General features: G+C 40.0%; 2 protein-coding genes across 5 annotated transcripts; one reads left to right on the forward strand and one right to left on the reverse strand.

The window, feature by feature from the left end:
• Positions 1-2,599: 2,599 nt before the first annotated feature.
• On the reverse strand, positions 2,600-55,128 carry LOC126174919 (transformer-2 protein homolog alpha). 4 transcript variants are annotated; one of them, XM_049921356.1, is made up of 8 exons: positions 54,970-55,128; positions 53,837-53,988; positions 25,719-25,938; positions 13,307-13,435; positions 7,841-8,016; positions 7,519-7,566; positions 6,260-6,369; positions 2,615-5,468 (listed from the first exon to the last, which is right to left on the reverse strand). In XM_049921356.1, the coding sequence occupies exons 1-8, from the start codon at positions 54,982-54,984 to the stop codon at positions 5,443-5,445; spliced, it is 876 nt and encodes a 291-aa protein (XP_049777313.1). In that variant the 5' UTR covers positions 54,985-55,128; the 3' UTR covers positions 2,615-5,442. The 4 variants fall into 4 exon arrangements, with proteins under 4 accessions (XP_049777315.1, XP_049777313.1, XP_049777316.1 ...); XM_049921357.1 differs by lacking the exon at positions 2,615-5,468 and adding an exon at positions 5,533-6,124; XM_049921358.1 differs by lacking the exon at positions 7,519-7,566 and having other exon boundaries at positions 2,600-5,468.
• A 327-nt stretch (positions 55,129-55,455) lies between these two features.
• Positions 55,456-57,001, forward strand: LOC126174918 (26S proteasome non-ATPase regulatory subunit 11). Its single transcript, XM_049921355.1, has one exon. It carries the CDS (start codon positions 55,490-55,492, stop codon positions 56,753-56,755), a length of 1,266 nt encoding a protein of 421 aa, XP_049777312.1. The 5' UTR covers positions 55,456-55,489; the 3' UTR covers positions 56,756-57,001.
• Positions 57,002-72,089: the final 15,088 nt, after the last annotated feature.

Raw genomic sequence — 72,089 nt, forward strand, 5'->3', positions numbered from 1 at the left:
AATGCATATCTGGCATTTTAGGAAGTAAATGGCTGATTTTGATGTAAGTAAATAATATGAGCTGAATTTGTGGATATAGTTGGAAAATGTAAGCAACACAAAAAAATTCATCAGAACATTGGACATACCTTTCCTGTTCATCTCATGGATCACTTCACAAGCAGGCTTTAAAGATCAAATCTTTAAGTGCTTGTCCCAATTGGAATATGAACAACTTGCTTTTAAATATATACGTAAGAAATAAAACTCCATATTCTTCATACTTCGTCTTTCTTCCTATTTCATTTTTTCCCCACTACACGCAGTAAGTGCTATGCCAATTGCTAGACATGACTGTCTTTACACTCACAAGGAGGGGTCCCCAGCAGTGGGATGGACTTTTTGAAACAATCTATACAGTTACACAGATTAACATCTCGTGTATTGCACACTGCAGCCATTCACCCTCTTGGGCGCTTATTTGCAAGTAATTGACGGAAAAATTTTCGAATTTTGTGACACTCAATAGCATTAAAGTTGCATCAAATAGTTTGGTTGTGTGCTGAAATGGATAGGATAATAGCTTCACATGCAGAAGGCTGTGGGTTCAAACTCATCAGGAGCAATAATTTTTTTTTTTTTTAAATTTCTAATTCCTTATCGAAATGACTCATTATTTTTACTCAATGGACTTAAATTTAATTTTAATTTCGATTGATTTGTCAAATCATTTTAATCATACCAACTTCTTCATTTGCTCTATTTTTCCTGCCTATCATTCTTTTTCCACTTAAAACTTTGTTTATGTATTTCTCATTAATTTTGTGTATTAACTTCATTTTAATTTATCACCCTGTTTTTTCATCCACAATCATTATATCTATTTATCATTTTGTTTGAATTTCATTAACTTAAAACCATTCTTTCATTTATCTTCCTCTGCGTTTTGTCCACAATGAAATTAGTATTTAGGTAATGTTTTACACGTTTGACAACTACCAAGCTTATTACACATCTGGTAAAGAGAAACATTTTTATCATTTTAACTGACATATCGGAATTTTCAAGTAACTGAATATTATAATAGAAATACAATTAAATTCATAGTAACAAAAATTTAAATTTGAAGAAGAATGACATCAAGAAAAAATGAAAGGTTCATACAGTTATTAAAATGAAGTGACATAGAAAAAAAGGAAAAGAAAACATACATTTAAATCAATTAACTGAAAAAATAATGACTGACATTTGTGATAAAGATTTAAGATCAAAAGAATTTACTGCACCTGACAACATTTGAACCCACAAGCTCTTTTAATGTCAAGCTATTATCCTATCCATTACATCATGCAACCAGACCATGTAATAAGACAAAGTTATTGAGCATCATTCAAAATTTTCTTCGCCAATTACTTGTAAATGAGAGCCCACTAGGTGAATGGCTGCAGGGTGTAATACCTGCAGTCTTAAACTATTATCGCCACTCATTTGGTTTCAAAAAGACCATCCTACAGCTGGGGACCTCTCCTTTTCAGTTTTTATGGTGTGAGCACCTTATAAATATCTGGTATGTTTTTGCACTTCCAAAATTAACAGCTCACTGTCCACATAATACACACCGTGTGTTGACAAACATTCAACTGAAATAACAATCACATATAATGTAATCATGTGACCACTCTTGACAGCTGGAATGCATGAAGACCAATACATCAGACTCCATTCTGTTGCTTGTGACCTTGCAGAAATGGGCACACATGTCCAACAGATGCAGGAATTCCAGCACTATGTGACCATCCTCACTTCAATGATGTAGTTCTGTTTTTTCCACTTTTTCCAGCTATAATTCTGCTGGAAAATCACGTTCTTAACTATAGCTTTGCTCGGCAATCAACTACAGAAAAATGGAAGTTAATTTGGTATATATATGGTGAACCAGAACTTTCAGAGACAGTATGGAGCAAAACAACAAAAAATACCCAGTAGATATGGTATCTAAAATGTATATCTTAAGAACTATGAGCTCGTTCAGTAGAAGAGATGTTTCCCAGTAGCAAAGACTAACTGGTGCTAATAGCTCATAAGGACACATTTTAGTGTCCAAGTTTACCATACTTTTTTTGTTTTGCCCATTCTACCACCTCAAGTTTGTCAGCAGGATTCTGGTTCACCCTATGGGCTAAAAAAACCACACACACACACACACACACACACACACACACACACACACACACACACAGAGAGAGAGAGAGAGCACAGCTATTGTTAGCAGTCAGCGTTAAAACTCTTTGGCTGCCATCATTCAGTAATTAATGCCTCCTCTGCAACAGAAGTACTGACAGTTGCATGATCAAACTATCTTAAAAACTGACTTGCACCTTTAAAAATGATAGCACGTGAATTTCATTGGACAAGCAAACATCCCATATAAAACTTTTATTTTTCTAATTTTTAACATACTAGAAAGCAAAGCCCATAATGCAACTAAATGGAATTAATTTTATTCATTAAATAAGTTCTCATTTTTCAGAGAGAGAGGGGGGGGGGGGAAGTTACAAAAATAAAGATGCAATCATGTTACCATCTGGTCCATTTGGACCAGCAACTAAGAAAAATAAAGGAATGATATAAACAGTAAATAGTAGAGTAATTCACACTAGTACTCAACTCACCTATTCCAATTCTGATTTTGTAGAATCTGAAGAAAATGAAATGTGCAGTCATATCTGTTGCGAAATTTCAATTAATAATGTCAAATAAGTTTCCCGGAGTAGTAATACCAGTGAATGCAGTACTCATATAATTGTTTTAATTTATAATTAGTTAACAATATCCACTATGCTGATTAGATGTTAAACTACTTACACATGCGAGATGTGGTCAATACCACAAAAGAACTTGTGTAACAAAAGAGCTATTATTACACACTGAGAAGATACTATTAAAAGCATGCATCAAAAACATTATTTCACAATTTTCTGTGTTCTTATTTTACTAATGATGCATCTTTTCAAGCAAGCGTTTTAGGTTGATTATATAAGCGAGTGTGTACTACATCATTATACTGAATACAAAATGTAGCAATCATGTAATCCAATATTTAAGTACATTGCAGGATAATCATCAGTCTTTTAACTTCCAATTCACAAACACTCATCTTTCAGATTTTTTTTTGTAATACTGAGGAACATCCAATATTCTTAATTGCATACAAAATAATGAAATAAATACATGGGATCCACAAATACTTCTGAAAGCAACAATTAACACTTGGTTAGAAAGTATTGGTAATTTTAAACACACGTGCAAACCAGTTTCATTATAACTAGAACAAACATTATTACAGCCGTGCATTCGGATTCAATAGAGAAATTCCTAGGATGAAAATCATTCTGATATAAATGGCAATTTCAGCTGTAATATTCATGAAAATATTTTTTCATTTCTTGGGCCTGAAGGTAAATATCTTGGTGAACTATGCCTCTTTCATATGGGGAAATGGATGACGATGTAAAATACTCTCTCTCAAACACTGGTAATTTTCTAGCGAATTTTATGTTTGTTTTTGTAAGTTCAAACATTATTTTCACATACTAAACACACAGAAAATGTCCCTTTCTTTGCTAAATCCTTCACTTCCTGTAACTGGTATTACTGTGTATTTGACCTAGCCTCTGTAAATTCCATCACTGATAGCCAGTATGACGTTACTGTTTTTGTATTTTTCTTCCTTGCAATGGCTTAAGTTCCTAAGAGACAGAATTGCCAATGTTATCCTGGTTATAAGGTACATTACGTGTTGATGTAAACACTAACAAACTGGATTTTCATTTTGTGTGATTTTATATCATACCCCAGTTCTTTAGGTAGTGACAATGAAAGATTGGCATACACTAAATGAAAACTTCAGAAGACACAAACTGAAAGCCGTATTATGCAGCAACTGTTGGCAATTAGTGTCATTCAGGAACTATAAACTTGCCACTGTAATATGAGAATATCCACATGCTTGATAAAGCGGCACCAGTAAATTTGAGAATGAAAAGGATTTGATTGATTTGCATCCAAATAACCACAAAACCCAGACTTCATGTATCTCAAAAGAGACAAAATTTAACTTTAGGTAGAAGTAAAAGTGTTGATTTTACCACTTCAGCAACAGTTTTCTTCCTAAAAATTAATTGGTTTCTTACAACAGATTGCTGGGATGAGCATTTAATACTTAATGGTCAATTTACTAGGTGAAATCACAGTGTCCTCCAAGTAAAAGTGCATAAACTGTCAAATTAACTTTTTTATTTGAGCTATTTTAACAATATTATGGCCTACCCATAACTTAGTAGTTTGCTAATGTATCAAACCAAGGAAGGAATTGCAGCACATCTGTCCAAGAATTTATTGCTGTGAATTAAAGCTGAAGAAAAGCTGCAGGTACAATAAAGCTAATGGAACATGAATTCTGGGTTTTAATGTCAGTATGTACACACTTTACAACTAACATCTTGCATCAAAACATTTAAATATTTTAAATTTATGACCTAAATTTACATCCACTGATTAATTTTGACGTGACCAGTATAAAAATTTTCAGATACAATATGTTCCAGACTAGCCTGAAAAACTGGACTCCAATTGTAATAACAGTTCCATTGCCAAGTGACAGTGAGAAATCCAATTCCCACCTGCTTACAAGTCACCTTAATTTCACAGCTGTTAAGCCTTCTCAAAAAATGGAGGGAATTTTCAGAGGCTTGCAAATACCCCACCCCATCAATATATTCAGTGACGTGCGTACCAAAATAATTTGCACTTTCATGCATCAGTTCACAAAGGAATAACGTGGAAGTTAGTGTGGTTTCACTGTCTTTGTACTGTAAGGAAATGTAGGCTATCTCAACTCTAAGTATAATGGTTTATTGCACACCAACACCTGGTGCTGTGTATTGTGCCTATGACATTTAACATCTCAATTCACATTCATTTATTATAGGGTTACACATATTGAATTATTGTCAACCACCTAACCATTTGTTTGATCTGTATGTTACAAGTCCACAGTGTAAAGTCACTGACAACTTTATGTACAATTATAGTAGATTTTGGAGCATTTCAGTTTTCAAAATGCTGTCCCACAGTATTGTGTGTCACATCCTACTAATATGCCCTTCAACCACCCCAGAACTTACAGTCTTTTCTTGTCTTCGGTTTCATGTTTTCCATTTTCGCAACCTGTCACTCCCTTCACGCTTCATGCTTCAGTTTTTCTTTTTCTTCGAACAACTAACTTGAAAATTCAATGACTCTTGCGATTCTAAAAGAAAAGCTGGAAATTTCTTGCAACTGAAGTTGCTTGAAACACTTCGGACTTTCTATGATATTTCTGACATTCTTTTCATTCTTCAATATTCAAACTTGGTTTTTCATTTCAGTATTCTTCCCCAGAAGATACTTCAAACCCAATTTTCAGCCTACACCTCTTGCTTCACAACCTTACAAAAAATAAAAACAAACATGTTAGAATGTAATACAAATTCAAACTGATATTTATTCTATTGATACAGGCATGGTAAAAGGGTAACTGATTTTACATTCAAAGATCAACACAACAAAAACATTGATTCTGTGCCAAAAAGTTTAATGAAAAAAGGTATTTTCTTGAGAATGAATCCAATGGAAGTCTTTTGAAGTGATAATTACATAAATTAATGCTGACTTTATTAGCTATTTAAAACTTATATGCAGCAACAAAAAATGGATGAAAAAACTAAGATTAAAATACAACATATCTATTATGAGAATGTCATAAAAATGAACTTGTCAATTACATCAAGGCACATAAACTGAACACAAAACTTCTGTTGCCAATGAATTGTAATACGCTTCTCAAACTATGGCAACAAATGTTACTGAAAACTTAAAAACAGTGTTCCCGTCTAAAAACTTTAAACGGTGAAATTTAAATCGTCCTACAGCACTTAACAGAAGCTGACACAAGTGGCTGGCTACTAAATAACTACATCAGAAATGAAACTCTCCCTCAAAGGAGACTAACATATTATTGCCAGCCGATATATGGGAACAATGTTATGAATAGCAGATTATCCATGAGTAGCCCCAATCTCCTTCTTAGGCGCTTAATATCGACCTGTAATAACCGTACAAAATGTTATGTCAATAAACACACGGAAAGAAATGATAAAATCTTCACAATTCAACAACTACTTTATTGATACGGATGAATTTTAACTCTATTACTCAAATATTGACTTTCAGTACTTACGTGGAGAATATGAACGGGAACGAGAGCGTTCGTATCGACGTCTGCGATAATACGGAGATGGTGATCTACCTCTATAGCCTCCACCACCTCGGTAACCACCATAATAATCACTGTAAATATAACATTACTGATTAGCACATTAAAAAGATTGATGCTTAAATAAGGAAGGCAACATAATATAGCTACATTTGATAGATACCTCATTCTTTACCTTCATAGAAGGACAAAAGTCTATTAAATGAGAGCCCAAACAAGCAGCTCAATAAAGCACTACCAGAAACAATATAGGTGCCACGATAAAAATATAACAACAGCTGGTGGAACAGTCAACTGGGGAATTGAGTATTTTGATACAGTCAGCCAACTCATTTCAGTTTCCTTAGATTAATTTTTAAGAGATAAGCACAGCTTCTGGTATGTAACAATAAATACCATCACACTGAAATAAATACCAGTTTCTAAAACTGGTCATTGCTAAACCACGTAACACAGGAACAAGTAAATATAGACAATGGAGATAGTGCTTATCTACTTTTAAGACAGATTTCGCTGTAATTATATGGCTGCAAAAGGGCACTCAATTTGACTTCATTACTCCCAAACCTATAAGGCAAAGTGTAACAGCTTTGCCAAGCAATGTGGATGTCTTCTGAATCATCAGCTTTCTTACTAATAATAATGATGATAATTTTTACTTACTAATTTACTAATCACAGGAGAGGGGAGATACTAACACTGGCTAAAATTTCCTCCCACAAAAATGGCACAACAGAGATACAGTGTTCATTGAAGCATAAGGAAAAGGCAGAATGCTACAGCTGTCATATTCAGGAATATATGCAAACACAACAGTGACAGTTTCAAAGAAAGAGCTTTTTTGACTATCTTCCAAATAAAAGTCACTTGCTTTAAATTACTGTGAGCTGCTCTATTTTGTAATTAACACATATTTTAATATTACCACAAAATATGAATATGTATGAAATTTATATTCAGCAGTCCCATTATACTTACACAAGCACTAAATAAATGTGTGTGTGTGTGTGTGTGTGTGTGTGTGTGTGTGTGTGTGTGTGTGTGTGTGTGGGGGGGGGGGAGTTGTTTTTAATATGCTGAGCAACGGACTTAACACTGAGTGGAGTGATACACAGAAATGAGACAGTTTCTTTAAAACACAACTACTACTGGTATAGTGGTTCATTTCACCACACCTCAAACAGACAAGTATATTAAGACAAAAAATAAAAAAAGACACTCACTTGTCGCCTTTCTGTCTACCACCCCACTGGCCCCTGCCATCAGTCAAACTGAAACAAACATTAAACTGATGGAATAGTGCAATATTGGAGTTTAATTAAATATTAATTTAATTCAAACTAAAAATAATATCTACTGCAGTAAAATATTTTATTGACTAATATGTAGTAGCAAATTTTTACATTTCCAAATCCCTTTAGTTCTTAAGTAGTCCTAATCTTAAGTAGTGTAGCACAAAATTTAATTGTCATACACATATTATAGTTCAGTCAAGACACAAATGACAATTCAGCATTATCTACTGAAGTAAAAATGTTTACTCACTATGTAGGTTTGCCCATGTAAATCCCTGGTGTAGGTGTATGGGCTCTCTGTGTGATTGAGAAGTCTACTCTAATTCGTCTTCCATCAATTTCCATTCCTGTACATTGTTCTTTAGCCACCTTTGCATCCTCAGCACTTTCAAAGTACACAAATGAGAACCCACGGGACCTACCAGTCTAAAACGAAAATAATAAATCGTTAAATTGAAATTTTCACAACACCAATAGTAAAAAGAACATGGTTGATGTCTCAAACAATGACTGCCAATAGTTATTATCAATGACTATCACATCCCAAATCTGAACATTATACAGACTTTCAAAGTTTCACACAAAAATGCTTGAGTTAATTCATGCAGCAATATTATATTAGAAAACTTTTATGTTAAAATTATGAATCTGATCCTTCTATCACATCCCAAATCTGAACATTATACAGACTTTCAAAGTTTCACACAAAAATGCTTGAGTTAATTCATGCAGCAATATTATATTAGAAAACTTTTATGTTAAAATTATGAATGTGATCCTTACCATAAAAAGTTCAGGTTGTAATAACAATATTATGAAGTGGATAGATTGCTATGTTAAAGTGAGACAGGCACAATGAAGAGACAATGAGTTTCCAGCAAAAGCCTTCTTCAGAAAGCACACACACATTCACACAAGCAAATCCGATTGCAAATGTGACCAAGTGGAAACAACAGTCCAGATTTGGCCAGTGACATGGTAGGGATAGTGGCATTGGCGGGTGGGGGGTGGAGGGGGGGGGGGAGACATCAGCACTGCCTGGAGGAGTGTGAAGGGACTAGGTGGCAGGCTAAGACTGTCAGGTGCAGCACTGGTGGGCTGTAGGAGAGGAAGGGGGGAGCATAAATCGAGAGAAGTTGAGAAGGGTAAAAGACCAGTAGCACCTGGCAGACAGCAGTGCACAATCATAGTGAGGGGATGTGAATTGGAAGGTGATAGGATAGGGGCAGTAACTGTTCTGTGGAGGGTGTGAGGACAATTGGTTGCAGCCAGAATGATTTTGGTAGCGGAGAATGGGTTATTCAGGCCAGAATGATTTTGGAAGTGGGAGAATTGTTCCCATCTTCAACAAAGGCAATAATAGAGTTTGTAAAAGCTACAGAGGAATGACCCTTGTGAGCCATATGTCAAGATTTTTGAAAGAATTTTAGTAAATCGAATAAGTGGAAAGATAGAAAAGGAGCTGAGTGAAGAACAGTATGGGTTTAGGAAAGGAAGAAGCACGATCGACCTGATATTTTCTATCCGTCAACTGATGGAAAAAAGTTGGGAGTATAACAAATGGGTGATAATGGTTTTTATAGACATAGAAAAGGCATATGACTCAGTTAACAGGGAAAGACTCTGGGAAGAAAAGAAGAAGATAGATATAGAAGATGGATACATTAATGTAATAAAGACAATGTACAGAGGACAATTGTACAATTAGAACACCATTGGGGAACTCTGAATACTTCGAAATAAGATAAGGACTTAAGCAACGAAGTATTCAATCTCCTGCACTTTTTAATGTTGTGATGGAGGGAATGAAAAGGGCAGTTAAAGATATAGTAAAAGAAAAAGACAAAAATATGATTTTTACAGATGATACGGTAATATGGGGTGATAAAGAGGTAGATGTACAGTTACAACTTGATGTGTGGAAGGAAATAATGAAAAGGTTTGGATTAAAAATAAATAAAGATAAGAGTGAAGTAATGGTATTTGGAAGAGAGAAAGGGATCAACGGAAATATCTTGAATGGAGAACCTCTCAAAGTGGTAGAAAATTTCAGTTATTTAGGGAGTGAAATATCTAGGGATGGAAGAATAAACAACAAAATTAATAGGAGGTTACAGAAGGGAGGCAATTTCTACCAAACAATGAAACACCTGATTTGGACTAAGGAAGTTTCAGAAAAAGCGAAACTCCTTATGTATAAGAATTATTACTTCCTATTGTCACCTATGTTGGAGGAACATGGACAATGACAGTAAGGGACTATAGCACACTGCAAGCAAGGGAAATAGAATTTCTCAGAGTAGTTAAGGGAAAAACAAGAATGGACATAGTAAGGAATGTAGAGATTAGAAAGGACCTTAAACAAGAAAGTATGAGAGAAGAAATTGAAAAAGAGATTAAGATGATATGGGCATGTTAAGAGGATGCATGGGCAGAGACTTCCCAAAGTTATGGAGGAACTAATGACGGATGGAAAGAGACCTAGAGAGCGCCCAAGAACATGATGGGAAAAGAGAGTGGAAAGGAGGTGTGAAGAAGAAAAGTGGAGGGAGGACCGAGCCAAATGGAGAGGACTTGTCAGCACCCAGACCCGGCAGTAGCTGGAGCAGGATCTGGATATAGATAGATAGAATGTATTCCAAGGATAACTCCCATATGAGCATTTCAGAAAAGCTGGTCGTGGAGGTGAGGATCCAGATGGCATGGATTCTGAAGCAGCACATTATGTTCAGCTGCATTTGTCTACTTTGCTCTTGACCACAGTTTGGCAGTAGCCATTCCTTGGTGGACAGCTGGTTGGCATTCGCACCAACATAAAAACCTGTGCAAATGATTGCAGCAGAGCTGGTATACGACATGGCTGCTTTCACAGGTGGCCCAGCCTCTTGATGGGGAAGGATAAGCCTGCAACAGGACTGGAATACATAGTATCGATTGGTTGGATCAAGTAGGATGTCTCACATTTCATGGCACAATAACGCATTCAAAAACCTGACTAAGAAATACGTGGTTTAACTTTACCAGTCTGCAGTGATATTCAGTGATGAAAGGTGAACTCCTCAACAGCATGTTTTTAAGGGTGGTGGGAAGACAGGAGTGTGTAGGAATAAAGTACATGTAATCTGTCTGTGGACTAAGCCTAGAGGGATGGCACCAGTCTTCGGAGGCCTTTGCAAAACCTCCAACACAATGGGCAAGGGAGTCGTCGTCACTGAATACGCCAACCTGTGGGGTGGGGGTGGCTGTGTGGAGAGATTTTTTTTTTTGGCAGGGAAGCAATGGTAGCTGTCTAAATGCTATTTCCAATAGATTTAATGTGGACAGAAATTAGGATAGTGCTATCAGACAGGAATTGGTCAATGTGCAAGAAGGTGACACACTGGGTTCAAGAAGACCAGAGGAAGTGGATGGGAGACAAGGTGATCAGCTTGTGATGAATGAGGATAGGGTATCTTGGCTATGACTCCATATCATGGAGGTATCAACAATTAACATGAGCCAGACCAGGGATTTGGGTCTTTCGGAGGCTAGGAAGGTGTTCTCTACACTGCCCATAAACAGGTTGGCATAGCAGGGTGCCAGATGGGTGCTCAGGGCTGTAGTGCAGATTTGTTTATGTATCTTCACTTCAAAAGAGAAGTAGTAGTGTGTGAGGATGAAGTCAGTAAGGTGTATGGCAAATGAGGTGGTGGGTATGCACTCCGGAGGACATGTTCAATAGCAACAAGACCATGGAAATGAGGGATGTTTGTGTTAAGGAAAGTGGCATCAACAATGACAATCTGGGAGCCAGGAGGTAAAGAAGAAGGGATTATGGGGAGTCTGAAGGGAGTGACTGGTCTCAGATGTGGGAGGTTGGGTTTCACACAACTGGTTACAGGTTTTTGTCAGTTCTTTCAGTGGGAGTACAATAACCAGCTACAATGGGGCATCCAGAATTGTTGGTGTTGCAGATTTTGGGGAGTACATAGAAGATGAGTGTGCTGGTCTCATAGGGGCAAGGAGGAAACTGGATTCGTGGGAGACTTTCTGAAAGAGATCTAAGGCTTTAAGCGTGGATTGGTGGTCTGTTGGAATACTGGGATGGGTCCACTGTGGCACAGGTTATTGGTAGAGGAGTCAGACAACTGGCAGAGGCTTTCCACCAGCTAGCAACTGTGATTCGTAACAGTGGTGGAACCTTTGTGCACACGGAGGATTGATCAGGCAGGTCATGATCCATGTATGGCTGACCCTTCTTCTACTGTACAGTTGGTGTTCTTAGGATGGGACCCTGGGAACGTTGGTGGGGCCAAGTTGATGATAAGGAATTCCTGAAAGGTGACCAGGGGTTGGTTAGGTGAGAGAGGTGGGGTGAGGGGGAAAGCAGGAGGATTATAATTGGATGGTGCTATGGATTGGGTGAGGCAAGGTATGTCGTATCCTCACACCCTCAATCCATTGACAACCCCAAGAACTAGCTACAATGAGCTACAATTGAGTTTTCATCAAATACCAATTTAACTACATGCTTAATCATTATTCCCTGAAACTAGGAATATCCTACCTAAGATCCTTCCAATCCCTCCTAATAAAGTGGTCTTCTGCCACCCAACAAACTTCCACAACATCTTTGTCCATCCCTACGCCTCACCTAACCAGAACCACTTGCCACAGTTATGTCCCTATGGAAGACTCAGGTGCAAGACTTGCACAATCCACCCACCCACCCACCACTTCCTACTCCAGTCCTGTCATGGGCTTACCCTACCCCTTCAGAGACTGGGCCATATGTGAAAGCAGCCATGTCATAGACCAGCTCCACTGCAATCTTTGAACAATTTTTATGCGGGTCTGACTACCAACCAACTGTCCACCAGAATGGATGGCCACTGCCAAACTGTCACCAAGAATGACATGGACCACTCTGTAGCACAACATGCAGCTGAACTAACACGATTTTAATGGCTGCTTCAGAACCCAGGCCTTCTGGATCCTCCCCTCCACCACCAGTTTTCTGATCTGTTCTGATGGGAGTTAGCCTGACAACACATCCTCCACTGCCAAAAACATCCTGGCCTCAACCTACATTACCCTACTGCCTCCACGACCTCCACCCAACGGTTTCTGTCCCCGTCTTATGCCTCCTCCCAATTCACATCCCCCCTAACCACCGTTTTGCACTATTCTCTGCCAACATACCCTCCAGTATTTTCACATTCTCTGTTCCTCTCTTTTTGCACTCACCCATTAATCCCTTCCTCACAGCCACCTAGCACTGCATTTGGCAGCCTCATCCTGTCACCTACACCCTACACACTCCACAAGATGGTGCTGAACACCCCCTCCCCCCTCCCTCATACCCTGCTATCCCTCCCCCTTCCTGTCCCGATTGGACTGCTGCTTCCGCTCAATGAGCAACAACTGCGTTTTGAGTGGAGAGAGCAGACTAGAGTGTGATGTGTGCTTGCTTGTATGTGTGTTTTCCTTTCTGGTCATGGTTTTGGGAGAGAGCTCTGTTTAGGTGAGAACTTAATGTCTAAGTGTCTTTGTTGTGCCTGTCTGCAACTCAATTTGTCAAGTTTAAAGTGAGAAACAATCTATCCTTTTCATAATATTGTTGAAAATGAATCTTGAGATTCTAATTTGAAATAATTAAACCCAATAAAAGTAACTTTCTAAGTTTAATATGAAATCCAACTTGTGCCCACAAAAGTGCACGCGCACAAGCACACACCTTTGCATCAATAACGACCTGAACCCTTTCCACAGGCCCATACTTTGACATGATGTGATGCAGCTGCTGCTCTGTGGTGTAGATGCTCAAGCCAAATATTCCCAGGCACCGGCTAGGTTGCGGGTTTTCCTGTGTCAAAGAAAATACAAATAATGTAATTCTTATACCAGTGATTCCAGGTACCTGATGTGAAGTATTTCTATAGAAATAAATCTTAATTACAGGTAGAGTAAACAATAAACTCGAATCCCAAAGTATTTGGCACTACAAAGAAAAGAATCACATTGGCTTACTATAACATTATTGAATATTTATTTTTCTCATTTAAAATTAATGAAAATGAAAGAACAATTGAAAAATTAACATTAAGCACCAATTTTCACTTGAAGTCAACAAAAGCACTTTGAAGAAGAGCAACATTATTGTGCACACTGACATGAAATCTCTGGAGTCAAACATTCTCTTAATATTGTTATGGTGATTTGTAGTAAGCCCTTTTTGAAACACTCCCTTTTAATCTCATCTATATTCACTCAACTCAAAGAGTGCCACCACACTGGAGATGAAAATGAAGTAACATGCTACTTTTCTGAGGTGGTTCTTGAAAATCTAAGGTAAAACTTAATAGTTATTTACAAAAACCTTTGGTAAAAAGTGGATGTAGTATTGCAAACCTCTTAAACAAGTACTTCATTTCTGTTACTGACAGCTTAGGGTTATTAAGTTCGGTGAACAGTGCAATGAAGTATCTGAGACCAATCTTTACATGTAACTTCAGTAAAATGGAAACTGACCCCATCTCCCAAAGTGGTAGCATCCATCATAAAATCCTTTACAAGACAGGGGATAAAGAGATACTAAAAGGTTGTGTTCAAGTGTCTCCTTAAGCATCTGACTGCAAATAATATATTTACCAAGTCACAGCTTGGAATTTAAGGGTTCTGATATAGAGAAAGCTATTTACACTTATGGTGAGAATGCATGTAATTAATGGGATAATAAATTACAGGGTACTGGCATTTTCTGTGAACTGTAAAAATCATTGACAGCATTCTCGTAAGTAAATTAGAAAATTATGGTGTCACTAGTAATGTTGCAAAATGGTTTGAGTCTTATCTAACAGGAAGTAAATGGTGTCATTGCAAAATACCTACTGCCTACTGTACAGTAGGCAGTCACTCTTAATATAATTGGGAATTATTTACATGTGTTGTTCCTCAAGGTTTCCTCTTGGGTCGATTGCTTTTTCTTGCGTGCATTAATGACCTCTCGTCTGTTGCATTGCCAGATGATACAAACATGGCAATAAGTAGGAAGCTAAGTACAGATTTAGAAATAGCTGCTAATCAAATTTTCACTCACAATAAACGGTTGAAAGCTAATTCACTGTGATTAAACTTTGAGAAGACACTGTATGCAGTGCAGAACCTGTGAGAGATTTCCTTCCAGCATGTGTGTAACAGATGAAAGCATGTCTATCGAAGAGGTTGACAATGTTAAATTTCTGGGATTACAAACACAGGGTGTATACGCAGAAGAGAGAAAAAATTCCTGGATTTTTCGTAGATTTCCTGGACAAAAACACACTTTCTCCCGGGTGAAAATACACTTTTCCCATGTTAAGTGACGGTATACTCTTCCTCGGAACTGTAAAACTTATCATCCATCAAATTGTTATAGTCTTATAAACGGGTGAAAAGGTTTGGAAAGATCTGTGATATGCAGCAATATGTACGCTGCATATTTTCGTATTACGTAAGTATAATTCGAATTCCACCAAACAACGCATGTTACTTTCCAAAGCACTGAAATCTAGATTGCCGTGTGCTTTCCTAAGCTGGTCATAGCTCTTGCCAGAGCATAGGAAACGTGATGTAGTCAGCCAATAGTTTAATGTACATAGTGTTGTTACAAGAAAAGCAAAGCTTTCACATGTAATGTTGGTTTCTACGATTAATCGGCTGCAAGAGAATTTAAGCTTTCATATGTAATGCTGATCTTTTTGCGCGTGTTACACTTTTAAGATACATCACACGAATGTGCCACTAAAATTTTTAGTAATGACATAAATGTCTGATCACCTGGGATAGAAATTCTTCAAATGATCATCCTCACAGAGTTGATTTTTAAATGAGAGTCAAACACTGTGATTTAAGAAATTCATCGTACATTCTCGCACATAGTTCATCTTGTGTAAAACGAAATTTACTTTCAAAGTAACACTTTTCGAACCACCACTCTCAATATTTCCCGGCGACCTGTTAAAAATAAGTTTGTTTCATCAGTTGCCCGAGAATGCCAGATAAAAGGCGCCACTGCCCCTGCGCAGTTACGATGACACGGGTAGCATGTATGATTGTACGTGTAAAACATTGAAGGATCTTGCATTACACCATAAAAGAAACGAGACATCAGAGGATACTCCAAGAGCATTGAAATTTCATGAACCATACTAAAATGCATAATTGGGCTTGAAGTGCACATCCGGATGTAAATTTTCTTGTAGTACCCGTACTATATTATCTCGTGTTTGGTTCTTTATAGTGGCATTATGCCATATGTGCTAGAAGATGAAAATGTGCACTTTAAATGCAGCGAACAGTTAGAAGCAGCCAGTAGTGTGGAATTAAACACTTCGTTTCAAATAAATGGATTGCCTCAGCTGAAAAGAGTAGTAAAAGCCAAATTTCTTTAGCAAACCGGCAAAAATAACTTCATTGTTCTGCGAGGCGATTAATACTTGACTGTTAAAAAGATTGAAATAAAATAAAATCTGAAACTAATAACTTATTTTAGCCTTCCATAATTATGTGACTATTTTAATTCACTTGATAGCTCCCAGCCACAGAAATTTGTTTTGTTTTCATTTGACGTGAGAGCAATGAACGAAAAGGAAACTGCAAAAATCACTAAACGTAAACACTAGTCACATGGAGACTACCCTCCTCCCCACTACAACTGAAGAGTCCTCTGTAACGGATCTATGATATTTCCAAACCAGGTCAATACTATCTAGTGGTGCCCCTCCTCCCCCCCCTGCCTCCAGCGTTTGAGTAGGACTCAAAAAATTAAATCTACTTTTCACAAAATATTCATTTTGTAGCGCATATCTTTCTGTAGAGTCTGATAGATAAAACTTATGCCTCTGAGTAAATGTGAGACGTGTTATTGGGCTTTAGTGTGCCAAAGTGCAATGTCACGCCACTTCACACAGCATTCTTCTATTGCAATTCACTGTATTTCGCTCTGTTGATTTCGAAAGTGTATATTTTGTAATTGATGCCATCAAACTATATTCAGGATAATGGAAATTAAAATGTGCTGTGGTGCCTAACCGGCTCCCAGTCTGCTGGTTTGACAGCCTGCCCCTCGCAATTAATACTGGATGGGATTATCTGTAACCTGGAGAACAAGAACTCTTCAGAAAATTTGCACTCTTTATTGCCTATTAGCTAATAACTTACTGCTTTGTGTGACAAAATTAAATATAGGATACATAAAACCAGTAAAGAAAAGAAACAAGTAAGACATAGTTCACATTTCTATAGTCCTTAAGTCCTAGCGTTCTTTCTTTTCTGCAAAAGAATCTATTACCTCATCAAAGTTCGTCAAAACTTTTGCTGCATGAAAAAACTAAATGTTGTTGTCTAATATGGAAAAAGTAGTTAATACAAATAGTACCCAAGACTGGTGGTGTTTCTGGAGCTGATTACGTGTATTTTGTCACTGTCTGCTAGGTAAAACAAAATAGGCCTGTCTAATATTGCAGCAATTGTAATACACCCCCCCCCCCCCAATAAACGAGACTGTTTTGGAGCAAATAGTCAATTTTATGACTGGACAGAATACAATTCACGAAGAACCACTATCAAATGCCTATTAGGCCTACTACAAGCAAAAAGCTTTATGTTAGGTAATAGTTTCACGTTTCATTCATACGCTCCAGCTGCTCACCTTCTCCTTCCTCGTTCTAAGAAACAATCTTGTCATCAGTAATTCTGTAACTGATCATGCCCGTGTCAAAACTTATTCTCCGGTTAACTTCACTAACCCTGCTACAATCACCGGTTTAGTTATCCCGCATTTATCCTCTGGTTGGGCGTTATTAGGTACACGCACAACGCGTTTTCCGCACTAATCTCAGAATAGAACTTAAGGCCAGCTGGCCGGGTACTGTACAACTGGCACTTACTAGTGTAGCGGTCTGGCCAAAAACTTTATATCAAAATTTCATTTTCTTGGGTACACCGAGAAGATAACAAGTAATCTTTCTAGCCTGTTATTCCTGTTAGTCGTTATTTCCACTCTGGTAGTCTGAATCTATGGCTTTCACTAGTAACTATAACAATGCTGATCACTTGCAAACCCAGTCAATCACACAAAAACAAAAATTGGCATTCACCCATTTGGCTTTATTGTGCTCAGTTCTTATGGCCTTTTCCCCTTTTTTCTGCAGGGAAGTTTACTTCTAGATGCGACGAGGATTCCCCTGGCAGACATATCACGTACACTATGCAGGCATTCGAAAATCAGCTTCTGATTCATTCAGAAATCAACTCAGGATGTGTTCAAAAACCAACAGGGATGTGTTTCAAAATCATATGAATAATCGATATACCAACGTGCGCTGGATGCTAGTCACTTTGTGAAACAAGGTTTTTTCCTCAAGAATATGAATTTCTAACCCCCCCCCCCCAAAATTGCCCCCTCCCCTCTTCCACCCCCCTAGATCTGGGCCTGTTGCGCATAAGTGAATCTGGCAGCTTGGGCATGCCAGTAAAATTTTTCCGTGTAGCATCTGGCTGCTTGATGCTACTGCTTATACAGCTAACAACCACACTTCCATAACCAGAAGCAGGAGAAGGTACTACTCGTACGCGACTCAACTGCGCATGCGCACGAGCCCACTCGCCACTGCTCAAAGGAATCTAATGTAAACCGTCGTGACATCACGCTCATCGGAGGCAATTTGTTGTTGGCAGACACTTGTATGAGCATTGTGTTTTGTTGTTTATATGGTGCATTTCCTTAGTAACTTAAGTATTACTTTCTTTTTTTTTCTCTCGTTCATGTCCTATTGCTGCAGTATTATTCTGCAGTACCAGCATACAGTAATATCCTTTGTTAGAATATTAGTTCTCACTAACCAAAATTACGAAAATCAAACTGAAAACCAAAACAATGAAAAATTCCCAGGCTTCTAAAAATTCCCAGGTTTTTCCCAGGTCTGCTGGTTCGTATACACCATGAAACGCAATAATAAATGAAGTTGGGAAGGGCATACCACAGAATTGCTTAAGCGCCCAAACAAATCTGTATTTGCAGTGACAATGAAGTCAGATGTAGGAGATATAAATATAAAAAACTTGCATACTTTGCTCACTTTCATTCTATTATGTCATACAGGATCATATTCTGGGGTAACTCGTCAAACCGAGCAAAAGTTTTTAGGGTGCAAAAGCATGTGATAAGAATCATTTGTGGTGAAAACTTGAGAACATCACATAGAATCATGTTAAAGGAACTTTGTATTCTAAGAACTGCTTGTCATTACATTATTCCTTAATCAAATTTGTTGCAAGTAATATATCTCTATTTCCAACCAATAGCTCAATACATAATAGCAATACTAGGAACAAGAACAATCTATATAAAGACCTAAAATCACTTACCTTGGGCCAAAAAGCGGTCCAATATTCAGCAACACATATTTTCAATAAATTGCCAGCAGCCATTACAAACTGTTTCAGATAAAGCTTGGTTTGAACAGAGTTTGAAAGACTGATAGGTGCAACTCCTACTTTATAGATGAGTATCTTAAAAGTGACTGTTATGCCAGCTTAACTAAAAATGTCTTAAGATTTCAGTTTTGACAGCACTTTGTCAAAACAGTCGCAATTAGGTATTTTGTGTATGATAAATTTATTAATAGTGCATAACACTGTTTTGTTCTGACTGTGTTAATTCTGTAAATATTAGTTCTAGTTTACCACAATGTGTTCACCCATTTTGACAATCTCCTGACAAATGACCATAGTAAGAATTATATTCAAATGTTTTATGTTATGCTTTCTGCCAAGTTCCATACCCACAAGAATCATTTTTTGGGTCTATGGTACGAAAACTGAATATAATCTAACCTGTGTTTCCTACCATTTAACTTAACATCAGACAGCCCAACAATATTTTTAAGACACAATGCAATAGCAATGAGTAAAAATACAGAAGGCAACGTACTGTAGGCATCTCAACAGCACACAGTCCTTTACAAAACATTGCACACAATGAAGTTGTGGAGTTGATAAAATTAATCTGCAAAAATATAGTGATCACTGACCATAAATTATTTTTGACCAATGGAGCCTGGAACAGTCACTACAAACAACAGTTTGCACTGTCACAAAGTGGACTACAGCACTCATTCCTCCCCTTCAGCAACACAGTGTAATGATCACAAAGAACCTGAAATTTGTATATTTATTAAGGTTTGTACAGCTCAAACTTATTTCTGATTTTTATAGATCATGTCCACTGAGCGAGATGGAGCAAGGCTAAAAGACAATGACTCCAAGCACTATGAAGCCAAGGTGAGACGAATACTTCCAAGGGTTTGCTGAAATTAATATATCATGCAAAAACAGTATCTCAAGAGAACACACAACATCCGAAGTTTCAACAACAATAAAATACATGGGCGACGGTCAGTATGTTTCACATTCCTAGAGCACAATTATCAGAATACTTGCAAATGAGCAAAACAGTGTATGGGACTTAATCTGCTCATTCTCATGTGTTATGAAAGATAAGTTGCATGCATTAATGTTTTCTTTGCCAGAATTACATACTGTCCTACACTTATTAATCACGTCAAAATTGTCACATCAATTTATGAAACTACACATTGGAGGTGTGAAAGCCAAAATTAAATACACGATATAAATCAATTGAAACTTAAATAGCTATAATTTAAATTTTAACAATATTAGAGAAGGTAAGTTGCTACTCACCATATACCGGAGATGCTGAGCCGTGATAGGCACAACAGAAAGATTTACACAATTACTATAATTGTGTGAATCTTTTTGTTGTGCCTATCGCGACTCAGCATCTAGAATTCTCAAATATTGTTACATTCCATCCTGGATTTTCCATTATAATTTAAATTGGTATAAAGATATGATCCAGATATGAGGTTTAACCGGAAATCTGCATAGGATACCAATATTGGAACATATGATGCAATTACTACCTTAATGTTTCGAATAAAATTTGTCACTACCTTTACTGACTCCCAAATCTACTTGCAATGGGAAGTTTCACTAAATTTCATACTGACCGCACCATGACAGGGAGTCATCATATTATAGATGTACTATAAAATTGAAGGAATTATTCTGAAACCATATATATGATATATTGTAAGTATTACACCAGTGCTTGCTGGTTAATTTGAACTCTCAGTGTTGTCTCATAGAATCTGGTAATAGATTTAATTACAAATAAAAGATAAAAGCATCATATTTACTCAAATCTTTGAAGTCACACCAAGTTTCACTTAATGCCTTGGACTGCTTGTACTTCACTATACTCTAAATATCAGCATCGAACTCAAGTGAGAAGCATCCACTTACCACCTGTTAAAACAAACCACTGGAACAGAACAGGTGGTAATCCAACAGGTCATTGCTCATCACACTGCCATTTAAATTCTCTCACTAAGTAGAGGATGAAATATTTGTTTTTGCAAAGACTCGAACATTGCTTACTAAGATATTTACTATAAAAAATTTTCTTGCTTTCTACCAACTTTTCAGTACTAACCAACACAAGATGAGACTTTTTTCACTAATAAGTGTAATGCCAAACACCAAGTCAATATGCATCCCTGAAGCTTAGTTGGATTTCTTTGTCATGTTATGTTGTATTTTTAAAATCATGGTGGAGATGAAGACATCTTCAGAATTCAGGAAATCAAGTACCCAGCCAAAGGTTCCAAATGGACCACACTCAGGTTTGTCGAGTCATTCTGCGGAAAATGTTCGATAGTATTAGGTGTCAAGCAACAATTCGGTGGTAGTCATTCCTAAAGAAAACTTACTGGATCTACACTTTCACAGTTGATACATAACACTTAAATTGGCAAACAACTGTTTTGACACTTCCCTTTTATCTCTTGCTTCCTGAACAGGTTGGTCCCTTTTAACAAGTGACATTTTCTTCATTTTGTACATTCTCCAAACCATCCTCCCCAATACCAAAGAAGGGACTAGTAATTCCAAAAGCTAACATACTTTTATATGTCTCTCATAATTATACCAATTTTTGAATAAATAAATAAATTAAGTGTGTGTGTGTGTGTGTGTGTGTGTGTGTGTGTGTGTGTGTGTGTGTGTGTGTAGCTCATGCCACAACCTGTGGTACATTAAGGAATTAAATTTTCATTCTATAGCAGAATATGCCATTGTGCCATATGAAAGTTCCTCACAGATTAAAACTCAGGACCTTGCCTTTCACAAGCTAGTGGTGTACCTATTGAGCTATCCAACCACAACTCATGACCTGTCCTCACAGCCTTACTTCATATCGGTGCACTTTCTGCTGCAGAGTGAAAATTTCATTCTGGGCACATCCCCCAGGCCTTGGCTAAGCCATGTCTCAGCAGTGTCATTTTCCCAGGAGTGCTAGTCCTCAAGTTCCACAGGAGAGCTTCTGAAAAGTTTGGGATATAGGAGATGAGGCACAGACAGGATGGGTTGACAGTCATGTTTGGTTGCTCAGGTGTCAGAATACTTGCTCGCAAAAGGCAAAATGTCTCAAGTTTGAGTCCACCCCAGCATGTAGTTTTAATCTGTCACAAATTGAAATCAAGGCACAGCATGATCCACAACGTATCAGTGTCTCTCAGGGGTCACTTCAGAATATGTTGCTCAAAGCTACTTTTGTAACTGCAGCCCTGAACAGAATATCTTTCCGATCCAACAGCAAGTCACACGGGTGAAAATCATGTGATCTCTATGACAAGGCTATTGGGAAATGACAGCTAATAATCCCAGCATTTTCAAATTACTTCTGCAGCAGCTGTTTCACTGGCTGTGCCACATGCATAGGAGTGTCATCTTGCATAAAAATGATCCTACCCACATTCAAGCTGCTGAATGGTTGGAACGACAATGTGCAAGACTCTCACGGCGTTTATCAGCGACTGTATAGGTACAGTACTGCAGGACTCAACATCTAGAAAAAATGCAGCCCTAGAATGGACAATTCTGTCAGCAGAATGAAATTTTATCAACTGATGTGCGCGTGGACTTTCTACTGTCGACATTCATCAAATTGTATATGAACATGCCCCCTGGAGATGAAAATGGGATTTATCTGTCCATGGGATGTTCCATGGACACTCATTATACACTTCTATGCAAGCAAGAAATTCGAGTGAACATCTGTCTTGCGGGCTTGTCAGCAAGAAGCAATTCCTGAACATGGGTGATTTTGTATGAACTGCAATGCAGAAAAGGATTTTATGCACTGTGCTCCCAGGTACATTCCATGTTTGGATAATTCCCCATGTACTGCATATCTGCACAATACCACTCGACCTCACCTGGAATGCTGTGGCCACACCACAGACGTCTGGGCGACCGCTTTCCTCCCACTGCCATACTGCACTTAAAAAGAACTTGTCTCTTTAAATTTTGTGCACTGTGCTCCCAGGTACATTCCATGTTTGGATAATTCCCCATGTACTGCATATCTGCACAATACCACTCAACCTCACCTGGAATGCTGTGGCCACACCACAGACGTCTGGGCGACCGCTTTCCTCCCACTGCCATACTGCACTTAAAAAGAACTTGTCTCTTTAAATTTTGTAGTCATTTTCTCCAGACCCTTCAATATCTGACTAATGCCTTTTGTCCTGAGCTTCCACAGGGCTGCTGGCACACAGTCACCCTTCTTTTAAAAAAGCATGTGATCCTTCATGGAGACAGTCATGTTTGGTGTCTCCCATGCAAATTGCATGTCTATTGGTGTGTGTGTATTCTAACACAGTGCCATCTACTGGTCAACTTGTCATTACCTTTTTCATAATGCTTACCTATGTGACAATTTGCTGTCTTTCTGAGCAGTGATTCTCTTTCTACGTCATTTTGAAACTGGAACTCAAATTATGGATGCCCCCATACATTGTTAAACATGGTGACATGTAATGGGCAATCTCCACATGTTTGCATCCCGCACCAGCAAAATTGTGAATTATAACTGAAGTGGACAGGAAAGGATCTAGATTAGACTGTGAATCAATAGAAACTTGTTGATTGGTTGGATGAAACATTTTTGTTACACCAGGTGTATAGTTGTGTCCAGATACACCATCATCCAGGTGAACAGCTGCTTGAAACACGCTTCCAGCAACAGATGCAGTATGGTGTGGCAGTCTTATTATGGTGAACATTCACCCAGGATCTGTGGCGGTATTATAAGGCAAGCCTCCATGATAGCAGTGGACTAGATGAACATAATTTGCATACCACCTGCTAAACAGTTGCTGATATCGTCCCCAAAAGTGATTTCACCATATGGCACAACACTGTCACAAAGCCAAACTAGTGCTAACGTGGACTGAGTTGTACGATGGTGAATTAATCTCTTTGTTACCAAAATCACCCAATCTGAACCCAATGCACCTTTCTGGGACACTTTAAGTGCAATTTTGCAGCCAGTAACTATGTGTAATTTATTGTCCTGTCAATGAAGCAAAATTAGGAGAAAAAAAATCCTGTAGTCACAAATGTTTGCATGGTCCTAGGGGCGAGTATCACAAACAAATACTAAACATCCTGACTAGTGGGTTGTAAGAACTGGGGTGGGGGCAACGTTTAAAGGTCACAATGCTTTTTCTCGAATATCTATATCCCAGCTTCTAAAAAAATGTTTCCCAGTACAAAATTGAATTGCATTAAAAAATGTCCTATCCATTTTTTCTCTACAACTAATAGTCTCCACATTGCAGGCAATGGAAAATTTTAATAGTATACAGGCCTAACCGACATTTTTCTTTAAATGAAGTCAGTCAGAAAAATATTAAATATGTGTACCACATCTAAGCACAGTAGTCATTAAGGGAAAAATCGCGTTCTGGGGGCGTAACAAGGCTGCGGGGAGGGGGACAGGGATGTGTGGGGTACAACTGCAAGGGAAGGTAGGTGTCATGTTGTGTTCTCACAGTTCCCTCCCTTATCAGTCCGCAAACTGATAACTGAGCAGGTGATATCCCCTCTCCATCTATTCCACTATCTCAACAAGAAGCACCTGCAGGGTGTTTCATGAAGTTACACTCACCCTCTACAGCACATATTGTGAATCACTGGCGATACAGTATGTAGAGATGCCTGAGGGATGTTTATTTTCCACAAGCAAAGTGACATTCAACGTATCTCCCCCCCCCCCAGTCAGAATATTTAGTACATTGTTCAGGACACTACATCCTAGCAATGAGCAAAAATTTGCGACTATGCGGCTACATGGTTTTTGCCCCCTAATACTTTTTTGTCTTTGCTGACTGGGCTATTACAGGAAGTGTGCATGACCTGTGCACATCTGGTGGAAGCAGTATACCTCTGGAAATCTACTAAGGGCATATCTTATACATAGCACAGAAATGTTGCTACACTTTGGAACAAAGATGGACCAAGATGCTATTACGCACGTGATCATAATGTTATGGCTCACGTATGTCACTTTTTGAGCCAGACAAGGGAAGGAGCATATAAAAGCACACTGTTTAAATTCAAATTTGTGTTTCCCAGGCTTTATGTCTCAAGACTAAGAACACAATCTTAATTATGCAAGGGAGGCTGTAGAGTTAAGCTTTCAACTGGCTTCCAAATTAATAAAAGTATTTCTTGGGTTTCTAGTCAGGTGAATCTGTTGAAATAGCATGATGTTTCACTGAGTCACCTTCACGAACTTCGGTTGAGACAAAAAAGGAGGGAAACATTTTATTTCTTTATATTCATTACTTTGTTTTCCCTTTCCCTCGAAACAGTTTGGTGCTTTTTAATCTGCTCCCATCCAAAACCTATTCCTATTTCCATTGCGAGGAATGGACTAAGAGTTCAAAAATGTGGGAATAGTTCTCTACATTTAAATGAGTTTACCGACAGTACTTTAATTTCCATTTGTAAATGACTACCTTAAGGCTTAAAATTTTACATAGACATTCACGGATAAAGTATTACATTTCTGGCACCCTGCTTGAGCTATTCTGGATTAAATATACTTTAATAATGTCAAGTGCTGCAAGTAGAGCATGGAATGCAGGAGTTAGACATTATGTATTCTTCCATCTGAAATCCGCAGACCAATTGAAAGAGCAAATACAGCAAATTAAAAATTGTTTTGTACTTACCCTGCTGCCAATATGCCTTCTCCTAGATGACATAGGACTGCGAGAATGGCTGCGATAGAATTCTTTCCGCCTATCACTGTAACCATAGTATTTCCCCCGTGGACTGTATGAACGTGATCTCGAATGCGAGTACCGAGACCTGTATCGTCTTGGGGAACGTGATCTGCTTCTTGACCTGTACCGACCACGATATGACATTTTTCGGGGACGTGAGTGACTCCTGAAACAAGTTTATCGGCAAGTTAATTTTCTTCAAAATTGAAAACTTCAGCTGTCATAAAATACAGAAGGCGAGGCACATGCATGTTAAGAACTTTTGCAATTTCCCCAACAAAATTAACAAATATTTTCCACATCATCTGCCAATAAATAATGTGAAGCAACAACACTGAATTCAGGGTATATAAAACACTGCCTTTGGTTGTGTTCCTGCTTGTCCGCAGAGTTGCAACATTCAGCATACAGCAGGCCATTGTTTCAAGAGAACCTCTAATTAAACTACTGCACAACCCCATTAACAAACTAAGGAAGGAGGGAAGCCATTTCAGAGAGAATTTTTTCAGTGAAATTATGAAATCTAATACTTACTAAAATATTCTGAATGGTAGGTATTTTTGAAAGTTTTGTAGATCAAACAAATTCAAAAGTCTCTTTGTAGGCTACACTTAGGTTCTTTATAAAAGTTAAAATTACTGTTTCAGGATTACTGCACACTAATATATAGTATAGTGTACTTCATAATCTGTACCACAGCATGTAAACACACATGAAATGGACAGAAAAAAAAAAAAAAAAAAAAACTTGAATGCATTACTGGTGGCTGTGTAGCTTTGTACAGACCAGTGTGTTGGTGAGTGGGAAACAACAGCAGGCATCGACACCTCTCCGGTCCCCAAAGCCCTGCACAAACTAGCTTTCAATTGTTTCTTCAATGGTTTCCGCAAATAAAGGCTTTTTTATTTGTGGTTTTCAGTCGCTGTGGATAAATCTTATTTTGGCTGACCCGATCAGTTAAGCTGGGTCTTCTGTATATTTAATTATTTATTAAATTTAGAGATACTGTTTTTCTGGGTGCATGGTCACCAGAACAATGAGAGGGTGGATGGCATGTATGATGACTATGACATTGTATCCCAATATGTTCGCTCAAATTGCAAACTGATTTTTCTCAACAAAGATTAAGTAATTATTTGATTGGGGGCAGGTCACTGACATTAATCCAATCAAATTTGGCACTACAATTGTCACATTAACTATTTCTGGACTATTATGATCAACAGTAAGCTTGTCTACTGCACAGTGTATCTTTTGCTAAAACAATAATCCAACTTAATAATCAGAAATATATTCACTTCATTGCCTTTTTATCTTCTAACCAAATCATCGTGATTTTTGTTCTACAAATTGCAAGCAATCTGTACAGGATATCAACAGGTTTAGTCAAATACATGCGACTACTTAAAACATTCTATCAGCCCTGTTCTATCTGGGAAAAAATGTTTTATTGTCACCATCTCTTTTTCCTTTGACAATTACCCAACCCTGCTCCTGTTTCCTAGTTTTAGTTACTTCTGCTGGTTTCAGTTTTGGTTTTGTTTTGCTTTAGGGCACAAAATACAAATGGGGTCATATGCACCCAAGTCAAATCTATAGAACATGAAGACAGACCTAACTGACGTAACAGAAGACAGCTAGAAACAGGCACGTAGAAAAATAGCTCAGATAGACACCATACAGAAACGGAGGTCCAAAACTGAAAATTAAATGGCCTTCGCCATATTGCTTTGGCAGATAAAAAGTATAAATCAGTCTACAGCTCACACGTCATTTGCTAAAACAGCTGATAAATCAGACAGCAAACACAAGCAGGAACATAAATGGTTAAGAAATGGGCATTCCATTAGGAAATGGCGGATAGTTAAAACTTGGGCGCAATGTGCACAAAGTGGCAGGGTAGCGCCACTTAGCAAACGACGATGGCTAAAAAGGCAGTGCCCAATACACAGCCTACTTAATATGACCACCTCCTGGCGGGAGTAGCTGGGAGATGCTTAATAACCTGGAGCTTATTCCTGTGAAGGGAGGACCATTGGCGATGCCAACGGGACACCACCTCCCGACAGACCGCAACAGAGACATCAAAGGGAATACAGGTACTCATGGGCTGAGGTAAGAGGACTGCAGCCTTGGCACCAGCATCAGCAGCCTCATATCCTGGCAGACCAACATGACCAGGAACCCACAGAAACATCACACTGGCTCCTCCAAGAGTGAGAAAGTGACAGTTTTCCTGGAGCTGCTGCACTAAGGGATGGGTGGTGTACAGCTCACAGACTTTGAAAGGCACTGAGTGAGTATGATCAGAGGCCAATTGAAAAGGCTGTCGCCAGATGTACTTCGTGGCCTCGGCAGTAAATACTAAGCAGTGTGCCCGAAGCCGGTATCGAAAGACATGGGTGCCAATGACGAATGCACACCTGACCAAACAGTCAGTCCGAGAGCAATCAGTGTATACAAAGGTACTACCGCAAAGTTCCATGTGAAGGTCGTGAAACTGCAGGCAACAGAGCATGGCTGGACAAGTTTCCTTAGAAAGCAAATGAAGACTGAAGTTAACATGGGCCATTTCACGAAGCCAAGGTGGCGAAGGGTTCACACCCACCAGGAAAGTTGCAGGTAGTGTGAAGTTAAGCCACTACAGCAAGTGCTGAAAGCAGACTCCAAGAGGTAACAGAGAAGAGGGATACAACCCATACTGAGGATCAAAGGAGGCACAGGATGGCTGACAACACACACACACACACACACACACACACACACACACACACACACACACACACAGCAGAAAAACAGCATGCATATCTGCTGAGGAGAAAATCATGACAGTAGGACAGTGGTAGTTCAGCAGTGTCAGCATACAGACACTCAACTGGGCCAGTGTAAAATGCACCTGTGGCCAAACGGATGTCATGATGGTGGATAGTGTTGGAGATGGGTGTGCAGACGTGTAAAAAAAAGCACCCATAGCCGAGTTTCGAACGGACAAGGGACTGGTACAAATGGAGGAGGGTGGTTCGAGTGGATCCCAGGAAGTACCACTGAAGGCATGTAAAACATTTAGGAACTGCGTACAGCAGGCTGCCACATAAGACACCTGGGAGGACCAAGAGTGTCTCCTATTGAGCATGAGCCACAGGAATTTCGTAGTTTCAATGAACAGAAGGGCAACAAGCTCAAGATGTAAAGATGAAGGCAGAGACCACCTGATTCGGTAGAAATTCATACAGACAGTTTTGTCAGTGAAAAGCGAAAGCCACTGTCGATACTCCAGGAGTAAAGACAATCAAGACATCGCTCAGTGAGACAGGTTTGTGGAGAACTGCAACAGATGGCGAAACCGGCAACAAAAAGGGAGCCGGAGGTGCCCGGTGGGAGATAGGCCATTATAGGGTTAGTGGCGATAGCAAAGAGGATGGCACTGAGGACGGAATCCTGAGGTACAGCGTTTTCCTGGATAAAGGTGTTCTGACAAGGGGGAACCCACACACACCTTGAAAACTCTGTCTTAAAAATTCCTTAAGGAAACAGGGCAGGCGGCCACGGAAGCCCCATGTGTAAAGAGTACGGAGGATACCAGTTCTGCAGCAGGCCTTCTCCAAATTTAAAAACACGGCCACAGTCTGGGATTTCCACAGAAAACCATTCATTCATGGGAGGACAAAGTAATAAGATGGTCAACTGCAAACACCACACTCTAAATCCACACATTGCATTCGTTAGTAAATGGCAAGACACAAGCCACTGTACCAGCCGGACATGAATCATGTTAAATCACCTTGCAAATGCAGCTGTTAAGAGAGATGGGGCGGTAGTTACGAGGAAGGTTTTTGTCCTTACCGGGCTTAGGTATGGGTATGACAGTGGCTTCACACCAGCATGCCAGAAATGTGCCCTCTGCCCAGATGTGGTTGTACGTGTTAAAAAAGAAAGGGCTTGCCCACAAGAGAGAGGTGCTGCAACATCTTGAATGTGGATGGCGTCTGGCTCTGGGGTGGAGGATCCGGATGAACAGAGAATCCTCATAGTAAAGGCAGCATTGTAGCACTCACGATTCAGGGAAGAGAAGGGTATTGCCAAACCTCTGCTCGTTTCCAATGAAGGAAGACAGGTTGATGGTATGAAGAGATCAAAATGTCCACAAAAATGGTGGCCCAAGGTGTTGGAGATAGCAATAGTGACCACGATAACATCATCTGCTATTGTCAGGCCGGAAATTGGGGAATGGATCTTGGTCCCAGAGAGCCATCAGAAGTTGGCCAACATGACAGAGGAAGGGGTGGAGCTCTTAGAAGACCTAGTGAATGAAACCCAGCATGCTGTTTTGCTATACCAAAGAATGCAACGACACTTTGCAAGCATCCATTCACAATGAATGCAGTTTGCCATCTTAGGATGACAGTTAAAAATGCAGAGCATGTCTACGTGCAAGAATTGTGTCACAGCATGCCTCGGTCCACCAAGACACAATGTAGTAAATAGGAAGTGCGAGGAAAGGTACATTTGAGAGATATTCCATCTGGTCATCACAACTGGGGAAATCTTGTTCTTCGAAGGTTGCCAGGGAGGAGTAACTGACAGTCAGCCTTAGTAATCTGCCATTTGGACGTGTACATGGATGGGGTAGGAGTCAGCAAACAGATAGCACACGGGAAATGCTTGCTTGAGTAGGTGTCAGAAAGAACAGACCACTCAAGATGATAGGCAAGCGGGGCAGTGCAAAAGGATAGGTCCAAATGAAAATAGGTGTGCGAGGAGTCTGAAAGGAAAGTCTGTGTACTAAGGAGGAATCTACCTTTTTCATTGCATGATGGATGGCACAGACACCCTGATGAGAGACATAAGATTGGATTTCGGCCTCTGTTAGACTGTCGAGCAGCCTGGTGCAAATTACACCACGGGAAGAATTCAAAATTCTATGGGCCTCGACATGAACAGGGTAGCTGTGAAGAAGCAAAACAGAAAGCAGTTGTTGTGCTTGGGAATCAGAAGTAGTCTCCAAACGCAAAGTGCCATTCCGTAAATGAGAGCACAATTTTACAGGGCCAGCAATTGCATCTACACCTTTCTGAATAATAAACAGATTTACTGTGGCAAAGGACTAACCGTCTCCAGTACATGGAGACTACAAGGAACCGTGGTGCAGCAGGAAGGGTCTCTGAATCATTAACCTCATTAGGTTTACGTTTAGTAGATGTTGAGTGGGAAGATGACTGAATCAGTGTGAGAAAATCCCCGTGATTGCCACTGTCTCCAATGGCATGCTCCTTCCAACTGGGTGCTCTCTTCACAAGGTGGTGCACTCGCCTTATGTGACTGTCCACACCTCCTTAACACCTGACAGAGGGACCAACTGACAAATTGGGAAGGTTGCAGCTCAGGTGATCACCCTTCCCTGCACCAGGGGGTATGTGCGAACTCTACCTGTCAACCCATGGCTGGGGAATTACGTGTTACAGTCACCTGTTACGCGTCAGACATGTGGGCTGGCCTTCAGCAGCACAGGGGAGGAAGAAGAAAAAGACGAACCTCAAACTCCGAAGCAGAGGAATGAGAGGAGAAAGGAAACAAAGGAAAAGGGAGCAAAAAACAAAGGCGAGACTGTTCTTCGACAGTGCAGAACATTCCCAGTAACACTCCAGACATGTTCCCCAAGGGAGGGGAAAAAGAATATCAATAGGATAGACATGCAGCACGGAAAGGAAAAGATGCTACAAAGGCTGGGGCCCCGTGGCAGCCAAGCAGGAACCCGCTAAAGAGTGGCGGGCCCCTGGAGTGACACCAATAATCAGCATCCTGTATCCAGCAGGCATCTCCTGTTCTCTTCTTTAAACAAATGAGGGTCATCTTTCAGTAAAATTTTATTACGCTTTCATCTTTCACGACACCACTATATTAATTTACTTTTTGTATTCAGTTCCACATGCAGCAAGGGTTTCCAAACACAAAAAAATGTCAAATAGAATAGAGGTGCAGATTTCAGCCTAGTTGCCATTATTTTCAACTTTCTTGAAGTTCAGCCCTTACCCCCTTATCTTCTTCCAATCAACAAAGGAACAATATGTGCAGAATTTCAGCTCAAAGAACTGCACAGCACCCGCCAAAGACCATAACGTTCTGCAATTTTCAAATCCAACATTTTTAAATTATTTCATTTGTGTTCACTTTTAAAAACAATATCAATCAAAATTTTGGTTTTTATTAATTTAATTAACATGTTATTTTTATTTCCAGTAACATATGATTTGGTATTCCAAGTTATGGATAAACACTTTTTCCAAGTTAATTATGTGACTTCTTATTATTACTATTAATTTGAAGCCTCTGTTATGGGCTTCATTTGCAGATACGAATAATTTTTCAATTTTTTTGGTGCTGCTTGCGACTGCTGTAACTTTCTTCTTGAACTTATGACATTGCATCAGCGAAGCATACAAAGAAAAAATGTTTTATTTTTCTTGTTGGCTGCATTTTCAGACATATGACTGGAGCCTAACTGCACTCAAACTGGCACATTTTAAAAAATTTCTTCAGCAATCTCATGAGTTGTAAAGCCTACAAGGGAAAATGCGTAAACGGTTATTCAAAAGCTTTTCATTCTTTTGGTAAAAAACACAAATTCCTACTACATAAACTGACCATGGCAGTGACACACTATTCAAACATTGTGATAACTGCTTAAATTATTTGACTAGAACTGCAAATGATGAAAAAGCAATATTTTTTTGTGGGAGTATTGATCTCTGACGTCATTCAGATGCTTTGCAACAAAATTAAAATTAATCTTCCTAGCACCACAGGGGTCCAATTAACCTGTAAGGTCATTTGAAATCTTATCTACCTTGTTTATATTCTCTCAAAATGACTTTCCCTCTGAACCAAATGTAACCAATGATGTTCTTTTCAGACTTATATTAACAACACATGAAAATTTATTCACTTTTTTTTTTGCACAGAGTACTACTGGTGTCAATTTTACCCTAATCCAACTTTTTTCCTAGAATGTACTATTACAAAGACTGAACGACAGCTGTTGTGTTGCAACAAATGTTATAGCAAACACCTGCAACAATGAAAATAACATTTTCCACTTATTTTATATGCATTTTTGAGGGTCTTGCCTCAGATGTTGTGTTTTGCATCACATTAGCTGTTCATGTTTTGCAACAGTGTGTTGCAGAATTACGAGTATACGTAAGTTTGAGTAGACCTGAAAGGCAATCAATTTTGAAAGAAAAAGGATTAAATGAAATACCAACTGATTGATGCTATTATTTCTGAAGGCAGTAAATCAGTTTAACATTATGATTAAGTTGGGAATTTGAAACCTACTGCTCCTGAAGTTAGTGACATCAAGTCAACATTTTGAAGTATACTTCATCCACCACCACCACCACCACCACCACCACCACCACCACCACCACCGAAGTAAATATCTAAATCAGCAATCCCACGGTTTTCAAACCCAGAAATGGAAGAGAAACATGGGGAAAAAATCTGGATAGATTACATGGGAGGAAGCCACTGTAAAACGTACTCAAAGACAGTTCCCGGTCCAATACAGTCTAGCGTAAGCAATGCAAATACCTTGCAGTCAGTATCTGAATTATATATGAAGCTCAACTTTTTCCAGAATATTTTGATGTGGATCAACAAAGGAACTAACATTACTTTCAAGAACCAATTGATAGGTATTGACAGCGAAGAATTTGCACACTTTCTTGGTCTACTTATACTTGCATGAGTGTATGAAGGTCACAGTGAATTTATGAAATAGAGACTGGTGAACTATTGTAAATAGTTCCACAGTTAGGAACTGTTTTACAGAAATGTCAAACCATGTTTGGTTCAATGATGAACAGCAGCAGAGACAGAACTGTAACCCTGATAAATTGGCTTCTAAAACAGATCTATCTGAACAGTGGATAAGTGCATTACATGATACATATCGAACACATGAAAATATTAGGTGATCAGCACCTGGTAACTTTTAGGAGCAGTCTTGGACTTGTCAAAGTAATTAGAACAGAAACAGACGACTGCTTGAACTGTTAAGATTGGTTGGATTAAAAGAGGGGAAAGGGACCAAACTATGAGGCCATCAGTCCCTTGTTCCAAATAAAACAATGCCACAAGTGTGAGAATAAAACAAACTAGACTGACTGACAACTCACAATGGAATAAAAGGAAAAATCACAAGAACGATGAAGGGCAACGAACATGTAAATGGACAAAAGGGGACAAGAAAACCAGAGAAACAAAAGAAATGGGACGAAGAGATTAAAACAACAAAACAGATTACCAAGGCTGGCTGACCATGACAATAAAAAAACAGAAGCCAGCCACTCTGTAGCACATTAAAACCTCCACCCTAGAAGCACTGGGGTGGAGGAAACAGAGGGACAAAGTTCATGCACTAAAACTTAGATCAAATGATAACACACCCTCACGAATAAAACTTAAAACTAAACAGCCGATGAAGAATTGTAGGATAAAATTAGCGACAACGAGGCTGGTAACAAAGATTTCCTCGCAGGGCAGTCAAAGTGGGGCAGTGCACCAGAATATGGGCCACTGTAAACGCGGCACCGCTTCGACACTGAAGTGGGTCTTCACAGCACAGGAGGTAGCTGTGGGTTGCTCAACTATGGCCAATGCAAAGCCAGCGGACAAGGAGAACCACAGAGTCCATGCAAGAGGCACACATGGAGGACTGCCACATGTTCACAGTCACCTTAAGGCCACACCATTTGTTGTTCGTATTGAGACTGCCATTCCGTCTCCCGAAGCCAAAAAAACCCCACGGCGTAAGTCAGAATGCAGGTCAGGTTCAGAGAAGCCCATCCCCAGAAGCTGTTTCTGTGTAGCCTGTTTGGCCAGCCTGTTGGCAAGTTTGTTGCCTGGGATGCCGACGTGTCCTGGGATCCACACAAACACCACCAATCCAGGGCATAGATTGACTCCTGGATGGACACTACCGAAAGGATGGCAAGGGTAGCACTGGTCGATAGCTTTTAGGCTGCTTAAGGAGTCAGTACACAGAAGAAAGGTCGGTGTAAATCACTTCAGAGCCCTGGAACACATCATAAATTGAGACGAAGTGACGGCGGAGAACGCCAACACACCATATGTTCCAGCAGCTTACAAAGAACGTTCGTGAGGCTGGTGGGCCGATAGCTATCCACATCAAGCGGGTTTTTGCTAGGTTTGAGCACTGGTATGATGGTGCTCTCCCACCAGTGCAATAGAAAAGGCCATCACACCACATGCACTTTAAGACGACGAGAAGATGTCGCTTGTAGTCAGGCGAGAGATGTTTAATCATCTGATTGTGGATCCAATCTGGCCCAGGAGCTGTGTCGAGGCAATGTGCAAGGGCACTGAGAAGCTCCCACTCTGTGAATGGGGTGTTAATAGGGTTCACTGTGACACATAGTGAACAAGAGGACTTTCCCTTCCACCAGTCATTTGAGAGTGCAAAAGGCTGGGGGTGATTCTCTTACGCAGAGGTGTGAGCATAGTGCTGAGCAAAGTGCTCGGCAATCGTGTTTGCGTCTGTAGATAACATGCCATTTGTGTTGACATCGGGAACACCTGTTGGGGTCTGGTACCCAAAAACTCATTTGATCTTTGCCCAGACCTGGAAAAGTGAGGTACGGCACCCAATGGCCTAGACGTATCTCTCCCAACACTCCTGTTTCCGTCTTGATAAGCTGGCGAATGTGGGCATGGAGCCGTTTAAAGGCTATGAGGTGGTCCAGGGAAAGGTGCCGCTTATGCCACTGTAGAGGTCGCTGACACTCCTTAATTGTCTCAGTGACTTGCAGTGACCATGAAGAGACTGTCTTTCGCAGGGGGCACCATAAAGAATGAGGGATTGGGTTTTCCTGTGGCAGAAACGATCATTTTAATTACCTGCTCAACCACCACATCAATTTTACTATGTGGGGGAGATTCAACGGTGACAGCAGAGGTGAAAGTTTCCCCGTCTGCCTTGTTTGAAGCCCATCCAGGCAGGTGTCTCTTGGCCTGATGCCGGGGCAGTGACAGGAAGATGGGGAAGTGGTCACTACCAGAGGTCGTCACTTACTCTCTAGTGGACACATGGGAGAAGGCCAGGACTGCAAACAGAGGGACAAGCACAGCTTCAAGAGGGGTTTGAAGAGGCACAGGATGACTGTGTGGTATCGATAGCTACGCTGCTACGGTGTAGGTGCAAGTTCTTAGGTTGGCACTACGACTCCGACGACAGCACCCTCTAGCCGGCGCTGTGCAGCTCCACGAGCTTCGCTCCAGATTCAGTGCATTTGATTCCAAGTAGACGACCTAGCAACATTGTTCTATTTCCTAGTGCATGAGCCACTACAGATTTTGCCTTTGTACCTTCTAGCTGATGTTTGAATTATGTACAGCTCTGCACCTACGTGCTCATCTTCAGTGCAAAGTTACATATGTCACTGACTAATATCCTCTATTAAATGTTCTGTAAAGTTAAAGGCAGTACTGAAGCATTTCACCTTTTCCTGCTCCTACTCACTTGCTACATTTGGCCTACCCTTCAGTTTACAGGAGCAGACCCAAGCACCACATACCAGGCGGGATAGAGAAGACTGCATACCGAGTTCAGGACATAGACACAAACTCCACTCGACACACTATTATAGTCACTATGGTTCTTGTAATATCCCCTATAGCCGCAGAGGGCAGTGCAGAGCAGGTCTAAAGCTTAAGGGGACCACACCATGGTTCAGGTTGAAAAAACCTATTTTTGGTTTTCATCATATTTTGATATGATCAAGGTTTTATTTAAGTACTCTGAAAAGGATTTTGCTGGGGGAAAAAAAAATTTATTTTGAGCATTTAAAGAGCATTTTCCTACCACATGTGTTTATGTGCCACACCCACTTTTCTGCATATATTTGAGATCTTTATATCCCCTACACTGCATGTTAGGGATTTTTTTACCCCTGAGTGTTTTGGCTATCCTTGGAATGCAATAGTCTGTATTCTTTTGTTTCTGCTGTTTGTAAACAACACGCTTTCAAACACGCGGTTAGTTTTGTTCAAGTATGACTGCGAGTAGTTGCTATACTTACGTTTGGAGTGCTTGTTTGTGTGTGTTTTGTTGTGTTTATTGAAGATGACGAAACGTAAAGACATTTTCAAGAAACGACAATTTAGAGGAAACAAGTTTAAAAAAGCTTTCACTATTTCAGGAGAGTTAAAATGAATTTACTGTATGTGACAAGGTGTGCAGTAACATTATTATAAATTTGAGAATATTATCAGACATAATTCCTAAATTTGTGCAATGTAGACACTGTGGTGAGTCACAGTGTGAAAATTTGTGAGTGGTAGTGGGAGAAAAGGCCTAGCAAGTGCTTTGGGTTTAACCTGCACTAAATGCTCAGCTGTGATTTCATTTATGAGTTCTTCAAAACCAGATGCAAGTGGCCCTTATGAAATCAATACTAGATTAGTTTATGTCTTACAATCCATTGGCAAGGGCATGGCTGCAAGGAGAACATTTTGTTCAGTTATGAACTTACATCAACTACCAAATAAATTTGAAAAACTGACTGCAATATTAGAGAAAGTTTTATGTGAGGTCAGTGGGAAAAGCATGAAACTAGCTGCTAGGGAAGCAGTGGAAGAAAATGGTGGATGTTCGGATATTGCAGTTGCACTTGATGGAAGTTGGCAGAAAAAGAGGACATACTTCTCTGAATGGAGTAGTGACTGCCACGAGTGTAGACACCAGTAAAGTGTGAGATGTGAGATAATGTCTAAATATTAGAAATGTTGTAAAGTCAATGAACATAAAAAAACAACTGTGTGGCTAATTTTAGAGGAACAATTGGTGGGTTGGAAGTTCATGGAGTACAACAAATATCTCATCACTCCATAGAAACAAGAGGTGTATGGTACACCATTGGGCGATGGTGACAGTAAAGCATACAACAATGTGGTGAACTCTCAGCCATATGGAGATGCCATTACTAGCAAAATAGAATGTGTAGGCCATGTTCAAAAACGTTTGGGAACAAGGCCGAGAACACTGTTGATAGGAGACGAAAAAAATTAGAAGATGGAAAATTGTTGACCAGACAGGATTGGTTAACTAAAACTGAAATAGAACACTTTCAGGTATACTATGGGCAGGCAATTAGGAGAAATAAAGAAAATCTGTAGGCAATCAAGAGAGATGTTTGTGTTTGGGCCATGTTCTTCCATAAGTCCTCTACTGATGATAAGCCATGTCATGGATTGTCTCTATCAGGAGAAAATTCGTGGTGCAAATACAATATGGCTCAGCCAACTGGAGAATCTTATTCTCACCAGCATTCTCTTCCTGCTGCTGTTATTACAACAATTAAACCTATTTTCAGAGACTTGGCTCATCCTGACCTAAGTAAATGTCTGCATGGGCAGACACAGAACCCAAATGAACATTTCACAGCATAATTCAGAACTGCCTTCCTAAAACAGTATTTGTCGGCATGCATAAAGTGAAACTAGGAGTTCATGATGCTGTTATCACAGTCAGTTGTGTTAATATTGGAAAGTGTTTGGTACTGAAAAAGTTGGGAATTAATCCTGGTGAAAATATGATCACTGGGTTGCAACATTACTATAAAATGAGGATAGCTGATGCAGACAGGTCTGCATCTAATATGGCCAAGAAAGAAAGACAAACATCCAGGTAGGCGAAAAAAAGCTGGAAGACCTGCTGGAGGCCAAAGAAGGGCCATCATATGCAGCAGGGCAGTTTTAATTAACTGTAAGTAACAAATTTCAATACTTTTTCTTTAAAGTCAATTTCCCACAAACTAAAATGCCCATTATATCAGAAACTATGATAGATAAATGAAATTTTCAGAGACTCTGCATAACAAAAAGCCACCTCTGGTACTACATTCATTAGTATTCCCCCATTAGGAAGTTCACAAAACATATTTTCTGCGGAAAAAACTTAGTTAATAAATTTAAAAAAGTATTTCTTAAAAACTATAAAATAGATAAAATAGATTTTAGTAAGTTGAGTAGTAGTATCATGTAACATACAGTAAAAATATTACAGTCCTGCATCAAATAGGTTTTTTTTCAGGAATGGGTCAAATACTTGCCTAAATTAACACTGGTTAGATAGGCAGGGTGTGGTCCCCTTAAGAGTTGCCGTAGCTCAGCCAGGTGGTGGAAAAAAACTGCCCCAATTCCACTGAGGATGATATCGTGAGGCTGGGAAGGCATGAAGCGCGTAATGAGGCAGGTTATGCCTCAGGATCACCTGCTGCCACTGAGTATTTGTAGCCATTTATATGATGGATGAGATTTCAGTGAGATCCATGTCCACAGGGGACACTAAGATCTCCACCACATTTTCAGATGCAGAATTGATAGAGAGTGGTGGCCACTAGAGGGTCCTGTTCCCTAGCAGACTATTTCTTAGTTTGTTTGCTCTCTCGCTTCTCTTTAAGGGCTTGCTGGAAAGATTTCTCCGAAGCAGCTTCAGGAACAGAAGAAGACCATGAAGCTCTTCGTCCAGCAGCTTTTGTCTCCTTTAGCCACTGGCAAGTGTCCACCATAGCACTAGTGGACACCTGGGGAGAGAGGGGTCCCAAGGGACCCCTTCCGCACAAGAGGATCCAGAGGAGGTCGTTGCTTCTACAGCAGGGGGCAGGGGACCCATGTCCCCTGTGTTTGGGGGGCCTTGCAAAGTAGATGCTTTGGGAGCAATGGAGAAAGATTTGCCCCCTACCACCAAGGGGTCAGATGTATTCTGGTGGCCCAGAAGGCCCACTGTTCGTGGTACAGAGTGAGGAACCACTGGCACTTAGGACAGCAATGGTGACATAGCTGCAGCATGTGTCGATGTCAACCGAATGGGGTGTAATCTTTCGAATTTACATTTAGCCTCTGTGAAATGTCAACCGGTCCAGGGTCTTGTACTCCATGATTTTTCGCTCCTTTTGGAGTAATGGACAGTATGGCGAACAGGGGGAGTGGTGCTCTCCACAGTTTATGCAAGTGGGAGGAGGCACACACAATATCTGGGTGCAGTAGACGTCCGCAGTCTCAACATGTGACACTGGAAGCGGGAAGGTATGTGCCAAAACTTCCAACACTTAAAGCACCGCTTAGGGGGAGGGATGTATGGTTTAACATCACAGCAGTAAACCATCACCTTGACCTTTCCAGAAAATGAATCACCCTTAAAGGCCAAGATGAAGGCACCGGTAGCAACCCTGTTGTCTTCGGGTCCCCTGCAAAAGTGCCAGATGAAATGAACACCCCATCATTCTAAATTGGCGCAGAGCTTATTGTCAGAATGCAAGAGGAGATCACGATGGTATATGAACTGATGGACCATGTTGAGGCTTTTATGGGGAGTGACGGAAACAGGAATATCACCCAGCTTTTCACAAGCAAGTAACACTCGGGATTGGGCTTGGGATGCTGTCTGAATCAAAACTGCGCCGTTTAGCATCTTAGACAGCACTTTCACTTCTCCAAACTCATTGTCAAGGTGTTCAACAAAAAACTGAGGCTTTGTAGGTAGAAAGAAGTCCCCATCTGTTCTGCTACAAACTAAAAACCCGAGGCGAATATGGCTCTCCATTCTGTAGCCCTACATTCCTCCTATGGTGTAGCGAGGGAAGGAAACAATTTAAGGTCATACCTGTCGGCATTGTATTTGACCTTGTCCTTCTTAGAGACTGCTGGTGCCATACGGTCACCAGCAAGAGATGACAGTCTGCTTCATTGCGGGTTATCTGCCCTGATGCCACCCACTCCAATCAGGGGCACCACTCCCCACGTGCCACCCAGCCACAACAAAGGCCATCTGGCATGATGGCCATTGCTGGGAGTCCCCATGCCCATGGAAGACCAGCATTTACTCTTTGCTTTGGCATATGTGGGGAGCTTACAGCTCAGGCATCAGCAGTGCGACCCCCATATTGTCAGGGGGCTACCACCAAATGGGTAAATGACGGCCCCACCACAACGGACTGGCTACCGTGCTGAATATTGGGCAAATTGTCATGGGGGCAAAAAGAAGAAAGAAGACAACGGAAGATAATGTCATACCCTGGAAACTGTCCTCACCAAAATAGTTTAACCGCAGGTGGAGATGCAAAGCCACGACAACAGATTCAGGAGATCAAATCTAAGGGCACTATGGATAACTCGTGCAGCACGTAAGGCATCCTTCCCCATTTGGCACACACTTCTGTAGAATTTTGTAAGTGACAAGTCAAACCATAGAATGGGACCTGAACTCTCCTTTTAGTCGCCTCTTACGACAGGCAGGAATACCTCCAAGCTATTCTAACCCCCCCGGCGGCGGGGGTGGGGGGTTATTCTGCTTTCTTCTAGTTTCTTGTGCCAGCTTCAATGTTGTAATGGAGCCCCTCTCACATATTTCGAAAATAGACAATGTAATGTGATGACTTATGAAGAACTTGTGACCCTAGAATGTCCCTGCGATTAGGAAGATGGGCTCAATTTTGATGATTTGGATGAAGTTTCTACCACAACTGTAGATGATTAGGAATATGCAAATGGTGACAGTGAACCTCAAGACTACTACAGGGACTACAAACAATTCAAATAACTTTTGGGAGGATGATAATGAACTTGTTGAGATACTGGTCCATTTTCAAAAGCATCATTAATTCCATCATACCTGCTGTTTATTTAGTATTTCAAACTTTGTTTTTTATACTTGACAAATGTTTATTATGATGCACATTTCACACTGTCTTGCACTAGTGCAAAGTGTCGCATAGGAGTGACTGGTAAGTTTCAACAGTTTCGCATAAATGCAAAGTGTAAAAATTTATTCTTTTTCAGAATTAAGACTATTTACTCGTAATTTTCTCAACACCCTCAGATGAAAAAATCTGATTTTCTAAAAAGAGGGCAGAATGAAGGGTCAAGTTTTGTGTGTAAGTTCTACACCTGAATGGGTTGGCCGATTTATGGAATGGGACTGTATAGATATGCTTATGTCTATACAGCAGCGTGTCCTGTACAGCAGTATATGTGCCCTGCAGGTTATACGGCTTTAACACCATACACTATATGCATCTTCTAAAAATATTACAACAAAAATTTAAATATGAATAAAATTGTCTACAGTTCTGTCGTTACCATCAACGAAAAAATATAATGCACATACTGACTGCTGTATTATTAAAAGAGAATGTGGAATATTATAATTCAGTTGAATATTCGGTATCAATATTGACTGCATGATTCATGATCATGTACTTCATGAAGAAGTACCAAACCGGACTTTTCCTATAGATGGTGCTAGCTGCCAGTGTAGGACCTGTGACACTGCAGCTGCAGCGCCATCCTTTTCCTGTTAAAAGCTGACGACAAATGCCAACACACAGTAACCCAAGTTCCACATAATGGTATCTGTTTCAAATCCATAAACATGTCGAGTTGTGTGTCTGAACTACAATTTGCGGATAGCATTGGTTTTCTGTTACCATTTGAAGAATACTGCTGTAGAACCGCATCGAACTCTTGGTTAATCTTTCGACAAACATGTTCTTGGGGAACACTTTCAAGTGGTTCAAAAAAATTCAAAAGTGGTGATTTAGACATGATAAATGACAAGTGCAGGAAACCACCGAAAAAGTTCAGACAACAAATTGCAGGCCTTATTGGATAAAGGTGATACTTGAGGTGTTTAGGGGAAATATGCGGCTTATTCTCCAGACTTGGCTCCATCCGATTATCGTCTATTTGCATCATTGAAACGCGCTCTCGCTGAACATCATTTCAATTCATATGAGAATGTACGAAAATGGCTTGCTATTGGTTCACTTTAAAAGATTTTTTTTTGCATTCATGGCTTGCCGGAGAGGTAGGAGACATGTGTAAATAACAATGGAGATTATTTTGAATAAAATATTGTCTATCACTTTCAAACAGATGTGTAATTATTGCAACCAAATTCCAGTTTCGTACTACTACTGCACCTGGTACAAAACGCAGAACTGTGTTCAGAACACAAATTTGGAAATTAAGTTAAAGCCGTATGAAGAATGTCATACCTTGATGCATGTGCAGTCCATTTACTTGATGAACTCCATGGAAGTAGGCCTGCCAGCCAGACGAAAGGAAGGTAAGACAGACAATACTTCTTCGTAGAAATATGCTACTTTCAAACACGTGAAGTCCAGTTAAAAAGAAGGGTCTCAAAAAAACATTGCTTGACATATTCTGCATCAGCTAATAATGAATACACACTCTTCAACGTAAACTGAAAGGTGGAATGACAACTCAAAGACGGTGCAGAAAAGCATTTCAGTGGGCCGCATGCTGTATCAAATGACAAGTTTCCCAAAGCAGATGAACCATTACAGCAGGAGTAAATCGTCAAAAGCTCAAAAGAACGTCTGTACTCCGATCTCAACCTCTGCAGAATGTATCAATTGTTTACAAATGCACAATATCAAACTTTTAGGAGTCAGTTGCGTCTTGCAAAAGCAGACAAAGCTAATGAAAAGGATACAAAAATGGCTAAAAAGAACAACAATATACATGTTGTATGTGTTTACCTACAAAAGGTTTTACTTTGTCCTACATTGGCGCATTCCATAGTATTCTGCCAGAGACACTGTTGTCATACTTTCACAGTTCATGAAGTTGATACTGGAAAAACAGTAAATTTGTGGGATGAATTCCCCAGAGCCAAAACAGTTTCCCGTCTGCTTAAATTTGTGAAGCTTGAACATATGGAACACAAACTATTTTTATGGTCTGTCCACTATGTCAGGCAGAACACTAGCCGAGCAGTTTTAGAGCTTCATTTCTATCTGATCATCTGCGCGTTGTTGTCGTTGTTGTTGTTGTTGTCTTCAGTCCAGAGACTGGTTTGATGCAGCTCTCCATGCTACTCTATCCTGTGCAATAATGATTTAAACAAAGAAACAGAATGGCCAGAAGCACACAAAGCAGGAATTTAATAGGCTCCAGAGGTGGGATGAAAGTTGCTGGTACAAGACTTTCTATAGGTCTTTGCAAAAATATGGAGAAAGATACATAAAATATTTAGGAGATGGAAACTAGAACTTTCAAGATTGTAGCTGGAAGTTTGGTCTATGGAAAAGACTGCAATACTAAAAAAATTGAGTGTTTAGGCCATATTCCTACCCCCATGAACCATGGACCTTGCCGTTGGTAGGGAGGCTTGCGTGCCTCAGCGATACAGATAACCGTACCATAGGTGCAACCACAACGGAGGACTATCTGTTGAGAGGCCAGACAAAAGTGTGGTTCCTGAAGAGGGGCAGCAGCCTTTTCAGTAGTTGCAGGGGCAACAGTCTGGATGATTGACTGATCTGGCCTTGTAACACTAACCAAAACGACCTTGCTGTGCTGGTACTGCGAACGGCTGAAAGCAAGGGGAAACTACAGCCGTAATTTTTCCCGAGGGCATGCAGCTTTACTGTATGGTTAAATGATGATGGCATCCTCTTGGGTAAAACATTCCGGAGGTAAAATAGTCCCCAATTCGGATCTCCAGGCGAGGACTACTCTAGTGGACATCGTTATCAGGAGAAAGAAAACTGGCGTTCTAAGGATCGGAGCGTGGAATGTCAGATCCCTTAATCGGCCAGGTAGGTTAGAAAATTTAAAAAGGGAAATGGATAGGTTAAAGTTAGATATAGTGGGAATTAGCGAAGTTTGGTGGCAGGAGGAACAAGACTTCTGGTCAGGTGACTACAGGGTTATAAACACAAAATCAAATAAGGGTAATGCAGGAGTAGGTTTAATAATGAATAGGAAAATAGGAATGTGGGTAAGCTACTACAAACAGCATAGTGAACGCATTATTGTGGCTAAGATAGATACGAAGCCCACGCCTACCACAGTACTACAAGTTTATATTCCTACTAGCTCTGCAGATAATGATGAAATTGAAGAAATTTAGATAGTGAAGGGAGATGAAAATTTAATAGTTATGGGTGACTGGAATTCGTCAGTAGGAAAAGGGAGAGAAGGAAACTTAGTAGGTGAATATGGATTGGGGGTAAGAAACGAAAGAGGAAGCCGCCTGGTAGAATTTTGCACAGAGCACAACCTAATCATAGCTAACACGTGGTTCAAGAATCATAAAAGAATATTGTATACATGGAAGAAGTCTGGAGATACTGACAGGTTTCAGACAGATTATATAATGGTAAGACAGAGATTTAGGAACCAGGTTTTAAATTGTAAGACATTTCCAGGGGCAGATGTGGACTCTGACCACAATCTATTGGTTATGACCTGTAGATTAAAACTGAAGAAACTGCAAAAAAGCGGGAATTTAAGGATATGGGACCTGGATAAACTTAAAGAACCAGAGGTTGTACAGAGTTTCAGGGAGAGCATAAGGGAACAACTGACAGGAATGGGGGAAAGAAATACAGTAGAAGAAGAAGGGCAGCTTTGAGGGATGAAGTGGTGAAGGCAGCAGAGGATCAAGTACGTAAAAAGACGAGGGCTAGCAGAAATCCTTGGGTAACAGAAGAAATATTGAATTTAATTGATGAAAGGAGAAAATATAAAAATGCAGTAAATGAAGCAGGCAAAAAGGAATACAAACGTCTCAAAAATGAGATAGACAGGAAGTGCAAAATGGCTAAGCAGGGGTGGCTAGACGACAAATTTAAGGCTGTAGAGGCTTATCTCACTAGGGGTAAGATAGATACTGCCTACAGGAAAATTAAAGAGACCTTTGGAGAAAAGAGAATCACTTGTATGAATATCAAGAGCTCAGATGGAAACCCAGTTCTAAGCAAAGAAGGGAAAGCAGAAAGGTGGAAGGAGTATATACAGGGTCTATACAAGGGCGATGTTCTTGAGGACAATATTATGGAAATGGAAGAGGATGTAGATGAAGATGAAATGGGAGATATGATACTGCGTGAAGAGTTTGACAGAGCACTGAAAGACCTGAGTCACAAAAAAGCTCCGGGAGTAGACGACATTCCATTAGAACTACTGACACCCTTGGGAGAGCCAGTCCTGACAAAACTCTACCATCTGGTGAGCTAGATGTATGAGACAGGCGAAATACCCTCAGACTTCAAGAAGAATATAATAATTCCAATCCCAAAGAAGGCAGGTGTTGACAGATGTGAAAATTACCAAACTATCAGTTTAATAGGTCACAGCTGCAAAATACTGACACAAATTCTTTACAGGCGAATGGAAAAACTAGTAGAAGCCGACCTCGGGGAAGATCAGTTTGGATTCCGTAGAAATATTGGAACACGTGAGGCAATACTGACCCTACGACTTATCTTAGAAGCTAGATTAAGGAAAGACAAACCTACATTTCTAGCATTTGTAGACTTAGAGAAAGCTTTTGACAATGTTGACTGGAATACTCTCTTTCAAATTCTGAAGGTGGCAGGGGTAAAATACAGGGAACGAAAAGCTATTTAGAATTTGTACAGGAACCAGATGGCAGGTATAAGAGTCGAGGGACATCAAAGGGAAGCATTGGTTGGGAAGGGAGTGAGACAGGGTTGTAGTCTCTCCCCGAGGTTGTTCGATCTGTATATTGAACAAGCAGTAAAGAAAACAAAAGAAAAATTCGGAATAGGTATTAAAATCCATGGAGAAGAAATAAAAACTGAGGTTCGCCGATGACATTGTAATTCTGTCAGAGACAGCAAAGGACTTGGAAGAGCAGTTGAAAGGAATGGACAGTGTCTTGAAGGGAGGATATAAGATGATCATCATCAAAATCAAAACAAGGATTATGGAATGTAGTCTAATTAGGTCAGGTGATGCCGAGGTAATTACATTAGGAAATGAGACGTTTAAAGTAGTAAGGAGTTTTGCTATTTGGTGAGCAAAATAATTGATGATGGTCAAAGTAGAGAGGATATAAAATGTAGACTGGCAATGGCAAGGAAAATGTTTCTGAAGAGAAATTTGTTAACATCGAGTATTGATTTAAGTGTCAGGAAGGCGTTTCTGAAAGTAATTGTATGGAGTGTTGTAGCCATGTATGGAAGTGAAACATGGATGATAAATAGTTTGGACAAGAAGAGAATAGAAGCTTTCGAAATGTGGTGCTACAGAAGAATGCTGAAGATCACATAACTAATGAGGTGGTATTGAATAGGATTGGAGAGGAGTTTGTGGCACAACTTGACAAGAAGAAGGGATCGGTTGGTAGAACATTTCTGAGGCATCAGGAGATCACAAATTTAGCATTGGAGGGCAGTGTGGAGGGTAAAAATCAGAGAGGGAGACCAAGAGATGAATACACTATGCAGATTCAGAAGGATGTAGGTTGCTGCAAGTACGGGGAGTTGAAGAAGCCTGCACAGGATAGAGTAGCATGGAGAGCTGCATCAAACCAGTCTCAGGACTGAAGGCAACAACAACATTTCAATATGCAAATTTACTTTGAGTACCAGTACTTAGTATCTCATGTTTGGTTATTACAACATAATGTGCCGGAAGATGGAAACATGCATTTGAAATTCAACTAACAGTTTAAACTAGCCAATGGCATGGAAAATTAAACACTAGGTTTCAAATAAATTAACTGCCTCTGCAGAAAATACTAGTAAGAGGCAAATTGCTTTGGCAAATTGACAAAAATAACTTCATTGTTGTGCAAGATGATTAATGGTCGACTGCCAAAAACACAGAAATAAAATAAAATCAGAAAACAAACTAACACCATATTTGAGGCTTCCATAATTAGTTGAATTTGTTTTAATTCACTTGATAGCTCCCAGCCACAGACTTCTATTTTGTTTTCATTTGACGTGAACTGAATGAAGAGGAAACAGCAAAATCACAAAGTAAAAAAATTGGTCACATGGGAACTAATCCCCTCCCCACTACAACTCAGACTTCGCTCATGTGTGAATCTTGTGTGTTTGGCGTGCCGGAAAAATTTTTCCGGGTAGCATCTGGCTGCTTGTTGCTACTGCTGATAACAGCGAACAGCAACACTTCAAGTAGCCAATATTGGGAGCAGGTACTGCTCACAAGCAACCAAAATGTGCATGAGCATGAGTATGAGCCCACAGGCAACTGTTCAAACAAACCTACTGTGAACAGTTGTGACATCACTCTCACCATAAGCAATTTATTGTTATTGAAGAATTTCACAGTCTTCGTCCTAAAGCCTTTGAAATGATTTGCTGTTGGCAGATACTTGTGCATGCACTGTGCTTCACTGTAAATGGCGCATTTTTTTGCAATTTAATTTTCATTTTGTTTCTTTTGTATTGTTTATGTCTTATGGCCACAGTATTATTCTGCAGTGGCGGGCTACAGTAAAATCCTTTGTCAGATTATCAGGTCTTACCAGTCAAAATTACAAAAATTTAAAACTAACTAAAACAATGAAAAATTCCAGGTTTTCCTGGTTGTCCCAGGGCGTACACACCGTGTGTCAGCATTGATCTTATGGTTTTCTTACAGGGGCTACAAATTTATGATATAGAATCACGAAAACCTAAAATCCAGAGAACATAAAATTGAAGTTCAACTGTAGATATTTGTTTACTTTATTGGCAGATAAAGAGAGAGAAAAATTTATCATGGCAGATAAATTATTCAGAATGTTGGAGATGAAAATTGTGGTAGGTCTAGAATGTTTTAATAGGACAAGGAAGAGACAGAATAGCCATGGGAGAATGCAAGCTGTGGGAATAGAATTAAATGAGATGTCATTTGGTAAAACATTGCACACAACATGATTTTCACATTTTGCTCAAGAATCATGGAAGGTCACGTTACATTTATCTGGGAAACTATACCAGACATCATCTAAAAATTAATAATTATGAACTGCAAATTTAAGCTGCAGAGATGGCAAATCACAGATGAGGTGAAACAGGGTTTATGGGACTTTTCAAAAAGAAAATCAGAAAATGTGTGACAAATGGGGAAATAAACAAACATAAGAGAACAATTAGCTTTGAGATAGCAAATTGGGAAGCAAGCGTAAGAACAACAAGGCAAAAGTATAAGGCCCAGTGAGAATCTACAGATAATGCGCAACAATAACGAATGAAAAAGATATAAAATGTAGCAAATGAAAGCAAGAACACAAAAATAAAAAAAGGGTAACTAAGTTTAAAATGGCAAAGCAAGCAACACTAGAGAAGAAATTTAATGCTCCAGAAGCATGTATGACACTGGAAAAAACTAATGAATGAGCAGCAGCTCCATGAACATCAAAAGGTGTGATGGCAAGCTAGAACTAAGCGAAGAACAGAAAGCTGTCTGCAGGAGGGTGGAAATATTTCTGTCTCGTGTAGGCTTTCAGACCAGTTGCTTGAAGCTGGTTTTCAATGTCTTCAATAGTAATTTGTAAGAATGACTGTCCCTTCTGCCAATAACACAAGGGTGTGTTTATGCTGCCACCTCTACTTGCCAGGCTACGATGAAATAAACCCACAGTCTTAATGGTCCATTTTACCTGCATCATCACTGCTCGCCAAGTTGCTGATAGTCTTGTCCACACACTAGCTCCATTCTAAGATGGGTCAGATGAGCCAGTTATTTATTAAGTAATCTCCTTTGTAGACTGACTGCATTTTCCTAGTATCCTACTGATGAAACCACCGAACACCCCCAAATATGTATGATTTTAATTTCAGGTGCACTGTGCTGCCACCCATAGCCAGGTACTCCAAATCAGCAATCTCAGTAGTCAAGACATCGTGAGAGAGCAGAATGGGGCTCTCCGCGGAACCCATGGACTTGAAATGTGGTCAGGTAATTGGGTGTCACTTGTGTCGCATGTCTCTACGTGAGATTTCTGCACTCCTAAACATCCCTAGGTCCACTGTTTCTGATGTGTTAGTCACGTGAAAATTTAAAGAGACAGATACAGTGTAAAAGCGTACAGACTGACCTCGTCTGTTGACCGACAGAACACCAACAGCTGAAGTGGGCCTTATCGTGTAATAGGCAGACATCTATCCAGACCATCACACAGGAATTCCAAACTGCATCAGGATCCACTGCAAGTATTACGACAGCTAAGTGGAAGGTAAGAAAGCTTGGATTTCATGGTTGAGCAGCTGCTCATAAGCCATACATCACGCGCCGGTAAATGCCAGACGACAACTCCCTTGGTGTAAGGAGCATAAACATTGCACAACTGCCGGTAAATGCCAGACGACAACTCCCTTGGTGTAAGGAGCATAAACATTGCACAACTGAAAAGTAGAAATAATGTTGTGCGGAGTGATAAATTACAGAATACAATGTGGCGATCCGATGGCAAGGTGTAGGTATGACGAATGCCCTGTGAACGTCATCTGCCAGAGAGAGTAGTGCCACAGTAAAATTCATAGGCGGAGGTGTTATGGTGTGTTTTTACTGGAGGGGGCTTCCACCCCTCGTTTTGCATGGCACTACCACAGCACAGGTCTACACTTATGTTTTAAGCACCTTCCTACTTCCCACTGTTGAAGAGCAATTCAGGGATGGCGATCGCATCTTTCAACACGATCGAGAACCTATTCATAATGCACGGCCTGTGGCAGAGTGGTTGCACGACAATAACATCCCTGTAATGGACTGGCCTGCACAGAGTCCTAACCTGAACCCCAAAGAACACCTTTGGGATGTATTGAAACGCTGACTTCCTACCATGCCTCACTGACCGACACCAATAACTCTCCTCAGTGCAGCACTCCATGAAGAATGGGCTGCCATTCATCAAGAAACCTTCCAGCACCTGATTGATTGTATGCCTGTGAGAGTGGACGCTGTCATCAAGGCTAAGGGTGGGCAAACACCACACTAAATTCCAGGGTTACCGATAGAGGGCCCCACAAACTTCACGTCGTCTTCAGCCAGATATCCGGATACCTTTGATCACATTGTGTATCACAACCACTTCATTATGGATACACTAGGTGTAAATCTTTGGAAACTAGTTCCTCTGTTTCACAGAATTTATTGTGTTCCTTTCTTGTTAAAACATCAGCATACAAACCCAGAAAAGGTGAGATAATATACAAAGTAGATGTGCATAAAAACTGATTAAATACTACCTCAGAGTGAGGTAAGCCTACAAATTTCTCTACAACAGAAATTAGATTAACTATTACAGGGGTAAATGGAAAAACTGGTAATCCACAAGAGTATTTTTATGTTTCTCTGTGTATGTTTAGCTCACACGAGAGAAAAATACTAATACAACAATGCTGATTACATGCAGCAAACAGTATGTTTAAATGATAAAACATGGAGCTTCTTGTTACGAGCAAGTGGTGCATTCAAACACACAGACAATGTAAGCATAGGCTTCCATGGCACTTGTCAGTCAATAAAATAAATTTTGGCCACTACAGCAGAGGGCATTTTTGCTAGCTCCTGAATAGGGGGAGGGAAAAAAAAAAAAAGAATTATCCTCATCTGATACGGTATTGATGAGGGGTGTTAGAAATCCTTTATTGATGTTTGCATTACTTCTTTTCTTTGTGAAAGATTCTCGATTGGTGTTTGCTTAATTGTTTGCCACTGGTGGAAGTAGGCAAGTGAGAAATGGACAGCAGTTATGACACAGCCTATTTACTTGCCGCCTAGTGCCATCTGAAGCATGTCAGTACTCTGTACCTTTGGCTGTTGTGGCCTCTTGCATGCCAGAAGACAATTTTTTTCTCTCAATCAACATTAAGAATGTCATTGCTGCTAGTTCCACAGCAATTTTAACTGCTATTACTTTCTCAAATAACTGCAAGATCAGAAATGGTTACAGACATCATCATCCAGTTGATTGTGGCCAAAATAAAATGTATAGTAGATGCTTTTGACAGGAGTCACACTTTAAATCCTTCCCACCACTGTATACTAAATATGGGAAGTGGTGTCACACAAACATTTCAAGGCATCACTTCTCTACTGCACACAAAGTGCAAAAAACATTCTCCAATTTCATATGAAAAAACTGTAGTTTTTCTCACAAGTACTTTTTTAAATGAGCTCTATAGCATACACCAAGCTGTGTTAATTCTGTTGATGTCAATTTTTACCAAGATTTTTAATATAAATGGCGCAATTTGTGTTGCCCACAAAAGATGTAGCCTGAAGAAATATGGAAGAGAGAAACTGCAGAGCTTTCTACAGGTTTAACAATAAAAACAATTTGGATGGTGCACTTCCTAAAAGAGTCATGACAGAAGAGGATGACCTTTCAAACAAAATGGAAACATTTTTATGCCATTTATCAGACTCAGGTTCTCAAGACTGGAGTACGAAGATTTAGCTATGCACACTAGAGAATTGTGTCATTGACATTTTCAGATGTTCATTTTATTTTCTCACAGCATTAATCTCAAATGTTATGTCTGAAATAAATAAGTAGATAAGAAAAACTAATAACTGGTTTATCTATAAGCCTGGTAAATCTGTTTCCTGTAGTGACACCACATGGGCAATTGCTTAAGTACTTGATGCACCAATGCACCATCATGTATCACATTTAAACAAAATGATCTTGTATTAGAAAACTCACAGCATTCCAGTTTGGAGTAGATGGAAGTGTGATATACTCAGAAGATTTCCTTCACATAATGTGTTCATCTACCTTCAATAAAAAAAGTTTCCTTCATGTTGAAAATTCTGTAATATTGCCAGAAAATGCATTTTTTCCATACATCTTAATTTGTTGCTGTATGTGAAATTAAAATCTAAACATAGTGCAACTCTTCCAGAACTCAATGATGCCAGTTCCTTATTTATACACTGAATAATGTATCTGTTCGAGTGAGCTGAATAAAGACTACAATGTTCTATGCAGTACGTAGGGAAATACGGAAGCGTCCGATCCCGCCCGTCTGCTTTGACCCATGACGTCACAAATATGGCGGAAACAAAAACACACACTTTCCACAAGAAGCCTAATGACACTAACGGGACAAGCGTGGGAAATGGGGTGTTTTGGGTGGGGGGGGGGGGCAAACTAAATATAAACAAATTTAGATGCCTTGCGTAGCTACAACGTGAAAGTGAAGACAGCCATGCATGAATACCCACCCACCTCCCCAGGGGTCGTAACCCCTGCAACCCATAGAAGATAAAGATGCTTCAGTAGCTGATTAGTGTTTTTTGTCTTTTTAAAAAAAAAATCTCGCGGGATAGAACGAACAGATCAGAAAGATAAATATAATAAACTAAAACAGAAATTGGAGGAAACATAATTAAAATAAGTAATAAGCGTTTTTAAATTAAAAAAAAGAAAAAATCTCACAAGATAGAACGAACAGATCAGAAAAGTAAACAAAATAAGATAAAACAGAACTGGAGACAGCCACACTCAAACCAAACTCCGCGCCGTCATGACGTCACACACGACAACACCCTTACGTCACGGGTCAAAGCCGACGCGTGGGATCGGACGCTTCTGTCGACCTGTACGTAGTAGACATGCCAGGAATCTTTCAAGGAGAGGTGGTGGTGTGACAATCCCACAGAAATTACAGTCACAGGTTGGGAGTTCAGCATTCCAAAGTAACGACTCTCTTCTCTGCTACCATTTAATCACAGTTTTTGGTCACTGAATGTATTTGAATTAATATTTAAATACTTGCAAGTATTTAAAGTATTAACTATTCTAAAACGGATTTATAAAACCCAATAAAATTAAATTCCCATGCTCAGTTTAAAACAATTCCCTATGATTTCATAAAACTCTTTAAATTCCCCAGAAGGACTGTCACTCTATATACTTAGCACCTGTTCTTTCTAACTGAAAAAATACAACAATGAACTGTAAATGGCTCTGATGCCAGTTCAAAATTCACATCAAATTAAAAGCTTTTTTTTTTTTTTTGGCAAAGTCAAATCCTTTTGAAATTATTCATTTATTGTTAATAGCAAAAATTGATACATTAAATATGTAACGTACATTGCAGGGAGCATGCACAACACTGTCCACATGGTGAAAAGTTCATTACAAATTAAATAACAAAGGCACCATATTTATTTTTCCTAAATGTATTTTGTCTAATAGTTTCTTTCATGAAACAAGATTGAAGCTATACAATACGCCAACATACCTTGAACGAGAATAAGATTTTCCTTTATGATGTGATCTGTGTTGGCTGTATGAGCGAGAACGGCTCCTTGATTGCTCTCTAGAATTAGGTGGTGTGGGGGTCTTATCATTAGCCGGAGGGCTGTGATTAGATCCGCTATGACTTGGGCTATGCTGCACACAAAATTGCGAAAATGTTGTGAATGTTTCACGCTTAAGAAGTATTCTTACATTAACATACAATATTGTACCCATCAACATTAGAACAAACAATGCCACAAAATATACAATATTGTACCCATCAACATTAGAACAAACAATGCCATAAAATAAAGCACTTCACTTACACAAAACAAAATACAAACAAATACAAACTGAAAAATTCTTGGGCAACTTACAAAAAAATTATACAATTCAGATTATTAATTCATCACTAAGAGAACAGATTTTGGCAAGACATACTTGAACGCACATAAACATGTCATTTTATGTACTTGTTATATGGCGCCAGGCAAGAATAAATTAAAAGAGCCATAACGCACATACATCTTTCACCGACGTTGACGCTTTAGATGTACAAAATTATAACAACAAACCAGTAAACTGTGATATTTAAAAAGTAATCACTATGTTTTTAGAAGTTGAACGAGTGAAAATACAATAAGTAATCAGATTTATATTCCTCAATTTTGTAAACAGTTTTATCAGCGGAGCAGTCTATAGTTAGTCAATGCCGAGAAATTATCACGAAAATGGCGCGTTCTGCACATTGAGGTCCTCAACAAAAAACGATTTGTATTCATCACGACGTTGTTAAATTTCAAACTGTACTGCGACATCCAACAACGAGATTACTATCAGCTCTGATTTTCTTGCAGATATAAGTACTCAATGAATCTGCCTATTCGATGAAAAGTTTAAAATGCATTTAAATAAAAGACTTCCAACGTAACTGCAAATACCGAAATGTTACTTCTAAAACATTGTTCTACCTACGTAAATAGTACCAGTCAAAAACAAAATTCAGAACTATCTTACAAATATGTATATTGATCGCATGCTACTCACGATTTACCTTAACGCCGGGCAACGCTGAAATGTATGTAACCAAAAATAGATATCTCACAAAATGAGTACATGAGCCAGCTAACTCACCTCCCTGTCACTCATGCCTTGGAAGATTTAACTCGTACCAAAAAATTCTTGCTTCGTACATATAACACAATTTACTAAAATGGCGTCCTTTCAATGCCTAGCGCGCAATCCCAAAAAGTTGCACCTTCCGTTGACTAGCAACGGCAGTATTCGCCAAAGACAATCGCCACCGGATGTAACCAGTGTTGTACCTATAGAAAAAACGATTTCATACTTAATTCAAAAATTAAATTATATTTATTTGATAAATTTTAAGGCACACATAGGTCTCTGTAATATTATAAATACTATAAACAAATAAAATTATTCAATAAAGAATAAGTTTTGCTTTAACAAAAATAATGCTAAGAAACGTACTGGTTCCATAACGTTTAGTGATAATAGTACTCTCTAGTGAAGCTATCATCGAGGAACAAAGCAATCTTTACGAAAATTGTACTGGCATTATCCATGATGTACACAACCTTGCCAAAGATTTTCATGCGATATACTCTCTGATGACAGAGCGGTTCTAGCCAAAATGGCTGGTGCAATGTTATTCGAGAGGGCCCGTGCTGTTTCCAGCACAAATAGAGAAGAAGGTATTGATTTACTGAATAAAATTGTGCGGGATCAAGAAATTGCCGAGAATGACGAAGATACCATCCGAGTTAAGGAGCAAGGCATCTTGCAACTTGGTGAGCTGTACAAGAAGGAAGGTAAAGCTAAGGAGCTTGCTGACCTAATCAAAGCAACTAGGCCTTTTTTAAGCCATATAAGCAAAGCCAAGGCAGCAAAATTGGTGAGATCACTTGTTGACTTTTTCTTAGATTTAGAAGCTGGCATAGGAATAGAAGTGCAGTTGTGTAAAGAGTGTATAGAATGGGCAAAAGAAGAAAGAAGAACGTTCTTGAGGCAATCGCTGGAAGCTCGGCTCATAGCCCTGTACTTCGACACTGGCATGTTTTCAGAAGCTTTATCTCTTGGATCTACTCTGCTAAAGGAGTTGAAGAAACTGGATGATAAAAATCTGCTTGTGGAAGTCCAGCTTCTGGAAAGTAAAACATACCACGCTCTAAGTAATCTTCCCAAAGCACGAGCAGCACTTACATCAGCAAGAACAACGGCAAATGCTATTTACTGCCCCCCAAAGTTGCAAGCATCATTGGATTTGCAGTCTGGGATTCTTCATGCTGCTGATGAAAAGGACTTCAAGACAGCATATTCATACTTCTATGAAGCATTTGAAGGTTACGACAGTGTGGAATGCCCAAAAGCGTTGACAGCTCTCAAGTATATGTTACTTTCGAAAATAATGCTGAACAATCCTGAAGACGTACATCAAATTATAAGTGGTAAATTGGCATTGAAGTATGCAGGCAAGGATATAGAGGCAATGAAGTCTGTGGCCCAAGCCAGTCACAAGAGGTCACTTGCTGATTTTCAACATGCTCTTAAAACCTATAAGAAAGAGTTAGAAGATGATGTGATTGTGCGTGCACATTTAGGAACATTGTATGACAATATGTTAGAACAAAATCTTTGCCGTATTATTGAACCATATTCCAGAGTTCAAGTGGAATACATATCTCATTCTATTAAACTCCCAATGCAACAAGTGGAGAAGAAATTGTCGCAGATGATCCTTGACAAAAAGTTTCATGGTATATTGGACCAAGGTGAAGGTGTTCTTATTGTGTTTGAAGACACTCCAGTGGATAAGACATATGAAACAGCTCTAGAAACAATACATAGCATGGGAAAGGTGGTGGACACTTTGTACCAGAAAGCAAAGAAACTGTCTTAATTTCCATGTGCTATAGATGTAAATTAAGTTCTTCAGATGTAAATAAAAATCAGTTTTTGTGAACGCAGTTACGTTAATTTAATTCTTGGTTAAGCATGTTACATTTACATTGTTTTTTTTGTACCACATCATTCATTGTCTTGTCCATTCTTTGTTTGCTACAGTGTAACAAATTAACTGTTCTAAGATCACATGAATTCAGTTGCTTATGGGAATTTTCCAATAAATAACTTTTGTATCTCTTCATATTTGTGCTTATTTTCTTCGACTAATAATGTGAAAAATACAGACAGGGGTATATGGTACTGTGCGACATATTTCTTACAGTAGCCAGGCATTTTGATTGGAATATAGATAATTCCAGCTTTGTTTTTTTCCCACCAAGTTATCAAATTAAAATGCAAATTGACATAATTGCCAGCTCATCATAAATTAATTACACTTTATACCAGTAATTCTGTTGTGCTTCCGTCCTGTGTTATGGTTACAGGTAGAATAATTTTGATAGGTAGAATTTGTGATTGTGACTCCATGAGAATTATAGTAAAATCACTAGTGTTATGTTTTTAAAATGCTTTTCATACATTTACCTCGAGTCATTCTTTTAGAGTATTTGTGAATATAGCATGTTGCAGGAACAAAGCGTGCTGGTGTTACTAAATACATTTTCCATATTCAGTACTCCTCAGGATGGTATTATTGATGAAGTGTCAAGTCTTTATTAGCGCCTTGTGCTTGTATTGTGGTTTGTCAGTCTTGGACCAAGTTTTTAAATTGGCACTTTGTGGAGATGAACTGAGGATCTCTCGCAGGAGAATATTTAGCTCCATTGTTGGTTCATGATTTTACACTTATTTTGTGTTAATGATATTTTCTTATTGCATTTAGCAATAAATATCCCAAGATATTCCCTGAAGGTTTATAGTGGTGATGATGTAGATACTCCTCAGCCCTAGTTTGTATATTGACAATTTTTCGTAGTATGGTATGTTTCCTTAGACTATTGTTTCTTAAATGCAGTTGAGGGTGGAGTTTATGAACATATATTATGTTCTCAGTTGGAAAAAAATGTGCTAAGAATTAAATGCCTATGAATTAGTGTTGGCACTTCGTCGTAGTTTCATAAATATATTTCCTCAGTGTTGTTTGGTATAAGTAATACATCCTCTTTCCATTTGATGTTTTCACTATTTCGTACATACAACTTTTTGTGATTTAGAGCCACATCCAGAATCTGAATACAATCTTAACTACTAGTCAACATTATACATGACTCGTAGAAAGTATACATTAGAAACATCAGAGAGATGAAATGCACACACTGTGTACATTCATTACATATTCACTAAAAATAGCTTTATCATCTCATAAGCATGTAAATACCGAGTGACAGAATTTGATAATTGTAAAGATAAGAAAAACATGCATTTACTTGTCTGCTTGGTGATGGTGTGTGTGTGTTTGATAATTATTTTTTGTAGAAATATTCTGCTAATGCTGTTTGCCTACCCCCAAAATATGATGCCCTACATTACAATAGGCTATAAAGGAGCTATGGTAGATTGTCTTTCTTGCGTCCTTAGAAGTAGCACAGAACAATATTGTCATTGTGAATTTTTTATCATGTTACTGTGATAGCAGATGATAGTCCCTCCACCCCCACTTCCCAAAGCATCTGCCATACTGGGACAAATTCTGAACCTAGTGTTCATTATGCCCAAGTTTATTCAATAACAAGCATTCTAATTTATGTAAGGTACCAACACTCAGGATAATTTGTTCATTTGTTGCAAACTCAGTGAGTACCTGTGTATCACTTGAATATTCTTGATATTTAGGGCTAAGTTACTATATGAAACGAGGATTGGGCCTAGAATGATACTTCACAAAATTGTCCTCCATTCTGTGAAATACTTTGCTGTATTGGATGTAACAATCACCCCCACTTTCTCTCTGTAATACCTCGAGGACGTCAAAACAGTCTTGTTAACTCTACCTCATTCTAACTTCAAAGAGTATTAAGAATGGTTCATGCAAACAATGGCTTTCGTAAGGTCAGTGAAGGATTGTAAGATGTATCAGACTTCTCAAAAATTAAATTTGTTCTACGTTGCCTATACTGAATGATGTGCACCTTAAATGAGATGCTCAATACTGTATGTAGTAATTGTTTGAAATACTTAACAAGAGAAATGTAGAAGGGAGTTTCCTAGAACTTAATTTGAGACCCCTCCTTCTACCTCTCTCTTCCCTCTCCTGCACCAGACTTGTCTGCACCTATTAAGTGCGCTACAACAATTATCAGAAACCTCTTAACAAATTTGTTTTTCATTCCCATTCCCATTCCCTGTTGCTGATTCCACATGCAGCACTGTTATGCCTGTGTGTTGAATTACACAGTAAGCTCTTTAACTGTACTCCTAATGATATATTTGAATACTACTGGGTTATTTCCCCTGTGTTTGGTGGTAGCTATCATTAGTGGAAGTATGAAGTCATTCTGTATTCATTGCCATTAAACGAGTTACAGAATTAACTGTTCCAGTTTGCAGTAGTAATGTCAAGGCCAAGACAGAAGCCTGCATCACAGTCAAACCTTCCAAATCGGTGAAAAGATCCAAGAGGTGCAGCAAATGTGAAAACCGCAGTTTTGACATGTGCACTAGGTGCATTGCTTTTGAAACTTGATGACAAAGTGATATACTCAACTCAAAAACTTCAGAAGTAGCCTGACACTACAGGATGTAAGCTGCATGTTTAGAAAGTGAAATGTTATGAAGACTTTATTGCTAGGTAATAGATATGCTAAGTGAATGTCAGAATGGGTACAGAACTCTTTAGGAGATGATTACCAGGAAACTAGTAGTTTAAGGCAAGTGCAGGGCTCAGTGATGTTAAATGTGATTTAGTTTCTTTGGAAGAGGCTCTAGGAAAGGCAGCGGAGTGAGTGTAACCATAATTTATACAATGAAGAGTAACATTGGATACACTGTTGAGAATGTTTCTCATTCTAATGTGAATATGTTTAACTGTATGAGCAGCATAATAAGCTCTGGATGCCAAAAATGGAAAAGGAGGCATGTCATTCTCCCCCTAGATGCGAAGGACCTACCTACTGTGACTACATTCACGAAATGGAAAGTGTTACACCATGGACATGCTCACTGAATGCCAGCAAACTGCTACTCTAGTTATTTCCATTTCTCTGGGATACAGCGATTAAATTTTCATCCTGGTGTGATCTTATTTTCAGTACAGAAAAAAAGCCATTCTTAATGATGAATGGAATGAGAACATGTGGATGTTAGGAGCATTACTGGAATTTTTCAAGTGTAGATCACAACATTGTATGCTTAAAGGTTGAAACATCGGTATGCAGACATGGGAATAAATTACCAACAGGTCACACTGATGACTGTAGAATGGGTGGTGAGGAGATGGACTCGGAACAACACTATGACAAGAAGAGTAGGCACAGATCCCTCCAGGACTATACCATGAGAAGATTGTAGGATTGTTCTATTGGCTCTGATGATTAGGCATATGACAGTAGCTGAAATGTGGGTAGAGACTAAGCCAGATTGTTATCATGAACTACTGGAAACAGTATAATGAATGCTGGGTTGAGATGTCGAATTGCCACCGATTGCTTACCACTGACACCATAGCGCATTCAACAAGGCCTTGTTTACTGTAGAGCCAGAATCAGCTAGGACATTTAAGTGGCATTCTTTTATGTTCAGTGCAGAGTCTCAACTATGTATGTAGTAGTCAGATCAATGCCAATGTGTCCATAAACACTCTTTTGAAAGAACACAGGAAACTTCTGAAACTTGATACCTAACTAACTAACTCACTCACTCACTCCTGAAACAATGGTAGGTATTGGGTAATAAAACAGAACTAATTTGGTAAGCATTACTGGGAAACTGGGTGCTTGCCAGTATGTGGCAAGAATACTATGCCCTGTTATCCCCTTTATGACCAGGGTACTAAATGGTGCACTCCGGTAGAATAATGCAAGACCTCACAATGTAGCTCACACCACAAACACATGGAAGAATGTATGGGTCCTTGACTATTTTGCCAGGTCCTCTGGTTTGTAACCCATGGAACATGTCTAGGATGTGGTGTAAGTACACATACTAGCAGGTGTTCGGTCCTGACAAGAAATTCCTGATGATGATGATTTGAAGCTGTTTGCTTCCATGCTAAAATGATTACAAGAGTGTTTTCCTGCCTGTGGCGTCACCCATCACATGGGTGTTGATAATATACTTCAGTTCCAAATGAAATGAAAGATAAATTATTTGATACTCAATATGTGATGAACATCTCAAACTTAATGGAACACTTTACATTTCTAGCAATGTATATGTGTTATGTAGGCCTGTGTTTCAGCTGAATTTAACCCGAGAAGGTTCCAGGGAACACACTGGACATCTCTGTGATGGGATAATATGTTTTTGATCTGTTTGGATGCTTTGGGTAATTAACTATGCAAGTAGCCTACATTTTTTTTTTCCAGTGAACAGCAAACAATATGAGTGTACTGGTGACCATATCTGATAAATTGTTTGTATATACTGAGAACATTAAATACCTTTTTACGCTTTTTTGAGGTACACCAGGTGGTGCATCTGTTTCTGGTGAACATTTGCTGTCCTCTATACTGCAATGTGTTGTATTAGTCACAAATTCTACAGCTAATCACATATTTGAGAGGAAAGTTCATGTATTTCAGTTAGCTGATGGCATGCTACTGTAAGGACATCCTTCAGGCATCTAGGAAGGGGAGTCTACCTATTCGCCAGACTGTGCTACTTGCAAGATACCGTACATGAAAAAAACCAAACTGTGTTTCATAGGAATTGTTTTCTTAACCTGTGTTGATCCTTCAGAGGAGATGTGTTTATATTGAGGAATGTCAGTGTTAAAGTAAGAAACAAATGTTGAAGATATTTGTTTGTTAATATGTGCATCCATTATTTTACCATTTTTGTAGACAGATGTCGCCTGCACTTTTTCCATCCTGCATGACAGTTTCCATTTGCTAATAAATATGAGATGGTAAAATGGGTAATTATGCAGCAAACCCATTTAAAAATCTAATAGGAAACCTTTTTTTGTCCCCTGTTTCCCTCTGCACTCGTAGTAGTTTAAATTGCTTTCCATTATCAAAAGCATTGATATCAGTACTCACCATTCATGAGTTTGTTTGCATGTTACTGAATTCTTCCACTGATGCACTTTTGAATGCAGAATTTATTACTTCTGTTTTCAGCTTGTTCATTGTTATTTTGGCTCAAGGAAGATCCATGAGGCTATTAAAAGTTTCAGTCTGTTCAGTGGGTTTACATAGCGCAGTTTTGGTGTCTTCTATTTCCATTACTTCACATGTTTCTGTAATGGTTTTTGTATTTCTTGCCACAATTGCAGTATCATAACCATATGCACATATGTTTAATATCAACAAACAGAAAGTGTAGATTTGTAATATTCATAAAATGATTTCATTATTTGCCCAATGACAAGCATCTGGTCTGAAATGGTACTATTTTGTTAAAAACCATATTAATATTCTCAAAAACATTTGCTTTTTTATTTTTAATCTTTGTAAACATTTTTCAGGCAGTACTCAATAATGGGATGTCTATGTAGTTTCTACAGTTTGAATTATGTGAATCTGTCTTTTGAACTGAATTATAGGCAGTCCATCTTGAAAAAATTTAGAAGTAAAAGAGAATGCTCACTGCACAGCAGAAGCAATGAGTGGTCAACAGGCATGCACACATGTGCCTGACGATGACTCAGCGCTTCTACTGCTCGATGAGTGGTTTCCTTTACTCCTAAATTATTTACGTTCTTATAGAACCTTACAGGCAATCAAACTTATCAGTTCCAGTAATCACTTTATTTCTGCCCTGACTGATAATATTCTATGAAAAACAAAATCTTTAAAATTGCATCACTTGTGTATGTCAGTAGATACAAAAATGGTGCGCCATTTAATATGTTGACAAAGTTTAGGATAAATTTACCAAAAAGTTAAAAATCTTGCAGCAACAGACCTGTCTCTTACAACAATAACAGAATATCTAATTTATTGTTCAGTAGTATAATATTAGTCAGCCCGACAAAGCTGTGGTGGCTAAATTATCAGGACAGGAGAGAATTTGGAAACTAAGAAAGACAGATTCAACCTTCGTGGAACATCTTTTAACAAAAAATGAACCAAACGATGGAGATTATGAGGGGGGGGGGGGGGGGGGCAGAAAGATGATCCCAATGGAAATACTTCAAGTCTGCAAATCAGAATTTTTTGTCTTATTAAGTACATACGTAAATCATTGATTTGAAATTCAGGACAGGTCAGTATAAATAATGTAACTAAGATACATAAAATGTATTAAAAAAATCTTAATTTACAGAAGTTGTTACAAATTTATTTAATTACTCTACAAAGAAAAATTAATCATTATTTACAAATTCTGTGTCTGAATAATATTTTTGTCCTAGGACAGCATGTAATTTTATCTTCAGTGAAGCTAATTCCTCAATGTGACAGCTTTTCACTTTTAATTTATTATAAATTTTCGTAGCTATGAGTTGAGGAGTTTGTGAGTAGTTTTAGCCTATGAGATGGTAACATGAAATTATCTTTGTTTCTTGTGTTATACAAGTTTTGAAACTGCTTTTTCTATAAATAATTCTGGATTGTTACAGGTGAAGATAAACAGTTCATAAATGTACAGACATGGAGTAGTTGAAATTTTCAGATCCCTGAATAAAGGTTGGCATGAATCTCTTAAGCGTAATATGACACATATTTCTAATAATAGTTTTTTAAGAAATGTTATTCTATTTTCTCTACTTGCATTGCCTCAAAAGATTATTCCATATCTTACAATAGATTCAAAATTGCTGTGGTAAACAACTTTCTTAGTGTCCATGTCACTTGCATAAGACCATATTGTGATTGCGAATACAAGACTGTTTTGATTATATGAAAGATAAATTTTTATCTAGAAATATCCCCAGGAATTCTGCAGAATCTGCTTATCTAAGTTTATGATTTTTGTGTGTTATTTGAAAGTTATCTGATTTTGATTGTTTAGAAGAATGCCAAAGATTAGGTGGGTAGATTACGTAACTAATGAGGAGGCACAGCATAGAATTAGGGAGAAAAGGAGCTTGGGCACAACCAGACTAGAAGAAGAAATTGGTTGATAGACAGCATTCTGAGTCATTAATGGATAAGCAATTTAGTATTGGAAGTAAGTGTGTGAGTATCGCAGGGAGAAAAATATCATAGACGGAGACCAAGAGTGAATACAGTGAGCAGATTTATAAGTATGTAAGTTGCAACAGTTATCTGGAGATTATGAGGCTTGCACATGATAGAGTGACATGGAGAGCTATGTTTAACCAGTGTTCGGACTGAAGACCACAACAACAACAACAGTTTTAAACTACGTTAGCTGGTTTTTTTCATGTTTAATTGTAATTTATTTACATCAAACAAGTGGCACGGAATCCCAGCTTAGTTTTAATGACCAATCACAATTTTCTTTATCTCCCTCTGTTAGATTAAATTTTAGTTATAAAATATAATATTACAATTGTAAATCAAATTTTATTTTTCATCTATTAAAAGAGTATCTTTATGTTTCATTTTTAGTTAAGTATAACTGTTTCTGCACAAAATATAAATGTAATATTTTTCTTTGTAACCACCATATAATCATTCTTTGTACCTTCTGTACTAGTATGAGTAATATCTATACAACTCCATCTCATAGGGATTATGAGGATAAGATAAGAATAAGCACTAAACAGAGGCATTCAGTCAATCACTTTTCCCACACTCCATGCGTGAATGGAACAGGAAGAAACCCTATTAACTGGAACAGTGGGACGAACCCTGCGGGTCCGGGGGTTAGAGTAGGCCCAAGGTATTCCTGCCTGTTGTTAGAGGCGAGTAAAAGGAGTCTCACGTGTTTTGGCCTATATGTGATGGTCCCCTGTTGGGTTTAACCTTCATCTTTCTAAATTTTCCTGAAGAGTAAGCCAATTGGGGAAGAGCACTTTACATGGTGCATCGTGCTGCTCATTCTCCATCTTTTGGGGGAGGACACCTTCCTGGGTTTGGTTTCCACCATGCACTATGCAGTGTCACTTTCTGCACTGATGATGATCATGAACTTCTTTGCACCTCATATCCAGCACAGTAGCCAGTCCGTTGTGATGGAGTGCCGCCATGTACCCTGTTGGTTCTAGTTCCCTGACAACACAGGGATCGCTCTGCTGATCCCTGTGCCGTTAACTCCCCACTTCTGCCATGGAGTAGGTGCCCATCTCCCTGGGGTGTTGGGACCTTGGCAATGGCCATCCTGCCAGGTGGCCCTTGCTGAAGCTGAGTGGCACCTGTGGGGAGAGCCCGTGGTTGGAGTGGGTGGCATCAGGGTGGATGACACACCATGAAGCGTAGTACATCATTTCTTGCTGGTGGTCCACCACCAGCAGTATCTAAGCGGGCAAAGTCTAACTTCAATGCTAAGAAATATGACCCCAAATCATTTACTTCCCTGGCCACACCATGGGAGGAATGCCAGGCTAAGGATGGCAGCAAAGCTTATTCGCCCCAGTACCTTGTATGTATGAGAGCTGATGGGGAATATTTCATGTCCATGAAGCTCAGTTTTTCGTGGAGCATTTGGGGCGGGGGGAGGGTTTGTACAAAATGCGCTCTGGATCAGTCTTGATGAAAACAGCATCCTCTGCCCAGTCATGGGCATTACTCACTTGTGACAAGTGGGGAGGGTGGGGATGTTTCTGTTACCATCACGCCCCATAAGAGCTGAAATATGGTCCAGTGTATTATATTCCACAGGGACTTTCTTTTGCAGTCTGACGATGAACTGCGTGCCAATTTAGAGCGGTGAGGTGTTCATTTCATCCAGCGTGTCCGTAGGGGTCCGAGGGCTAATCAGATTGCCAACGGTGCCTTCATCTTGGCCTTCGAGGGTGACACATTGCCTGAGAAGGTCAAGGTGATGGTCTACCACTGTGACGTCAAGCCATATATCCCTCCCCAATGCGGTGCTTTAAGTGCTGGAAGTTTGGCCATATGTCTTCCCCGTTTAGTTCCAGCATCACATTTCGAGATCGTGGACATCCATCACATCCCAATACTCCATGTGCCCTGCCTCCCATGTGTGACGACTGTGGAGAGCATCATTCACCTTGCTTGCCAGACTGCAGGATTTTACAGAAAGAGAGGAAAATCATGGAATATAAGATCCTGGACTGATTGACCTACACTGAGGCTAAGAGGAAATTTGAACACCTACATACTGTGGCTATGACCTCCTCTTACACCGCCACTATGAGAACAGTTGTTGCCTCTCAGAATCGATATACTACACCTGCCCCATTGATGGTGGGGAGCACTTCCCTCCCTGTTGCTCCTGCACCACCTATTTTCCGGGGGAGCAACACGACACCCCCCACCCCCACCCCCAACCATCAGGGATGTCAGTCCCCACTTCTGAGCTGGAGAAGCATAAGTCTTCTTCAGCTCCTCTTGCTAGGAACGGGTCCCTTGGTCATTCCCTTCCCAGATTTCTGCTAGTGGGAAAGATGACACGCATGAGTGGCTGAAGAGCCCAAAAGTGCTCATCGTCAGCCCCGGAGACTGAATCGGTGAGGTACTCCCAGCCAGGGAAACCCAAGGAGCACTGAGAGAAATCTGAAAAGAAGGTCCCCAAGACCAAGGGAATTGTGGTGGCACCCACACCACTGCTACCTACAAGCTCTGCATTTGAGGATGAGGTGGAGATTCTGGCATCCTCTGAGGAACTAGCTCTCACCAGACCCTCAGACACAATGGATATGGACTGCTCAGGCTATAAGTTGGTGGCAGCAGGTGACCCTGAGGCATAAACTGCCTCATTGGTTGTTCCATGCCTTCCCAGTCTCATGATGATGTCATCCTCCAATGGAATTGTGGCAGTTTTTTCCACTGCCTGGCTAAGCTAAGGCATCTGTTAAGCTTTACATCTGCTTTCTGCATTGCTCTCCAGGAAATCTGGCTCCCGGCAATGCGGACCCCTGCCCTCCATGGCTATAAGGGATATTACAGGAACCGTAGCGAATATAATCGAGCATCAGGTGGAGTTTGCATTTACGTCCTAAACTCAGTCTGTAATGAAACTGTGCTCCTTCAAACCCTCTTGAAGCTGTGGCTGTCAGAATAAGGATGGCGCGGGAAATAACTGTCTGCAATGTATATCTTCCTCCAGATGGTGCAGTACCCCTGAATGTATTAGCTGCACTGAGTGATCAACTCCCTAAACCTTTCCTACTTTTGGGAGATTTTAACACCCATAACCCATTGTGGGGTGGCACTATGGTGACTGGCCAAGGCAGAGATGCCAAAACTGTACTCTCTCAGTTCGACCTCTGCCTCTTATATACTGGGGCTGCCACACATTTCAGTGTGGCTCATGGTAGTTATTCGGCCATTGATTTATCAATGTGCAGCCAAGGTCTTCTCCCATCTATCCACTGGAGAGAGCACATAACGACCCGTGTGGTAGTGACCACTTCCCCGTCTTCTTCTTGCTGCCCCGGCATCAGGTCCACAGATGCCTGCCCAGATAGGCTTTAAAAAAGGTGGACTGGGAAACTTTCACCTCTGCTGTCACCATTGAATCTCCCCCACATGGTAACATCGATGTGATGCTTGAGAAAGTAACAACAATTGTTTCTGTGGCAGAAAACTTGATCCCTCGCTCTTTATCATGCTCCCAGTGAAAGGCAGTCCCTTGGTGGTCGCCGGAAGTCGCTGAAGCAATTAGGGAGTGTCGGCGAGCTCTACAGCGGCATTAGCAGCACACTTCCCTGGAGCACCATATAGCCTTTAAACGGCTCCGTGCCTGTGTTTGCCAACTTATCAAATGACGGAAGTAGGAGTGTTGGGAGAGATACGTCTCGACCATTGCGTGCCATACTTCACTTCCCCTAGTCTGGGCAAAGATCAAACATGTTTTTGGGTACTAGACCCCAATAGGTGTTCCCGGTGTTAACATAAATGGCGTGTTGTCTACCGATGCAAATGCGATTGCCGAGCACTTTGCTGAGCACTATGCTTGAGCCTCTGCATTGGAGAATTACCCCCCCCCCCCCCCCATCCTTTCACACTCTCAAACGGCGGCTGGAAGGGAAAGTCCTCTTGTTCACTACATGCTACAGTGAGTCCTATAACGCCCCATTTACAGAGTGGGAGCTCCTTCCACATTGCCCTGACACATCTCCTGGGCCACATTGGATCCACAGTCAGATCTCTCATCTGACTACAAGCAACATCTCCTTCATCTTGAACTGAATTTGGTGCAATGGTGTCTTTCCATCGCAATGGCGGGAGAGCACCATCATTCCGGTGCTTAAACCCGGTAAAATCTCGCTTCATTTGTATAGCTATTGGTCCATCAGCCTCACCAATGTACTTTGTAAGCTGCTGGAGCATATGGTGTGTCGGCAGTTGGGTTGGGTCCTGGAGTCACGTCGCCTACTGGCTCCATGTCAGGGCGCCTTCCGCCAGCGTACCTCTACCACTCCCTCGAGTCTGCCATCCAAACAGCCTTTTCCAGATGCCAGCACCTGGTTGCCGTCTTTTTTGATTTACGAAAAGTGTATGACATGACCTGGCAACATCGTATCCTTGCCACATTATTTGAGTGGGGTCTCCGAGGCTCGCTCCTGAATTTTATCCAAAATTTCCCGTTGCTTTGTACTTTCTGTGTCCAAGTTGGTGCCTCCCATAGTTACCCCCATATCCAGAAGAATGCAGTGCTGCAGGGCTCTGTATTGAGTGTATCTCTATTTTTAATGGTCTAGCAGCAGCTGTAGGGCCACCCATCTCACCTTCTCTTATGCAGACGACTTCTACATTTCTACTGCTCCACCAGTACTGGTGTTGCTGAGCAATACGTACAGGGAGCCATCCACAAGGCACAGTCATGGGCTCTAGCCCACGGTTTCCAGTTTTTGATGCAAAGTCGTGTGTTATACATTTGGCATCGTACCGCTCATCCGGAACCAGAACTTAACATTAATGACAATCCACTCACTGTAGTGGAGACATATCGATTCTTAGGACTGGTTTTCGACACCTGATTGACTTGGCTTCCTCATCTTCGTCAGCTTAAGCGGAAGTGCTGACAGCCCCTCAATATCCTCCGCTGCCTGAGCAACACCAACTGGGGTGCATATCGCCCTACGCTGCTGCAGTTCTACTGAGCCCTTGTTCTATCTTGCCTTGACTATGGGAGTCTCATTTATGGCTCAGTGGCACACTCAGCATTGCATTTACTCGACCCAGTGCCCCACTGTGGCATTCGCCTAGCGACGGGAGCTTTTAGGACAAGTCTGGTGACCAGTGTCCTTGTGGAGACCGGAATCCCTCCATTGCAGGTTAGCCGTGCACAACTACTGGCCAGTTACATTGCTCGCATAAGTAGTTCTGTGTATGTGAATTATTGGCTCCTTTTCCCACCCACAGCAGTTCATCTCCTGCATTGGCGGCCCAGGTCAGAGCTTCCAATTGCAATTCGTGACCAATCCCTTCTTCCTGAAGTGGAGTCCTTGCCTTTAACACCTGTACTTGAGGTCCATTCACATACACCTCCACGGTGTACACCTAGGCTGTGGCTTCGCCTGGACCATTCACATGGCCCTAAGGACTCAGTTAACCCTGCGGCTCTCCGCTGCCACTTCCTCTTGATTCTTGACATGTGCTGAGGCCATGAAGTAGTTTACACCGATGGCTCAATGGCTAATGATCATGTCGGCTTCGCATATGTCCATGGAGGACATATTGAACAGCAGTTGGTGCCCGATGGCTGCAGTATTTTCACTGTGAGCTGGTGGCTATGTCTCGTGCTCTTGAGCACATCCATTCATGCCCTGTGGAGTCGTTTCTTCTGTGTACTGACTCCTTGAAAGCCTACAAGCTATCGACCAGTTCTACCCTTGTCATCCTTTGATAACAACTATCCAGGAGTCCATCTATGCCCTGGAATGGTCCAGTCGTTCAGTGGTGTTTGTCTGGACCCCAGGTCACTTCAGAATCCCAGACAACGAACTTGCCGACAGGCTACATGGAAACTGCTTATGAAGATTGACTTCTCTGCAACTGACCTGCATTCAGTACTACGTCCCAAGGTTTTGTGGCTTTGGGAGACGGAATGGCATAACTTCAGTATGCACAACAAACTGTGTGCCATTAAGGAGACTATAAATGTGTGGAAGACCTCCATGTGGGCCTCTCGCAGGGACTCTGTGGTTCTTTGTCGGCTCCGCATTGGCCATGCTTGGGTGACACACGGCTACCTCCTGGGCCATGATGACCCACCTCAGTGACCTTGCGGTGCCCGGCTGATGGTGGCCCATATCTTGGCGAGCTGTCCTCCTTTCACTGCCCTGCGATGGATTCTTCAGTTACCATACTTCTTGCCATTAATTTTAGCTGACGTCTCATCAGCAAATTTAGTTTTAAGTTTTATACGTGATGGTGGGTTTTATCATTCTATAGAAGTTTTAGCGCATGTCCTTTGTCCCTTTGTGTTCTCCACTGTGTTTTTAGGCCGGATGTTTTAATATGTCACAGAGTCGCTGGCCTTTCCTTTTTATTCTCATGGTCGGCCAGCCCCAGTCATCTGCTCTCCTCTTTTTATCCCTTCTACCTGCTTCTTGCTTCTCTCTCTGGTTTTCTTTTCCTGTTTTGTCAATAGTAGTGTTAGTTGTCCTCCTTCCTTTCTCCTGTTATTGTGCTGTATGTCTCCTTTCTTTTATTCTTTCCCTTGTGTAATTATTTTACTGGGAACATGGGACCGATGGACCTTGCAGTTTGGCTCCTCCCCCCCAACCAACCAAACCCTCTGCCATGCATCTGACAGTGGTTTTCAGAGCACAGATGCAGATGTCATTTCAGATGGATTTGCAATAGTCAGTTGCCACATGATGATTTCCAAAGAATCTGAAAGACAGTTCATGAGCAAATAAATAATATTTACCAGTACACTAGGAAAGAGTTTTCTCTTCAGTATTGTTGTCATGCACTGTCAAGCACTGACAGAAATTCTGTTAATGTTCCAATATATTATTTATTAGTGCACGCGTTTCATGCGTTAGGGGTTGACCACCGCAATTTATAAGTTCTGACATGCCATCTCCACCAAATGCAATACTATTTTTCAATCAGTATATCACCAGCTTCATTTCTTGTATTGTTGATCTTTTTCCTTTTCCCTTACCTCTTCTCTTGTTATATTTTCCTCTTGTTTCTGTGTATCTAAATACATATCTGAGTTGATATTCAGTATATCTTAAAGATATTATGCCCATCTTTGACACAGTTTTTGTTTGTGCCTAATTATCACATCATCTCTATTTTTCCTCTCATTTAGTGTTTGTTTGGATTTTTTTCTCATTTATTCTAATGCATGCTGTTTCCGGAAACAGCGATCGTGTGAGACCCAACTTCTGGAAGGCGTTTGATACAGTTCCACACTGTCGCCTGATAAACAAAGTAAGAGCCTACGGAATATCAGACCAGCTGTGTGGCTGGATTGAAGGATTTTTAGCAAACAGAACACAGCATGTTGTTATCAATGGAGAGATGTCTACAGACATTAAAGTAACCTCTGGCGTGCCACAGAGGAGTGTTATGGGACCATTACTTTTCACAATATATATAAATAACCTAGTAGATAGTGTCAGAAGTTCCATGAGGCTTTTCGCGGATGATGCTGTAGTATACAGAGAAGTTGCAGCATTAGAAAATTGTAGTGAAATGCAGGAAGATCTGCAGCGGATAGGCACTTGGTGCAGGGAGTGGCAACTGACCCTTAACATAGACAAATGTAATGTATTGCGAATACATAGAAAGAAGGATCCTTTATTGTATGATTACATGATAGCGGAACAAACACTGGTAGCAGTTACTTCTGTAAAATATCTGGGAGTATGCGTGTGGAACGATTTGAAGTGGAATGATCATATAAAATTAATTGTTGGTAAGGCGGGTACCAGGTTGAGATTCATTGGGAGAGTCCTCAGAAAATGTAGACCATCAACAAAGGAGGTGGCTTACAAAACACTCGTTCGACCTATACTTGAGTATTGCTCATCAGTGTGGGATCCGTACCAGATCGGGTTGACGGAGGAGATAGAGAAGATCCAAAGAAGAGCGGCGCGTTTCGTCACAGGGTTATTTGGTAACCGTGATAGCATTACGGAGATGTTTAGCAAACTCAAGTGGCAGACTCTG

This window comes from Schistocerca cancellata, chromosome 3, assembly GCF_023864275.1.
Source record: "Schistocerca cancellata isolate TAMUIC-IGC-003103 chromosome 3, iqSchCanc2.1, whole genome shotgun sequence".
NCBI classification, from domain to species: Eukaryota; Metazoa; Arthropoda; class Insecta; order Orthoptera; family Acrididae; genus Schistocerca; species Schistocerca cancellata.

What these genes read in the sequence shown, in the direction of transcription:
- LOC126174918 (XM_049921355.1), top strand. Translation starts at nt 55,490, where the DNA reads ATGGCTGGTGCAATGTTATTCGAGAGGGCCCGTGCTGTTTCCAGCACA.
- LOC126174919 (XM_049921356.1), bottom strand. An exon ending in GAAGGCATATTGGCAGCAGG is followed by an intron (nt 13,436 to 25,718) that starts GTAAGTACAAAA and finishes TCTTTGACACAG; the next exon opens with GAAAACCCGCAACCTAGCCG. An exon ending in AGGTCGTTATTGATGCAAAG is followed by an intron (nt 8,017 to 13,306) that starts GTGTGTGCTTGT and finishes TTTTCGTTTTAG; the next exon opens with ACTGGTAGGTCCCGTGGGTT.